This window comes from Moschus berezovskii, chromosome 7 (assembly GCF_049115385.1).
Source record: "Moschus berezovskii isolate FMDL1 chromosome 7, NW_MosBer_1.0, whole genome shotgun sequence".
Classification (NCBI taxonomy): Eukaryota; Metazoa; Chordata; class Mammalia; order Artiodactyla; family Moschidae; genus Moschus; species Moschus berezovskii.
The window spans coordinates 2703860-2774884 of record NC_142466.1 but is presented as its reverse complement, the minus strand read 5'-3'; positions in this window follow the sequence as shown (position 1 = coordinate 2774884).

Sequence of the window (71025 nt, the reverse complement as noted above, 5' to 3'; positions counted from 1 at the left end):
ATATCCCCTTTTGTGCTGGAAGGGGAACTTCCGGATTACTCTCTAGCCCTTTAATTGGAATAGGGCCTCTTTTCGTGTTGAATCCATAAAGTGTGTTCTCCTCTCCAATGGGGACAGATGTTAGGGAACTTTCTGAGTGGCATAAAGTGTATCAGGTACCCTTTTTTCTTTCAAGCGGTAATGTGGGATTTCTCTTGAGATTCTGCAGCGCAAAATTACCTCATCTCCCACTGAGGGATAATTTTGTGGAGTTTCTCGAGTTGCGGCCGGAAGCAGCAGGTACTTTTCGATTTCTGACTGGAACCTCACGAACTCGATAGCATTGCTACAGGGAAGTCAAGTCCCCTTTTGTGTTGAAATGGGAACGTCCGGGATACTCTTGAGATGTTAAATTGGAATATTGCCTCTTCTCAATTTGAGTCTATAAATTGTGTTCTCCTCTCCACTGAGGACGGATGTTAGGCAACATTCTAAGTCGCATAAAGGGAATCAAGTACGCTTTTGCCTTTGAAGCGGGAATGTGGGATTTCTCTTGATATTCTGCAGCGCAAAATTACCTCATCACGCATTGAGGGGATAATATTGTGGTCTTTCTCGAATTGTGGTGGGAAGCTAGGGGTACTTCTCGAGGTCCGACCGGGACCTCAGGAACTCACTCGAGTTACTTCAGGGAAGTCAGGTCCCCTTTTGTGCTGGAAAGGGAACGTCCGGATTACTTTTGAGACCTTTAAAGGGAATAGGGTCTCATCTCGAGTTAGTCCTTAAAGTGTGTTCTCCAGTCCCATGGGGACAGATGTTAAGGAACTTTCTTAATGGCATAAATTTTGTCAAGTACACTTTTGCCTTTCAAGCGGGAATGTGGGATTTCTCTTGAAATTCTGCAGTGCAAAATTACCTCATCTCTCAGTGAGGGGATAATTTTGAGTTACTTTGGAGTTGCGGCGGGAAACAGGGGCTACTTCTCGAAGTAAGACGGGGACCTGAGGAACTCACTCGAGTTACTTCAGGGAAGTCAGGTCCCCTTTTTTGCTGGAAGGAAACTTACGGAATACTCTCGAGCCTTTAAATGCGAATATTGCCTCTTCTCGGTTTGAGTCCATAAACTGTGTTCTCCTCTTCACTGAGGATGGATGTGAGGGAACATTCTGAGTCGCATAAAGGGAGTCAAATAGCCTTTTGCCTTTCAAGCGGGAATGTGGGATTTCTCTTTTGATTCTGCTGCGTAAAATTTCCTCATCTCACATTGAGGGGATAATTTTGTGCTATTTCTCGAATTGCGGTGGGAAGCTGGGGGTATTTCTCCAGGTGCGACGGGGACCTCCGGTACTCACTCGAGTTACTTCTGGGAAGTCATGTCCCCTTTTGTGCTGGAAGGGGAACTTCCGGATTACTCTCTAGCCCTTTAATTGGAATAGGGCCTCTTTTCCTGTTGAATCCATAAATTGTGTTCTCCTCTCTAATGGGGAGAGATGTAAGGGAACTTTCTGAGTGGCATAAAGTGTGTCAAGTACCTTTTTTTTTTCAAGTGGCAATGTGGGATTTCTCTTGAGATTCTGCAGTGAAAATTACCTCATCCACCATGGACGGGATAACTTTGTGGTGTTTCTCGAGTTGCGGCTAGAAGCAGGGGTTACTACTCGGATTGCGATGGGGACCTCAGGAACTCGCTCGGGTTGCTTCAGGGAAGTCAAATCCCTTTTCCTGTTGGAAGGGGAACTTCTGCATTAATCTCGAGCCGTTAAATGGGAACATTGCCTCTTCTCGATTTGAGTCCATAAAGTGTGTTCCCCTCTCCACTGAGGACGGATGTTAGGGAACATTCTGAGTCAAAAAAGTAAGTCAAGTACCCTTTTTCTTTTCAAGCAGGAATATGCGATTTCTCATGAGATTTTTCAGCTCAAAATTTGCTCATCTCGCATTGAGGGGAAAATTTTGTCGTGTTTCTTTAGTTACGGCTGGAAGCCGGGGGTACTTCTGGATTTTCGAATGGAACGTCAGGAACTCTCTAGGGTTGCTTCAGGGAAGTCAAGTCCCCTTTTGTGTTGGTAGGGGAAATTCCAGGTTACTCTCCAACCGTTAAATGGGAATATTGCCTCTTCTCGATTTGAGTCCATAAGGTGTGTTCTCCTCTCCACTGAGGACGGATGTTAGGGAACATTCTGAGTTGCATAAAGGGAGTCAAGTACCCCTTTGCCTTTCAAGCGGGAATGTGGGATTTCTCTTGAGATTTTGCAGCGCAAAATTTCCTCATCTCGCATTTAGGGGATAATTTTGTGCTATTTCTCGAATTGCGGCAGGAAGTTTGGGGTACCTCTCGAGGTGCAACGGGGACCTCAGGAACTCATTCGAGTTACTTCAGGGAAATCAGGTCCCCTTTTGTGCTGGAAGGGGAACTTCCGGATTACTCTCTAGCCCTTTAATTGGAATAGGGCGTCTTCATGGGTTGAATCCATAAAGTGTGTTCTCCTCTCCAAAGGGGACAGATGTTAGGGAACTTTCTGAGTGGCATAAAGTGTGTCAAGTACCCTTTTGCCTTTCATGCGGGAATGTGGGATTTCTCTTGCAATTCTGCAGCGCAAAATTTCCTCATCTCGCTTTGAAGAAATAATTTTATGGTGTTTCTCGAGTTGCGGCGAGAAGCATGGGGTACTTCTCGTGGTGCTCGAGGACCTCAGGAACTCGCTCGGGTCGCTTCAGGGAAGTCCACTCCACTTTATTGTTAGGAGGGGAACTTCCGTGTTACTCTCGAGCCGTTAAATGGGAATATTGCCTCTTCTCGATTTGAGTCCATAAAGTGTGTTCTCCACCCACTGAGGACGGATGTTAGGGAACATTCTGTGTCGCACAAAGGGGTTTAAGTACCCTTTTGCCTTTCAAGCAGGAATGTGGGATTTCTCTTGAGATTCTGCGGTGCAAAATTAACTCATCTGGCATTGAGGGGTTAGTTTTGTGGTGTTCCTCGAGTTGCGGCAGGATAAAGGGGGTAATTCTCGAGTTGAGATGGAAACCTCAGGAACTCGCTCTGGTTGTTTCAGGGAAGCCAAGTTCACTTTTGTGTTGGAAGGGGAACATCTGGATTAATATCGAGCCGTTAAATGGGAATATTGCCTCTTCTCGATTTGAGTCCATAAAGTGTGTTCCCCTCTCCACTGAGGACGGATGTTAGGGAACATTCTGAGTCGCCTCAAGGGAGTCAAGTACCCTTTTTCCTTTCAAGCGAAAATGTGGGATTTCTCTTGAGATTCTGCAGCGCAAAATTTCCTCATTTCGCATTGAGTGGATAATTTTGTGGTGTTTCTGGAATCGCTTCGGAAGCTGTGGGTACATCTCGTGTTGACAATGGGACCTCAGGAACTCACTAGAGTTTCTTCAGTGATGTCAGGTCCCCTTTTGTGTTGGAAGGGGACCTTCCGGATTACTCTTGAATAGGTAAATGGTATATTGCCTCTTCGCCATTTGAGACCATAAAGTGTGTTCTCCTCTCCACTGAGGACGGATGTTAGGGAACATTCTAATTAGGGTAAAGGACGTCAAGTACCCTTTTTCCTTTCAAGCGGGAATGTGGGATTTCTCTTGAGATTTTGCAGCACAAAATTTCCTCATCTTGCATTGAGGGGATAATTTTGTGCTATTTCTCAAATTGCGACGGGAATCTGGGGGTACTTCTCAATGTGCGACTGGGACCTCAGGAATTCACTCTAGTTACTTCAGAGAAGTCAGATCCCCTTTTGTGCTAGAAGGGCAACTTCCGGATTACTCTCGAGCCCTTAATAGGGAATATTGGCTCTTGTCGATTTGAGTCCATAAAGTGTGTTGTCCAATCCACTGAGGAGGAATGTGAGGGAACATTCTGAGTCGCATAAAGGGAGTCAAGTACCCTTTTGCCTTTAAAGCGGGAATGTGGGATTTTTCTTGAGATTCTACAACGCAAATCTTCCTCATCTCGCTTTGAGGGGATAATTTTGTGGTGTTTCTTGAATTGCAGCGGGAAACTGGGGATACATCTCGAGTTGTCAATGGGACCTCAGCAACTCACTAGAGTTACTTCAGGGATGTCAGGTCCCCTTTTGTGCTGGAAGGGGAACTTCCGGATTACTCTCGAGCCCTTCAATTGCAATAGGCCTCTTCTTGAGTTGAGTCCATAAAATGTGTTCTCGTCTTCACTGGGGACGGTTGTTAGGGAACATTCTGAGTCGCATAAAGGGAATTTAGTACCCTTTTGCCTTTTAAGCGGGAATGTGGGAATTCTCTTGAAATTCTGCAGCGCAAAATTACCTCATCTTGCATTGAGGGGATAATTTTGTGGTGTTTTTCTAGTTGCGGCGGGAAGCATGGGGTACTTCTCAATTTTCGATGGGGACCTCAGGAACTCGCTGAAGTTGCTTAAGGGAAGTCAAGTGCCCTTTTGTGTTGGAAGGGGAACTTCTGGATTACTATTGAGCCTTAAAATGGGAATATTGCCTCTTCTAGATTTGAGTCCATACAGTGTGTTCTCCTCTCAAGTGAGGAAGGATGTTAGGGACCACTCTGAATCGCCTAAACGGAGTTAAGTACCCTTTTGGCTTTCAGGCGGGAATATGGGATTTCTCTTGAGATTCTGCACTGCAAATTTCCTCATCTCGTATTGAGGGGATAATTTTGTGTTTCCGAATTGAGGCGTGAAGCTGGGCGTACTTCTCGTGTAGCGACGAGGACGTCAGGTACTCACTCGATTTACTTCTTGGAAATCAGGTCCCTTTATGTGCTGCAAGGGGAACTTCCGGGTTACTCTCGAGCCATTAAATGGGAATAGGGCCTCATCTCGAATTGGGTCTATAAAGTGTGTTCTCCTCTCCAATAGGAACAGTGGTGTGAGGGAAATTTCTGAGTGGCATAAAAGGTGTCAAATACCCTTTTGCCTTTCAAGAGGGATTGTTTTATTTATCTTGAGATTCTACAGCGCAAACTTTCCTCATCTCGCATTGAGGGGATAATTTTGTGGTGTTTCTCGAGTTGCAGTGGAAAGGTGAGGGTACTTCTCGAGTTGTGACGGGGACGTCAGGAACTTGCTCGGGTTGCTTCAGGGAAGTCAGGTCCCCTTTTTTGTTGGAAGTGGAACTTCTGGTTTACTCTCGAGGCGTTAAATGGCAATAGGGCCTCATCTCGAATTTAGTCCATAAAGTGTGTTCTCCTATCCAATTAAGATTGATGCTAGTGAAATTTCTGAGTTGCATAAAGGGTGTCAAGTACCCTTTTACCTATCAAACAGGAATGTGCGATTTCTCTTGAGAATGCAGCTAAAAATTTCCTCATCTCGCATTGAGGGGATAATTTTGTGGTGTGTCTCGAGTGGCGGCGGGAAACTGGGGGTACTTCTCGAGTTGCGAACGGGACCTCAGGAACTCACTCGGGTTGCTTCAGGGAAGTCAGGTCCCCTTTTGTGTTGGAAGGGGAACTTCTGGTTTACTCTCGAGCCATTAAATGGGAATAGGGCCTTATCTCGAATTGTGTCCATAAAGTGTGTTCTCCTCTCGAATAGAGACTGCTGTGTGAGGGAACTTTCTGAGTCGCATAAAGGGTGTCAAGTACCCTTTTGCCTTTCAAGCAGGAATGTGGGATATCTCTTGAGATTCTGCAGGGCAAAATTTCCTCATCTCGCATTGAGGAGAAAATTTTGTGGTGTTTCTCGAGTTGCGGCAGCAAGCTGGGGGTACTTCTCGAGTTGCGATGGGGACCTCAGGAACTCACTCGAGTTTCTTCAGGGAAGTCAGGTCCCCTTTTGTGCTGAAGGGGAACTTCCGGATTACTCTCGAGCCCTTTAATGGGAATAGGGACTCTTCTCAGAGTTGAGTCCATAAAGTGTGTATCCTCTCCAATGGGGACAGATGTTAGGGAACTTTCTGAGTTGCATAAAGTGTGTCAAGTACCCTTTTGCCTTTCAAGAGGGAATGTGAGATATCTCTTGAGATTCTATAGGGCAAAATTTCCTCATCTTGCATTGAGGGGATAATTTTTTTGGTGTTTCTCGAATTGCGGCGGAAAGCAATGAGTACTTCTCGAGTTGCGACGGGGACCTTAGGAACTCGCTCGGGTTGCTTCAGGGAAGTCAAGTCCCCCTTTGTGTTGGAAAGGGAACTTCCGGATTACTCCCAAGCCCTTAAATGTGAATATTGCTTCTTCGCGTTTTGAGACCATAAAGTGTGATCTCCTCTCCACTGAGGACGGATATTAGGGACCATTCTGAATCGCCTAAAGGGAGTCAAGTACCCTTTTGCCTTTCAAGTGGGAATGTGAGATTTCTCTTGAGATTCTGCAGCGCAAAATTACCTCATCTCGCATTGAGGGAATAATTTTGTGGTGTTTCTCGAATTGCGGTGGGAGGCTGGGGTTTTTTTACGAGTTCTGACGGGGACGTCAGGAACTCACTCGAGTTACTTCAGTAAAGTCAGGTCCCCTTTCTTGTTGGAAAGAAAACTTTCGGATTACTCTCCAGCCCTTTAGTAGGAATAGGGCCTCTTTTCGAGTTGAGTCCATAAAGTGTGTTCCCCTCTCAAATGGGGACGGATGTTAGGGACCTTTCTGAGTGGCATAAAGTGTGTCAAGTACCCTTTTGCCTTTCAAGAGGGAAACTGGGATTTCTCTTAAGATTCTGCAGTGCAAGATTACCTCATCTCGCATTGAGGGGATAATTTTGTGGTGTTTCTCGAGTTACCGCGGGAAGCAGGGGGAACTTCTCGAGTTGAGACGTGGACCTCAGGAACTCCCTCGAGTTTCTTCAGGAAAGTCATGTCCCCTTTCGTGCTGTAAGGAAAACTTCCGGATTAGTCTCGAGCCCTTTAATTGGAATAGGGCCTCTTTTCGAGTTGAGGCCATGAAGTGTGTTTTCCTGTCAAATGGGGACGGATGTTATTGAACTTTCTGAGTGGCATAAAGTATGTCAACTACCCTTTTGCCTTTCAAGCAGGAATGTGGGATTTCTCTTCAGACTCTGCAGCGCAAAATTTCCTCATCTCGCATTGAGGGGGTAATTTTTTGGTGTTTGTCGAAGTGCTGCGTGAAGCTTTGGGTACTTCTCGAGTTGCGATGAGGACCTCAGGAACTCACTCGAATTACCTGAGGGAAGTCAGATCCCCTTTCCTGATCGAAGGAAAACTTCCAGATTACTCTCGAGCCCTTTAATGGGATAGGGCCTCTTCTCGAGTTGAGTCCATAAAGTGTGTTTTCCTCTCCAATGGGGACGGATGTTATTGAACTTTCTGAGTGGCATAAAGTGTGTCAAGTACGCTTTTGCCTTTCAGGTGGGAATTTGGGATTTCAGTTGAGATTCTGCAGCGCAAGATTACCTCAGCTCGCATTGAAGGGATAATTTTGTGGTGTTTCTCGAGTTACCGCGGAAGGCAGGGAATACTTCTGGAGTTGCGACGGGGACCTCAGGAACTCGCTCGTGTTGCTTCAGGGAAGTCAAGTCCCCTTTTGTGTTGGAAGGGGAACTTCCGGATTACTCTGGAGCCGTTAAATGGGAATATTGCCTCTTCTCGATTTGAGTCCATACAATGTGATCTCCTCTCAAGTGAAGAAGGATGTTAGGGACCATTCTGAATCGCCTAAAGGGAGTCAAGTACCCTTTTGCCTTTCAAGCGGGAATGTGGGATTTCTCTTGAGATTCTGCAGGGCAAATTTCCTCATCTCGCATTGAGGTCATACTTTTGTGGTGTTTCTCGAGTTGCGGCAGGAAGTAGGGAGTACTTCTCTGGTTTGGACGGGGAACTCAGGAACTCACTCGGGTTGCTTCAGGTAAGTCAAGTCCCCCTTTGTGTTGGAAGGGGAACTTCCGGATTACTCTCGAGCCGTTAAATGGGATATTTCCTCTTCTTGATTTGAGTGCATAAAGTGTGTTCTCCTCTCCATGGGAACGAGCTGAGGGAACTTTCTGAGTGCCATAAAGTGTGTCAAGTACCGTTTTGCTTTTAAAGAGGAAATGTGGGTTTTCTCTTGTGATTCTGAAGCGCAAAATTTCCTCATCTCCCATGAAGGGCAAAATTACCTGGTGTTTCTCGAATTGGGCGGGAACCTGGGGATACTTCTGAGTTGCGACACGGACCTCAGGAACTCACTCGACTTATTTCAGGGAAGTCAGGTCCCATTTCATGCTGGAAGGAAAACTTTCGGAATACTCTCGAGCCCTTTAATGGGAATAGGGCCTCTTGTCGAGTTGAGTCCATAAAGTGTGTTCTCCTCTCCACTGGGGATGAATGTTAGGGAGCTTCTGAGTGTCATATAGTGTGTCAAGTACCGTTTTGCCTTTCAAGCGGGAATGTGGGATTTCTCTTGAGATTCTGCAGTGCAAGAATACCTCTTCTCGCATTGCGGGGATAATTTTGTGGTGTTTCTCGAGTTGCGGTGAGAAGCAAGGGGTACTTCTCAAGTGTCGATGGAGACCTCAGGAAGTCACTCGGGTGCTTCAGGGAAGTCAAGTCCCCTTTTGTGTAGGAAGGGGAACTTCCGGATTACTCTGGAGCCATTAAATGGGAATATTGCGTCTTCTTGATTTGAGTACATAAAGTGTGTTCTCCTCTCCACTGTGGAATGATGTTAGGGAACATTCTGAGTCGCCTAAAGTTAGTCAACTACCATTTTCCCTTTCAAGCGGTAATGTGGGATTTCTCTTGAGATTCTGGAGTGCAAGATTACCTCATCTCGCATTGAGGGGATAATTTTGTGGTCTTTCTCGAGTTGCGGTGAGAAGCAGGGGGTACTTCTCAAGTTTTGACGGAGACCTCAGGAAGTCACTCGGGTTGCTTCAGGGAAGTCAAGTCACCTTTTGTGTTAGAAGGGGAACTTCCTGATTAATCTCGAGCCGTTAAATGGGAATATTGCTTCTTCTCGAATTGTGTCCATAAACTATGTTCTACTCTCCACTGAGGACGGATGTTAGGGAACATTCTGAGTCGAACAAAGGGAGTCAAGAACCCTTTTGCCTTGCAAGCGGGAATGTGAGATTTCTCTTGAGATTTTGACGTGCAAAATTTCCTCATCTCACATTGAGGTCATACTTTTGTGGTGTTTCTCGAGTTGCGGCGGGTAGCAGTGAGTACTTCTCTGGTTGCGATGGGGAACTCTGGAACTCACTCGGGTTGCTTCAGGTAAGTCAAGTCCCCCTTTGTGTTGGAAGGGGAACTTCCGGATTACTCTGGAGCCCTTAAGTGGGATATTTCCTCTTCTCGATTTGAGTGCATAAAGTGTGTTCTCCTCTCCATGGGAACGAGGTGAGGGAACTTTCTGAGTGCCATAAAGTGTGTCAAGTACCGTTTTGGTTTTAAAGAGGGAATGTGGGTTTTCTCTTGTGACTCTGCAACGCAAAATATCCTCATTTCCCATTGAGGGCAAAATTATCTGGTGTTTCTCGAATTGGGCTGGAAGCTGGGGATCCTACTCGAGTTGCGACGCGGACCTTAGGAACTCGCTCGAGTTATTTCAGGGAAGTCAGGTCCCATTTCATGCTGGAAGGAAAAATTCCGGATTACTTTCTAGCCCTTTAATAGGAATAGGGCCTCTTTTGAGTTGAGTCCATAAAGTGTGTTCTCCTCTCCACTGAGGACGGATGTTAGGGAACATTGAGTCGCCTAAAGGGAGTCTTCTACCCTTTTGCCTCTCAAGCGGGAATGTGGGATTTCTTTTGAGATTCTGCAGCGCAAAATTACCTCATCTCGCATTGAGGGATAATTTTGTGGTGTTTCTCGAATTGCGGCGGGAACTGGGGGTTCATATCGATTTGCGAAGGGGACCTCAGGATCTCACTCCAGTTAATTCAGAGAAGTCAGGTCCCCTTTTGTGCTGGAAGGGGAACTTCTGGAATACTCTTAAGCCCTTTAATGAGAATAGGGCCTCTTGTCAAGTTGAGTCCATAAAGTGTGTTCTCCTCTCCATTGGGGACGGATGTTAGGGAGCTTTCTGAGTGGCATAAAATGTGTGAAGTATCGTTTTCCTTTTCAAGCGGGAAAGTGGGATTTCTCTTGAGATTCTGCAGCGCAAATTTTCCTCATCTCGCATTGAGGGGATAATTTTGTGGTGTTTCTCGAATTGTGGTGGGAACCTGGCGGTAGTTCTCGAGGCACGAAGGAGACCTCAGGAACTCACTCGAGTTACTTCAGGGAAGTCAGGTCCCCTTTTGGGCTGGAAAGGGAACATCCTTATTACTTTTGAGCCGTTTAAAGTGAGTAGGGCCTTTTCTCGAGTTAAGTCCATAAAGTGTGTTCTCCTCTCCAATGGGGACGGATGTTAGGGAAATTTCTGAGTCGCATAAAGGGAGTCAAGTACCCTTTTGCCTTTCCAGCGGGAATGTGGGATTTCTCTTGATATTCTACAGCGCAAAATTGCCTCATCTTGCATTGAGGGGTTAGTTTTGTGGTGTTCCTCGAGTTGCGGCGGGAAAAAGGGGGTACTTCTCGAGGTGCGATGGAAAACTCAGGAATTCGCTCGGGTTACTTCAGGGGACTCAAGTCCCCTTTTGTGTTGGAAGGGGAACTTATGGATTAATATAGAACCGTTAAATGGGAATATTGACTCTTCTCGATTTGAGTCCATAAAGTTTGTTCGCCTCTCCACTGAGGCCGGATGTTAGCTAACATTCTGACTCGCATTAAGGGAGTCAAGTACCCTTTTTCCTTTCAAGCGAAAATGTGGGATTTCTCTTGTAATTCTGCAGCGAGAAATTTCCTCATCTCGCATTGAGGGTATAATTTTGTGGTGTTTCTTGAATTGCAGCGGGAAGCTGTGGGTACATCTCGAGTTGCCAATGGGACCTCAGGAACTCACTAGAGTTACTTCAGTGATGTCAGATCCCGTTTTGTGTTGGAAGGGGAACTTCCGGATTACTCTCGAGGAGATAAATGGGTATATTGCCTCTTTGCCATTTGAGACCATAGAGTGTGTTCTCCTCTCCACTGAGGACGGATGTTAGGGAACATTCTAATTCGCATAAAGGGTGTCAAGTACCCTTTTGCCTTTCAAGCGGGAATGTGGGATTTGTCTTGAGATTTTGAAGTGCAAAATTTCCTCATCTCGCATTGAGGGGATAATTTTGTGCTATTTCTCGAATTGCGGCGGGAAGCTGGGGGTACTTCTCGAGGTACTCACTCGAGTTCTTTCGGGGAAATCAGGTCCCCTTTTGTGCTGGAAGGGGAACTTCTGGATTACTCTCTAGCCCTTTAATTGGAATAGGGCGTCTTCAGGCGTTGAATTCATAAAGTGTGTTCTCTTCTCCACAGGAGACAGATGTTAGGGAACTTAATGAGTGGCATAAAGTGTTTCGAGTACCATTTTGCCTTTCATGCGGGAATGTGGGATTTCTCTTGCGATTTTGTAGAGCAAAATTTCTTCATCTCGCTCTGAAGGAATAATTTTGTGGCTTATCTCGAGTTGCGGCGAGAAGCAGGGGGTACTTTTCGAGGTGATTGGAGTCAAGGCAATGGTTTTTCCCGTGGTCATGTATGGTTGTGAGAGTTGGACTGTGAAGAAGGCTGATCGCCGAAGAATCGATGCTTTTGAACTGTGGTGTTGGAGAAGACTCTTGAGAGTCCCTTATACTGCAAGGAGATCCAACCAGTCCATTCTAAAGGAGATCAATCCTGGATGTTCATTGGAGGGACTGATGCTAAAGCTGAATCTGCAATACTTTGGCCACCTCATGCGACGAGTTGACTCACTGGAAAAGACTCTGATGCTGGGAAAGGTTGGGGGCGGGAGGAGAAGGGGACGACGGAGAATGAGATGGCTGGATGGCATCACCGACTCTGTGGACATGAGTTTGAGTGTACTCCGGGAGTTGGTGATGGACAGGGAGGCCTGGCGTGCTGTGATTCATGGGGTCGCGGAGAGTCGGACACGACTGAGCGACTGAACTGAACTGGACCTGAGGAACTCGCTCGGGTTGCTTCAGGGAAGTCAACTCCCCTTTTGTGTTAGAAGAGGAACTTGCGGGTTACTCTCGCGCCGTTAAAAGGGAATATTGCCTCTTCTCGATTTGAGTCCATAAATTGTGTTCTCCACCCACTGAGGAAGGATGTTAGGGAACATTCTGTGTCGCACAAAGAGGGTCAAGTACCGTTTTGCCTTTCAAGACGGAATGTGGGATTTCTCTGAGATTCTGCAGCGCAAAATTTCCTCATCTCTCATTGAGGGGATAATTTTGTGGTGTTTCTCGAATTGCGGCGGAAAGCTGTGGGTACATCTCGAGTTGTCAGTGGGACCTCAGCAACTCACTAGAGTTTCTTCAGGGAATTAAGGTCCGCTTTTGTGTTGTAAGTGGAACTTTTGGCTTACTCCCGAGGCGTTAATTGGGAATAGGGCCTCATCTCAATTGAGTCCATATGGTGTGTTCTGTCAATTAAGATCGATGTTAGTGAAATTTCTGAGTCGCATAAATTGTGTCAAGTACCCTTTTACCTTTCAAACAGGAATGTGGGATTTCTCTTGAGAATGCAGCCAAAATCTCCTCATCTCGCATTGAGGGGATAATTTTGTGGTGTTTGTCGAATTGCGGCGTGAAGCTGGGGGTATTTCTCGAGTGGCAATGGGGACCTCAGGAACTCACTCGAGTTATTTCAGGGAAATCAGCTCCTCCTTTGTGATGGAAGGTGAACTTCCGGATTACTCTCTAGCCCTTTAATTGGAATAGGGCCTCTTCTCGAGTTGAGTCCTTAAAGTGTGTTCTACTCTCCAATGGGAACGAGGTTAGGGAACTTTCTGAGTGGAATAAAGTGTGTCAAGTACGTTTTGGTTTTCAAGAGGGAATTTCAAGGGATTTCCCTTGAAATTCTGCAGCGCAAAGCTACCTCATCTCGCATTGAGGGGATTATTTTGTGTTGTTTCTCGAGGTGCTGTGGGAAGCAGGGGGTACTTCTCCAGATGCGACGGGGAGCTCAGGAATTCGCTCGTGTTGCTTCAGGAAAGTCAAATCCCCTTTTGTGTTGGAAGGGGAACTTCTGGATTACTTTCGAGCCGTTAAATGGGAATATTGCTTCTTCTCGAATTGAGTCCATAAACTATGTTCTACTCTCCACTGAGGACGGAGGTTAGGGAACATTCTGAGTCGAATAAAGGGAGTCAAGAACCCTTTGCCTATCAAGCGGGAATGTGAGATTTCTCTTGAGATTTTGCTGCGCAAAATTTCCTCATCTCGCATTGAGGTCAAACTTTTGTGGTGTTTCTCGAGTTGCGGCGGGAAGCAGGGAGTACTTCTCTGTTTGCGACGGGGAACTCTGGAACTCACTCGGGTTGCTTCAGGTAAGTCAAGTCCCCCTTTGTTTTGGAAGGGGAACTTCCGGATTACTCTCGAGCCGTTTAGTGGGATATTTCCTCCTCTCAATTTGAGTGCATAATGTGTGTTCTCCTCTCCATGGGAACCAGGTGAGGGAACTTTCTGAGTGCCATAAAGTGTGTCAAGTACCGTTTTGATTTTAAAGAGGGAATGTGGATTTTCTCTTTTGATTCTGCAGCACAAAATTTCCTCATCTCCCTTTGACCGCAAAATTATCTGGTGTTTCTCGAATTGGGCGGGAAGCTGGGGATCCTACTCGAGTTGCGACGCGGACCTCAGGAACTCACTCAAGTTATTTCAGGGAAGTCAGGTCCCATTTCGTGCTGGAAGGAAAAATTCCGGATTACTTCCCAGCCCTTTAATAGTAATAGGGCCTCTTTTGAATTGAGTCCATTAAGTATGTTTTCCTCTCCACTGAGGACCGATGTTAGGGAACATTGAGTCGCCTAAAGGGGGTCTTCTAAACTTTTGTCTCTCAAGCGGGAATATGGGATTTCTCTTGAGATTCTGAAACGCAAAATTGCCTCAACTCGCATTGAAGGGATAATTTTGTGGTGTTTCTCGAATTGCGGCGGGAACTGGGGCTTTCTCAAGTTGCGAAGGGGACCTCAGGAACTCACTCCAGTTAATTCTGAGAAGTCAGGTCCCCTTTTGTGCTGGAAGGGGAACTTCTGGAATACTCATGAGCCCTTTCATGGTAATAGGGCCTCTTGTCGAGTTGAGTCCATAAAGTGTGTTCTCCTCTCCATTGGGGATGGATGTTAGGGAGCTTTCTGAGTGGCAAAACGTGTGTGAAGTATCATTTTCCTTTTCAAGCAGGAATGTGGGATTTCTCTTGAGATTCTGCAGCGCAATATTTCCTCATCTCGCATTGAGGGGATAATTTTGTGATATTTCTTATTTGTGGCGGGAAGCAGGGGTTACTTCTGCATTTGCAAAGGGAACGTTAGGAACTCTCTAGGGTTGCTTCAGGTAAGTCAAGTCCCCTTTTTTGTTGGAAAGGGAACTTCCGGGTTACTCTTGAGTCATTAAATGGGAATATTGCCTCTTCTCGATTTGAGTCCATAAGTTGTGTTCTCCTCTCCACTGAGGACAGATTTTAGGGAACATTCTGAGTCGCATAAAGGGAGTCCTTAAAGTGTGTTCAGCTCTCCATTGGGGACGGATGTTAGGGAACTTTCTTAATGGCATAAAGTTTGTCAAGTACACTTTTGCCTTTCAAGCGGGAATGTGGGATTTCTCTTGAGATTGTGCAACTCAAAATTTCCTCATCTCGCATTGAGGGGATAATTTTGAGGTGTTTCTGAAGTTGCGACGGGAAACAGGGGTTACTTCTCGAAGTACGACGGGGACCTGAGGAACTCACTCGAGTTACTTCAGGGAAGTCAGGTCCCCTTTTGTGCTGGAAGGGTACTTCCCGATTACTCTCGAGCCGTTAAATGGGAATATTGCCTCTTCTCGGTTTGAGTCCATAAATTGTGTTCTCCTCTTCACTGATGACGGATGTGAGGGAACATTCTGAGTCGCATAAAGGGAGTCAAATAACCTTTTGCCTTTCAAACGGGAATGTGGGATTTCTCTTGAGATACTGCAGGGTAAAATTTCCTCATCTCGCATTGAGGGAAAAATATTTTTTCGTTTCTCGAATTGTGGCGGGAAGCTGGTGGTACTTCTTGAGTTGCCAATGAGACCTCAGGAACTCACTAGAGTTACTTTGGGATGTCATGTCCCCTTTTGTTCTGGAAGGGGAACTTCCTGATTACTCTGGAGCCCTTTAATGGGAATAGGGACTCTTCTCGAGTTGAGTCCATATAGTGTGATCTCCTCTCCAATAGGGACCAGAGTTAGAAAACTTTGTGAGAGGCATAAAGTGTGTCAAGTACATCTTGCCTTTCAAGCTTCGATGTGGGATTTCTCTTGAGATTCTGCAGCGCAAAATTACCTCATCTCGCATTGAGGGGATAATTTTGTGTTGTTTCTTTTGTTGCGGCGGGATGCTGAGGGTACTTATGGATTTGCGAAGGGATCGTCAGGAACTCACTCGTGTTGCTTCAGGGAAGTCAGGTCCCCCTTTGTGCTGGAAGGGGAACTGCCGGATTACTCTCTAGCCCTTTAATTGGAATAGGGCCTCTACTCGTGTTGAATCCATAAAGTGTGTTCTCCTCTCCAATGGGGACATATGTTAGGGAACTTTCTGAGTGGTATAAAGTGTGTCAAGTACCCTTTTGCCTTTCAAGCAGAAATGTGGGATTTCTCTTGAGATACTGCAGCGAAAATTACCTCATCCACAATTGACGGGATAATTTTCTGGTGTTTCTCGAGGTGCGGTTGGAAGCAGGGGTTGCTTCTCGAGTTGCGATGGGGACCTCAGGAACTCTCTGGGGTTGCTTCAAGGATGTCAGGTCCCCTTTTGTGCTGGAAGGGGAACTGCCGGATTACTCTCAAGCCGTTAAATTGGAATATTGCCTCTTCTCCATTTGAGTCCATAAAGTGTGTTGCCCTCTCCACTGAGGACGGATGTTAGGGAACATTCTGAGTCGCATAAAGGAAGTCAAGTACACTTTTTCCTTTCAAGTGGGATTTCTCTTGAGATTTTGCAGCTCAAAATTTGCTCATCTCGCATTGAGGGGATCATTTTGTGTTGTTTCTTTATTTGTGGCGCGAAGCCAGGGGTACTTCTGGATTAGCGAACGGAACGTCAGAAACTCTCTAGGGTTGCTTCAGGGAAGTCAAGTCCCCTTTTGTGTTCGAATGGGAACTTCCGCAACACTCTCGAGCCTTTAAATGGGAATATTACCTCCTCTCGATTTCAGTGCATAAATTGTGTTCTCCTCTCCTTGAGGACAGATGTTAAGGAACATTCTGAGTGGCCTAAAGCGAGTGAAGTACCCTTTTACTTTTCAAGCGGAAATGTGGGATTACTCTTGAGATTCTGCAGCACAAAATTTCCTCTTCTCGCCTTGAGGGGATAATTTTGTTGTATTTCTCGAATTGCAGCGGGAAGCTGGGGGTATTTCTCGAGGTGCGACGAGGACCTTAGGAACTCACTCGAGTTACTTCAGGGAAGTCCGGTCGCCTTTTGTGCTGAAAGGGGAACTTCCGGATTACTCTCTAGCCCTTTAATTGGAATAGGGCGTCTTCACGAGTTAAATCCATAAAGTGTGTTCTCCTCTCCAATGGGGACCAATGTTAGGGAACATTCTGAGTGGCATAAATTGTGTCAAGTACACTTTTGCCTTTCAAGCGGGAATGTGGAATTTTTCTTGAGATTGTGCAGCGCAAAATTTTTTCACCTCGCATTGAGGGAAAACTTTTGTGGTGTATCTCGAGTTGTGGCAAGAAGCAGGGGGTAGTTGTGAAGTTGCGCGGGGACCTCAGGAACTCGCTCGGGTTGCTTTAGGGAAGTCATGTCCCCTTTTGTGTTGGAAAGGGAACTTCCAGGTTACTCTCGAGCCTTTAAAAGGGAATATTGCCTCTTCTCGATTTGAGTCCATAAAGTGTGTCTCCACCAAATGAGGACGGATGTTAGGGAACATTCTGAGTCGCATAAAGGGAGTCAAGTACCATTTTGCCTTTCAAGCGGGAATATGGGATGTCTCTTGAGATTCTGCAGCGCAAAATTTCCTCATCTCGCATTGAGGGGATAATATTGTGGTGTTTCTCGAATTGCGGCGGTATTCTGCGGGTACTTCTCCAGGTGCTACAGAGACCTCAGGAACTAACTAGAGTTACTTGAGGGAGGTCAGGTTCCCTTTTTTGCTGGAAGGGGAACTTCCGGATTACTCTGGAGCACTTTAAAGGGAATAGGCGTCTTCTCGATTTGAGTCCACAAAATGCGTTCTCCTCTCCAATGGGGACAGATGATAGGGAACTTTCTGAATAGGATAAAGTGTGTAAAGTATCCTTTTGCCTTTCAAGCGGGAGTGTGGGATTTCTCTTGAGATTGTTCAGCGCAAAATTACCTCATCTCGCATTGAGGGGATAATTTTGTGGTTTTTCTGGAGTTTCGGCGGTAAGCAGGGGGTACTTCTCGAGTTTCAACTGAGACCTGAGGAACTCAATCGAGTTTCTTCAGGGAAGTCAGGTCCCCTTTTGTGCTGGAAAGAATCTTCCAGATTAATCTCGAGCCGTTAAATGGGAATATTCCCTCTTATCAGTTTGAGACCATAAAGTGTGTTCTCCTCTTCACTGAGGACGGATGTGTTGGAACATTCTGAGTCGCTTAAGTGGAGTCAAATATCCTTTTGCCTTTCAAGCGGGAATGTGGGATTTCTCTTGAGATTCTGTAGCGGAAATTTTCCTCATCTCGCTTTTAGGGGATAATTTTGTGGTGTTTCTCGAATTGCGGCGGGAAGCTGGGGGTATTTTCGAGGTGCGAAGGGGACCTCAGGAACTCACTGGAGTTACTTCAGGGAAGTCAGGTCCCCTTTTGTGGCAGAAGGGAACTTCCGGATTACTCTCGAGCTGTTAAATGGGATATTGCCTCTTCTCGATTTGAGTCCATAAAGTATGTTCTCCTCTCCTATGAGGACGGATGTTAGGGAACATTCTGAGTCACGTAAAGGGAGTCAAGTACAGTTATGCCTTTCAAGTGGGAATGTTGGATTTCTCTTGAGATTCTGCAGCGCAAAATTTCCTCATCTCGCATTTTGGGATAATTTTGTGATGTTTCTTTACTTGTGGCGGGAAGCCGGGGGTATTTCTGGATTTGCGAATTGAACGTCAGGATCTCTCTGGGGTTGCTTCAGGGAAGTCAAGGCCCCTTTTTTATTGAAAGAGGAACTTCCGGGTTACTCTCGAGTCATTAAATGGGAATATTGCCTCTTCTCGATTGGAGTCCATAAAGTGTGTTCTCCTATCCACTGAGGACGGATGTTAGGGAACATTCTGAGTCGCCTAAAGGGAGTCAAGTACCCTTTTGCCTTTCAAGAGGGAATGTGGGATTTTTCTTCAAATTCTGCAGCGCAAAATTTTCTCATCACGCATTGAGGGGATAATATTTTGGTGTTTCTCAAATTGCGACGGGAAACTGGGGGTACTATTTGAGGTGCGACAGGGACCTCAGGAACTCACTCGAGTTACTTCAGGGAAGTCAGGTCCCCTTTTGTGCTGAAGGAGAAGGTCCGGATTACTTTTTAGCCCTTTAAAGGGAATAGGGCCTTTTCTCATTGAGTCCATAAAGTGTGTTCTCCTCTCCAATGGGGACGGATGTTAGGGAACTTTCTGAGTGGCATAAAGTGTGGCAAGTACCCCTTTGTCTTTCAAGCGGTAATGTGGGATTTCTCTTGAGACTCTGCAGCGCAAAATTACCTCATCTCGCATTGAGGGGATAATTTTGTGGTGTTTCTTTATTTGTGGCGGGAAGACGGGGGTACATCTGGATTAGAGAAGGGAACGTCAGGAACTCTCTAGGGTTGCTTCAGGGAAGTCAAGTCCCCTTTTTTGTTGGAAGGGAAACTTCCGGGTCACTCTCGAGTCTTAAGTGGAAATATTGCCTCTTCTCGATTTGAGTCCATAAGTTTGTTCTCCTCTCCACTGAAGACAGATGTTAGGGAACATTTTGAGTCGCCTCAAGGGAGTAAAGTAACCTTTTGCCTTTCAAGTGTGAATGTGTGATTTCTCTTGAGATTCTACAGCGCAAAGTTACCTCATCTCGCACTGAGGGGTTAGTTAAGTGGTGTTCCTCGGTTTGCGGCGGGAAAAAGGGGGTACTTCTCGAGGTGCGTTGGAAAACTCAGTACCTCGCTCGAGTTGCTTCAGGGAAGTCAAGTCCCCTTTTGTGTTGGAAGGGGAACTTCTGGATTAATATCGAACCGTTAAATGGGAATATTGCCTCTTCTCGATTTGAGTCCATAAAGTTTGTTCCCCTCTCCACTGAGGCTGGATGTTAGGGAACATTCTGAGTCGCATTAAGGGAGTCAAGTACCCTTTTTCCTTTCAAGCGAAAATGTGGGATTTCTCTTGAGATTCTGCAGTGAAAATTTCCTCATCTCTCATTGAGGGGTTAATTTTGTGGTGTTTCTTGAATTGCAGCGGGAAGCTGTGGGTACATCTCGAGTTGCCAATGGGACCTCAGGAACTCACTAGAGTTACTTCAGTGATGTCAGATCCCCTTTTGTGTTGGAAGTGAAACTTTTTGTTTACTCTCGAGTCGTTAAATGGGAATAGGGCCTCATCTCGAATTGAGTCCATAAGGTGTGTTCTCCTATCCAATTAAGATTGATGTTAGTGAAATTTCTGAGTCCCATAAAGGCTGTCAAATACCCTTTTACCTTTCAAACAGGAATGTGGGATTTCTCTTGAGAATGCAGCCAAAAATTTCCTCATCTCGCATTGAGGGGATAATTTTGTGGTGTTTCTCGAACTGGCGTGAAGCTGGTGGTATTTCTCGAGTTGCAACGGGGACCTAAAGAACTCACTCGAGTTACTTCAGGGAAATCAGCTCCTCTTTTGTGATGGAAGGTGAACTTCCGGATTACTCTCTAGCCCTTTAATGGGAATAGGGCCTCTTCTCGAGTTGAGTCCTTAAAGTGTGTTCTACTCTCTAATGGGAACGAGGTTAGGGAACTTTCTGAGTGGAATAAAGTGTGTCAAGTACGTTTTGGTTTTCAAGAGGGAATTTCAAGGGATTTCTCTTGAAATTCTGCAGCGCAAATCTACCTCATCTCGCATTGAGGGGATTATTTTGTGGTGTTTCTCAAGTTGCTGTGGGAAGCAGGGGGTACTTCCCGAGATGCGATAGGGACCCCAGGAACTCGCTCGTTTTGCTTCAGGGAGTCAAATCCCCTTTTGTGTTGGAAGGGGAACTTCCGGATTACTCTCGAGCCGTTAAATGGGAATATTGCTTCTTCTCGAATTGAGTCCATAAACTATGTTCTACTCTCCACTAAGGACTTATGTTAGGGAACATTCTGAGTCGAATAAAGGGAGTCAAGAACCCTTTTGCCTTGCAAGCAGGAATGTGAGATTTCTCTTGAGATTTTCCCGTGCAAAATTTCCTCATCTCGCATTGAGGTCATACTTTTGTGGTGTTCCTCGAGTTGCGGCGGGAAGCAGGGAGTACTTCTCTGGTTACGACGGGGAACTCTGGAACTCACTCGGGTTGCTTCAGGTAAGTCAAGTCCCGCTTTGTGTTGGAAGGGGAACTTCCGGATTACTCTCGAGCCGTTAAGTGGGATATTTCCTCTTCTCGATTTGAGTGCATAAATTGTGTTCTCCTCTCCATGGGAACGACATGAGGGAACTTTCTGAGTTCCAAAAAGTGTGTCAAGTACCGTTTTGGTTTTAAAGAGGGAATGTGAGTTTTCTCTTGTGATTCTGCAGCGGAAAATTTACTCATCTCGCATTTAGGGCAAAATTATCTGGTGTTTCTCGAATTGGGCGGGAAGCTGCGGATACTTCTCGAGTTGCGACACGGACTGCAGGAACTCACTCGAGTTATTTCAGGGAAGTCAGGTCCCATTCCGTTCTGTAAGGAAAAATTCCAGATTATTTCCCAGCCCTTTAATAGGAATAGGGCCTCTTTTCAGTTGAGTCCATAAAGTGTGTTCTCCTCTCCACTGAGGACAGATGTTAGGGAATATTGAGTCGCCTAAAGCGGGTCTTCTAACCTGTTGCCTTTCAAGCGGGAATGTGGGATTTATCTTGAGATTCTGCAATGCAAATTTACCTCATCTCGCATTGAGGGGATAATTTTGTGGTGTTATCGAATTGCGGCGGGAACTGGGGCTTCCTCTCGAGTTTCGAAGGGGACCTCAGGAACTCACTCCAGGTAATTCAGAGAAGTCAGGTCCCCTTTTGTGCTGGAAGGAGAACTTCTGGAATACTCTTGAGACCTTTAATGGGAATAGGGCCTCTTGTCGAGTTGAGTCCATAAAGTGTGTTAACCTCTCCACTGTGGACGGAAGTTAGGGAGCTTTCTGAGTGGCATAAAGTGTGTCAAGTACCGTTTTGCCTTTCAAGCGGGAATGTGGGATTTCTCTTGAAATTCTGCAGCGCAAGATTACCTCATTTCGCATTGACGGGATAATTTTGTGGTGTTTCTCGAGTTGCGGTGAGAAGCAGGAGGTACTTCTCAAGTTTCGACGGAGACCTCAGGAACTCACTCGGGTTGCTTCAGGGAAGTCAAGTCCCCTTTTGTGTTGGAAAGGGAACTTCCGGATTACTCTCGAGCCGTTAAATAGGAATATTTCTTCTTCTCGAATTGAGTCCATAAACTATGTTCTACTCTCCACTGAGGACAGATGTTAGGGAACATTCTGAGTCGAATAAAGTGAGTCAAAAACCCTTTTGTCTTTCAATCGGGAATGTGAGATTTCTCTGGAGATTTTGCCACGCAAAATTTCCTCATCTCGCATTGAGGTCATACTTTTGTGGTGTTTCTCGAGTTGCGGCGGGAAGCAGGGAGTACTTCTCTGGTTGCAACGGGGAAGTCTGGAACTCACTCGGGTTGCTTCAGGTAAGTCAAGTCCCCCTTTGTGTTGGAAGGGGAACTTCCGGATTACTCTGGAGCCCTTAAGTGGGATATTTCCTCTTCTCGATTTGAGTGCATAAGGTGTGTTCTCCTCTCCATGGGAACGAGGTGAGGGAACTTTCTGAGTGCCATAAAGTGTGTCAAGTACCGTTTTGGTTTTAAAGAGGGAATGTGGGTTTTCTCTTGTGACTCTGCAACGCAAAATATCCTCATCTCCCATTGAGGGCAAATTTATCTGGTGTTTCTCGAATTGGGCGGGAAGCTGGAGATACTTCTCGAGTTGCGACGTGGACCTCAGGAACTCACTCGAGTTATTTCAGGGAAGTCAGGTCCCATTTCGTGCTGGAAGGAAAAATTCCGGATTACTTCCCAGCCCTTTAATAGGAATAGGGCCTCTTTTGAGTTGAGTCCATAAAGTGTGTTCTCCTCTCCACTGAGGACGGATGTTAGTGACCATTGAGTCGCCTAAAGGGGGTCTTCTACCCTTTTGCCTCTCAAGCGGGAATGTGGGATTTCTCTTGAGATTCTGCAACGCAAAATTACCTCATCTCGCATTGAGGGGATAATTTTGTGGTGTTTCTCGAATTACGGCGGGAACTGGGTGTTCTTCTCCAGTTGCGAACGGGACCTCAGGAACTCGCTCAGGTTGCGTCAGTGAAGTCAAATCCCCTTTTGTGTTGGAAGGGGAACTTCCGGATTTCTCTCGATCCGTTAAGTGGAAATATTGCTTCTTCTCGAATTCAGTAAATAAACTATTTCTACTCTCCACTGAGGACGGATGTTAGGGAACATTCTGAGTCGAATAAAGGGAGTCAAGAACCCTTTTGCCTTGCAAGCGGGAATGTGAGATTTCTCTGGAGATTTTGCCACTCAAAATTTCCTCATCTCGCATTGAGGTCATACTTTTGTGGTGTTTCTCGAGTTGCGGCGGGAAGCAGGGAGTACTTCTCTGGTTGCAACGGGGAAGTCTGGAACTCACTCGGGTTGCTTCAGGTAAGTCAAGTCCCCCTTTGTGTTGGAAGGGGAACTTCCGGATTACTCTCGAGTCGTTAAGTGCGATATTTCCTCTTCTCGATTTGAGTGCATAAGGTGTGTTCTCCTCTCCATGGGAACGAGGTGAGGGAACTTTCTGAGTGCCATAAAGTGTGTCAAGTACCGTTTTGGTTTTAAAGAGGGAATGTGAGTTTTCTCTTGTGATTCTGCAGCGCAAAATGTCCTCATCTCCCATTGAGGGCAAAATTATCTGGTGTTTCTCGAATTGGGTGGGAAGCTGCGGATACTTCTCGAGTTGCGACGCGGACTGCAGGAACTCACTCGAGTTATTTCGGGGATGTCAGGTCCCATTTCGTGCTGGAAGGAAAAATTCCAGATTATTTCCCAGCCCTTTAATAGGAATAGGGCCTCTTTTGATTTGAGTCCATAAAATGTGCTCTCCTCTCCACTGAGGACGGATGTTGGGAAACATTGAGTCGCCTAAAGGTGGTCTTCTAACCTGTTTCCTTTCAAGCGGGAATGTGGGATTTCTCTTGAGATTCTGCAACGCAAATTTACCTCATCTCGCATTGAGGGGATGATTTTGTGGTGTTTCTCGAGTTGCGGCGGAAACTGGGTCTTCTCGAGTTGTGTAGTGGACCTCAGGAACTCACTCCAGTTAATTCAGAGAAGTCAGGTCCCCTTTTGTGCTGGAAGGGGAACTTCTGGAATACTCTTGAGCCCTTTAATGGGAATAGGTCCTCTTGTCGAGTTGATTCCATAAAGTGTGTTCTCCTCTCCATTGGGGACGGATGTTAGGGAGCTTTCTGAGTGGCATAAATTGTGTGAAGTATCGTTTTCCTTTTCAAGCGGGAATGTGGGATTTCTCTTGAGATTCTGCAGCGCAAAATTTCCTCATCTCGCATTCAGGGGATAATTTTGTGGTGTTTCTCGAATTGCGGCGGGAACCTGGCGGTACTTCTCGAGGTGCGAAGGAGACCTCAGGAACTCACTCGAGTTTCTTCAGGGAAGTCAGGTCCCCTTTTGGGCTGGAAAGGGAATGTCCGTATTACTTTTGAGCCGTTTAAAGTGAATAGGGCCTCTTCTCGAGTTAAGTCCATAAAGTGTGTTCTCCTCTCCAATGGGGACGGATGTTAGGGAAATTTCTGAGTCGCATAAAGGGAGTCAAGTACCCTTTTGCCTTTCCAGCGGGAATGTAGGATTTCTCTTGATATTCTACAGTGCAAAATTACCTCATCTCGCATTGAGGGGTTAGTTTTGGGGTGTTCCTCGAGTTGCAGCGGGAAAAAGGGGGTACTTCTCGAGGTGCAATGGAAAACTCAGGAACTCGCTCGGGTTCCTTCAGGGAAGTCAAGTCCCCTTTTGTGTTGGAAGGGGAACTTCTGGATTAATATCGAACCGTAAATTGGAAATATTGACTCTTCTCGATTTGAGTCCATAAATTTGTTCCCCTCTCCACTGAGGCCGGATGTTAGCTAACATTCTGTTCGCATTAAAGGAGTCAAGTACCCTTTTTCCTTTCAAATGAAAATGTGGGATTTCTCTTGTGATTCTGCAGTGAGAAATTTCCTCATCTCGCATTGAGTGTATAATTTTGTGGTGTTTCTTGAATTGTGGCGGGAAGCTGTGGGTACATCTCGAGTTGCCAATGGGACCTCAGGAACTCACTAGAGTTACTTCAGTGATGTCAGATCCCCTTTTGTGTTGGAAGGGGAACTTCCAGGTTACTCTCGAGGAGATAAATGGGTATATTGCCGCTTCGCCATTTGAGACCATAAAGTGTGTTCTCCTCTCCACTGAGGACAGATGTTAGGGAACATTCTAATTCGCATAAAGGGCGTCAAATACCTTTTGCCTTTCAAGCGGGCAAGTGGGATTTCTCTTGAGATTTTGTAGCACAAAATTTCCTCATCTCGCATTGAGGGGATAATTTTGTGCTATTTCACGAATTGCGGCGGGAAGCTGGGAGTACTCCTCGAGGTGCGACAGGACCTCAGGAACTCACTCGAGTTCCTTCGGGGAAATCAGGTCCCCTTTTGTGCTGGAAGGGGAACTTCTGGATAACTCTTTAGCCCTTAATTGGAATAGGGCGTCTTCAGGCATTGAATTCATAAAGTGTGTTCTCTTCTCCAAAGGGGACAGATGTTAGGGAACTTTCTGAGTGACATTAAGTGTGTCGAGTACCATTTTGCCTTTCACGCGGGAATGTGGGATTACTCTTGCCTTCTGCAGAGCAAAATTTCCTCATCTCGCTTTGAAGGAATAATTTTGTGGTTTATCTCGAGTTGCGGAGAGAAGCAGGGGGTAATTTTCGAGGTGCTTGGACCTCAGGAACTCGCTCGGGTTGCTTCAGGGAAGTCAACTCCCCTTTTGTGTTAGAAGGGGAACTTGCAGGTTACTCTCGCGCCGTTAAAAGGGAATATTGCCTCTTCTCGATTTGAGTCCATAAATTGTGTTCTCCACCCACTGAGGAAGGATGTTAGGGAACATTCTGTGTCGCACAAAGGGGGTCAAGTACCCTTTTGCCTTTCAAGCGGGAATGTTGGATTTCTCTTGAGATTCTGCAGCGCAAAATTTCCTCATCTCGCATTGAGGGGATAATTTTGTGGTGTTTCTCGAATTACGACGAGAAGCTGTGGGTATATCTCGAGTTGTCAATGGGACCTCAGGAACTCACTAGAGTTACTTCAAGGAAGTCAGCTCCCCTTTTGTGTTGTAAGTGGAACTTTTGGTTTACTCTCGAGGCGTTAATTAGGAATAGGCCCTCATCTCAATTGAGTCCATAAGGTGTGTTCTATCCAATTAAGATTGATGTTAGTGAAATTTCTGAGTCACATAAAGGGTGTCAGGTACCCTTTTACTTTTCAAACAGGAATGTGGCATTTCTCTTGAGAATGCAGCCAAAAATTTCCTCATCTCGCATTGAGGGGATAATTTTGTGGTGTTTCTCGAATTGAGGCGTGAAGCTGTGGGTATTTCTCGAGTGGAAACGGGGACCTAAGTAACTCACTCGAGTTATTTCAGGGAAATCAGCTCCTCTTTTGTGATGGAAGGTGAACTTCCAGATTACTCTCCAGCCCTTTAATGGGAATAGGGCCTCTTCTCGAGTTGAGTCCTTAAAGTGAGTTCTACTCTCCAATGGGAACGAGGTTAGGGAACTTTCTGAGTGGAATAAAGTGTGTCAAGTACGTTTTGGTTTTCAAGAGGGAATTTCAAGGGATTTCTCTTGAAATTCTGCAGCGCAAATCTACCTCATCTCGCATTGAGGGGATTATTTTGTGTTGTTTCACGAGGTGCTGTGGGAAGCAAGGGGTAGTTCTCAAGATGCGACGGGGACCTCAGGAACTCGCTCGGGTTGCTTCAGGGAAGTCAAATCCCCTTTTGTGTTGGAAGGGGAACTTCCGGATTACTCTCGAGCCGTTAAATGGGAATATTGCTTCTTCTCGAATTGAGTCCATAAACTATGTTCTACTCTCCACTGAGGACGTATGTTAGGGAACATTCTGAGTCGAATAACGGCAGTAAAGAACCCTTTTGCCTTTCAAGTGGGAATGTGAGATTTCTCTTGAGATTTTGCCGCGCAAAATTTCCTCATCTCGCATTGAAGTCATACTTTTGTGGTGTTTCTCGAGTTGCGGCGGGAAACAGGGAGTACTTCTCTGGTTGCGACGGGGAACTCTGGAACTCACTCGGGTTGCTTCAGGTAAGTCAAGTCCCCCTTTGTGTTGGAAGGGGAACGTCCAGATTACTCTCGAGCCGTTAAATGGGAATATTGCTTCTTCTCGAACTGAGTCCATAAACTATGTTCTACTCTCCACTGAGGACGGATGTTAGGGAACATTCTGAGTCGAATAACGGGAGTCAAGAACCCTTTTCCCTTGCAAGCGGGAATGTGAGATTTCTCTTCAGATTTTGCCGCCCAAAATTTCCCCATCTCGCATTGCGGTCATACTTTTGTGGTGATTCTCGTGTTGCGGCGGGAAACAGGGAGTATTTCTCTGGTTGCGACGTGGAACTCTGGAACTCACTCGGGTTGCTTCAGGTAAGTCAAGTCCCCCTTTGTGTTGGAAGGGTTACTTCCGGATTACTCTCGAGCCGTTAAGTGGGATATTTCCTCTTCTCTATTTGAGTGCATAATGTGTGTTCTCCTCTCCATGGGAACCAGGTGAGGGAACTTTCTGAATTCCATAAAGTGTGTCAAGTACCGTTTTGGTTTTAAATAGGAAACGTGGGTTTTCTCTTGTGATTCTGCAGCGCAAAATTTCCTCATCTCCCATTGAGGGTAAAATTATCTGGTGTTTTTCGAATTGAGCGGGAAGCTGGGGATCCTACTCGAGTTGCGACGCGGACCTCAGGAACTCACTCGAGTTTTTTCAAGGAAGTCAGGTCCCATTTCATGCTGGAAGGAAAAATTCCGGATTACTTCCCAGCCCTTTAATAGGAATAGGGCCTCTTTTGAGATGAGTCCATAAAGTGTGTTCTCCTCTGCACTGAGGACGGATGTTAGGGAATATTGAGTCGCCTAAAGGGGATCTTCTAAACTTTTGCCTCTCAAGAGGGAATTTTGGATTTCTCTTGAGATTCTGCAGCGCAAAATTACCTCATCTCGCATTGAGGGGATTATTTTGTGTTGTTTCTCGAGGTGCTGTGGGAAGCAGGGGGTAGTTCTCGAGATGCGACGGGGACCTCAGGAACTCGCTCGGGTTGCTTCAGGGAAGTCAAATCCCCTTTTGTGTTGGAAGGGGAACTTCCGGATTACTCTCCAGCCGTTAAATGGGAATGTTGCTTCTTCTCGAATTGAGTCCATAAACTATGTTCTACTCTCCACTGAGGACGTATGTTAGGGAACATTCTGAGTCGAATAACGGCAGTCAAGAACCCTTTTGCCTTTCAAGTGGGAATGTGAGATTTCTCTTGAGATTTTGCCGCGCAAAATTTCCTCATCTCGCATTGAAGTCATACTTTTGTGGTGTTTCTCGAGTTGCGGCGGGAAGCAGGGAGTACTTCTCTGGTTGCGACGGGGAACTCTGGAACTCACCCGGGTTGCTTCAGGTAAGTCAAGTCCCCCTTTGTGTTTGAAGGGGAACGTCCAGATTACTCTCGAGCCGTTAAACGGGAATATTGCGTCTTCTCGAACTGAGTCCATAAACTATGTTCTACTCTCCACTGAGGACGGATGTTAGGGAACATTCTGATTCGAATAACGGGAGTCAAGAACCCTTTTCCCTTGCAAGCGGGAATGTGAGATTTCTCTTGAGATTTTGCCGCCCAAAATTCCCTCATCTCGCAATGCGGTCATACTTTTGTGGTGTTTCTCGTGTTGCGGCGGGAAGCAGGAAGTACTTCTCTGGTTGCGACGGGGAACTCTGGAACTCACTCGGGTTGCTTCAGGTAAGTCAAGTCCCCCTTTGTGTTGGAAGGGTTACTTCCGGATTACTCTCGAACCTTTAAGTGGGATATTTCCTCTTCTCAATTTGAGTGCATAATGTGTGTTCTCCTCTCCATGGGATCCAGGTGAGGGAACTTTCTGAATTCCATAAAGTGTGTCAAGTACCGTTTTGGTTTTAAATAGGAAACGTGTGTTTTCTCTTGTGATTCTGCAGCGCAAAATTTCCTCATCTCCCATTGAGGGTAAAATTATCTGGTGTTTTTCGAATTGAGCGGGAAGCTGGGGATCCTACTCGAGTTGCGACGCGGACCTCAGGAAATCACTCGAGTTTTTTCAGTGAAGTCAGGTCCCATTTCGTGCTGGAAGGAAAAATTCCAGATTACTTCCCAGCCCTTTAATAGGAATAGGGCCTCTTTTGAGATGAGTCCATAAAGTGTGCTCTCTTTGCACTGAGGATGGATGTTAGGGAACATTGAGTCGCCTAAAGGGGATCTTCTAAACTTTTGCCTCTCAAGCGGGAATTTGGGATTTCTCTTGAGATTCTGCAACGCAAAATTGCCTCAACTCGCATTGAGGGGATAATTTTGTGGTGTTTCTCGAATTGTGGCGGGAACTGGGGCTTTCTCGAGTTGCGAAGGGGACCTCAGGAACTCACTCCAGTTAATTAAGAGAAATAAGGTCCCCTTTTGTGCTGGAAGGGGAATCTGGAATACTCTTGAGCCCTTTAATGGGAATAAGACCTCTTGTCGAGTTGAGTCCATAAAGTGTGTTCTCCTCTCCATTGGGGATGGATGTTAGGGAGCTTTCTGAGTGGCATAAAGTGTGTGAAGTATCGTTTTCCTTTTCAAGCGGGAATGTGGGATTTCTCTTGAGATTCTGCAGCGCAAAATTTCCTCATCTCGCATTGAGGGGATAATTTTGTGATATTTCTTTATTTGTGGCGGGAAGCAGGGGTTACTTCTGGATTTGCAAAGGGAACGTTAGGAACTCTCTAGGGTTGCTTCAGGTAAGTCAAGTCCCCTTTTGTGTTGGAAGGGGAACTTCCGGGTTACTCTCGAGTCATTAAATGGTAATATTGCCTCTTCTCGATTTGAGTCCATAAATTGTGTTCTCCTCTCCACTGAGGACAGATGTTAGGGAACATTCTGAGTCGCATAAAGGGAGTCCTTAAAGTGTGTTCAGCTCTCCCATGGGAACGGATGTTAGGGAACTTTCTTAATGGCATAAAATTTGTCAAGTACACTTTTGCCTTTCAAGCGGGAATTTGGGCTTTCTCTTGAGATTGTGCAACGCAGATTTCCTCTCTCGCATTGAAGGGATAATTTTGAGGTGTTTCTGAAGTTGCGACGGGAAACAGGGGTTACTTCTCGAAGTACGACGGGGACCTGAGGAACTCACTCGAGTTACTTCAGGGAAGTCAGGTCCCCTTTTGTGCTGGAAGGGTACTTCCCGATTACTCTCGAGCCGTTAAATGGGAATATTGCCTCTTCTCGGTTTGAGTCCATAAATTGCGTTCTCCTCTTCACTGATGACGGATGTGAGGGAACATTCTGAGTCGCATAAAGGGAGTCAAATACCCTTTTGCCTTTCAAACCGGAATGTGGGATTTCTCTTGAGATACTGCAGTGAAAATTTCCTCATCTCGCATTGAGGGGAAAATATTTTTGTGTTTCTCGAATTGTGGGAGGAAGCTGCTGGTACTTCTTGAGTTGCCAATGGGACCTCAGGAACTCACTAGAGTTACTTTGGGATGTCATGTCCCCTTTTGTTCTGGAAGGGGAACTTCCTGATTACTCTGGAGCCCTTTAATGGGAATAGGGACTCTTCTCGAGTTGAGTCCATATAGTGTGATCTCCTCTCCAATGGGGACCGAAGTTAGAAAACTTTGTGAGAGGCATAAAATGTGTCTAGTACACTTTTGCCTTTCAAGCTTCGATGTGGGATTTCTCTTGAAATTCTGCAGGGCAAAATTACCTCATCTCGCATTGAGGGGATAATTTTGTGGTGTTTCTTTTGTTGCGGCGGAATGCCGGGGGTACTTATGGATTTGCGAACGGATCGTCAGGAACTCACTCGTGTTGCTTCAGGGAAGTCAGGTCCCCCTTTGTGCTGGAAGGGGAACTGCCGGATTACTCTCTAGCCCTTTAATTGGAATAGGGCCTCTACTCGTGTTGAATCCATAAAGTGTGTTCTCCTCTCCAATGGAGACATATGTTAGGGAACTTTCTGAGTGGTATAAAGTGTGTCAAGTACCCTTTTGCCTTTCAAGTGGGAATGTAGGATTTCCCTGAGATTCTGCAGCGAAAATTACCTCATCCACCATTGACGGGATAATTTTCTGGTGTTTCTCGAGGTGCGGCTGGAAGCAGGGGTTACTTCTCGAGTTGCGATGGGGACCTCAGGAACTCTCTCCGGTTGCTTCAGGGATGTCAGGTCCCCTTTTGTGCTGGAAGGGGAACTGCCGGATTACTCTTAAGCCGTTAAATGGGAATATTGCCTCTTCTCCATTTGAGTCCATAAAGTGTGTTGCCTTCTCCACTGAGGACGGATGTTAGGGAACATTCTGTGTCGCATAAAGGAAGTCAAGTACACTTTTTCCTTTCAAGCGGGAATGTGGGATTTCTCTTGAGATTTTGCAGCTCAAAATTTGCTCATCTCGCATTGAGGGGATAATTTTGTGATGTTTCTTTATTTGTGGCGTGAAGCCAGGGGTACTTCTGATTAGCGAACGGAACGTCAGAAACTCTCTAGGGTTGCTTCAGGGAAGTCAAGTCCCCTTTTGTGTTCGAATGGGAACTTCCGCAACACTCTCGAGCCTTTAAATGGGAATATTACCTCCTCTCGATTTCAGTGCATAAATTGTGTTCTCCTCTCCTTGAGGACAGATGTTAAGGAACATTCTGAGTGGCCTAAAGCGAGTGAAATACCCTTTTACTTTTCAAGCGGGAATGTGGGATTACTCTTGAGATTCTGCAGCACAAAATTTCCTCTTCTCGCCTTGAGGGTATAATTTTGTTGCATTACTCGAATTGCAGCGGGAAGCTGGGGGTATTTCTCGAGGTGCGACGAGGACCCTAAGAACTCACTCGAGTTACTTCTGGGAAATCCGGTCGCCTTTTGTGCTGAAAGGGGAACTTCCGGATTACTCTCTAGCCCTTTAATTGGAATAGGGCGTCTTCACGAGTTAAATCCATAAAGTGTGTTCTCCTCTCCAATGGGGACCAATGTTAGGGAACATTCTGAGTGGCATAAATTGTGTCAAGTACCCTTTTGCCTTTCAAGCGGGAATGTGGAATTTTTCTTGAGAATATGCAGCGCAAAATTTTTTCACCGCGCATTGAGGCAATACTTTTGTGGTGTATCTCGAGTTGTGGCAAGAAGCAGGGGGTAGTTGTGAAGTTGCGCGGGCATCTCAGGAACTCGCTTGGGTTGCTTCTGGGAAGTCATGTCCCCTATTTTGTTGGAAAGGGAACTTCCGGTTACTCTCGAGCCTTTAAATGGGAATATTGCCTCTTCTCGATTTGAGTCCACAAAGTGTGTCTCCACCAAATGAGGACGGATGTTAGGGAACATTCTGAGTCGCATAAAGGGAGTCAAGTACCCTTTTGCCTTTCAAGCGGGTATATGGGATGTCTCTTGAGATTCTGCAGCGCAAAATTTCCTCATCTCGCATTGAGGGGATAATATTGTGGTGTTTCTCGAATTGCGGTGGTATGCTGCAGGTACTTCTCGAGGTGCTACAGAGACCTCAGGAACTCACTAGAGTTACTTGAGGGAGGTCAGATTCCCTTTTTTGCTGGAAGGGGAACTTCCGGATTACTCTGGAGCACTTTAAAGGGAATAGGCCTCTTCTCGATTTGAGACCACAAAATGCGTTCTCCTTTCCAATGGGGACAGATGATAGGGAAGTTTCTGAATGGCATAAAGTGTGTAAAGTACCCTTTTGTCTTTCAAGCGGGAATGTGGGATTTCTCTTGAGATTCTGCAGGGTAAAATTACCTCATCTCGCATTTAGGGCATAATTTTGTGGTGTTTCTCGAGTTGAGGAGGGAAACAGGGGGTACTTCTCGAGTTACGACAGGGACATCAGGAATTCACTCGAATTACTTCAGCGAAGTCAGATCCTCTTTTGTGCTGGAAAGGGAACGTCCGGATTACTTTTGAGCCCTTTAAAGGGAATAGGGCCTCTTCTCGAGTTGAGTCCATAAAGTGTGTTCTCCTCTGCCATGGGGACGGATGTTAGGGAACTTTCTTAATGGGATAAAGTTTGTCAAGTACACTTTTGCCTTTCAAGCGGGAATGTGGGTTTTCTCTTGAGATTGTGTAGCTCAAAATTACCTCATCTCGCATTGAGGGGATAATTTTGTGGTTTCTCTGGAGTTTCGGCGGGAAGCAGGGGGTACTTCTCGAGTTACAACGGAGACGTGAGGAACTCAATCGAGTTTCTTCAGGGAAGTCAGGTCCCCTTTTGTGCTGGAAGGAATCTTCCAGATTATTCTCGAGCCGTTAAATGGGAATATTGCCTCTTATCGGTTTGAGAACATAGAGTGTTCTCCTCTTCACTGAGGACGGATGTGAGGGAAAATTCTGAGTCGCATAAAGGGAGTCAAGTTCCCTTTTGCCTTTCAAGCGGGAATGTCGGATTTCTCTTGAGATTCTGTAGCGGAAATATTCTTCATCTCGGTTTGAGGGGATAATTTTGTGGTGTTTCTCGAATTGCGGCGGGAAGCAGGGGGTACTTCTCCAGGTGCGAAGGGGACCTCAGGAACTCAGTGGAGTTACTTCAGGGAAGTCAGGTCCCCTTTTGTGCCAGAAGGGAACTTCCGGATTACTCTCGAGCCCTTAAATGGGAATACTGCCTCTTCTAGATCTGAGTCCATAAAGTATGTTCTCCTCTCCTATGATGACGGATGTTAGGGAACATTCTGAGTCGCATAAAAGGAGTCAAGTACCCTTAAGCCTTTCAAGTGGGAATGTGGGATTTGTCTTGAGATTCTGCAACGCAAAATTTTCTCATCTCGCATTGAGAGGATAATTTTGTGATGTTTCTTTAGTTGTGGCGGGAAGCTGGGGGTACTTCTGGATTTGCAAAGGGAACTTCAGGAACTCTCTAGGGTTGCTTAAGGGAAGTCAAGTCCCCTTTTGTGTTTGAAGGGGAACTTCCGGATTACTCTCGAGCCCTTAAATGGGAATATTGTCTCTTCTCGTTTTGAGTCCATAAACTGTGTTCTCCTCTTCATTGAGGACTGATATTAGGGAACATTCTGAGTCGCAGAAAGGGAGTCAAGTACCCTTTTGCCTTTCAAGCGGGAATGTGGGATTTCTCTTGAGATTTTGCAGTGCAAAATTACCTCATGTCCCATTGAGGGGATAATATTTTGGTGTTTCTCGAATTGCGGTGGGAAACTGGGGGTACTTTTTCAGGTGCGATGGGGACCTCAGGAACTCACTCGAGTTACTTCAGGGAACTCAGGTCCACTTTTTTCCTGGAAGGGGAACTTCCTGATTACTCTCGAACCCTTTAACGTGAATAGGCCTCTTCTCGATTTGAATGCAAAAAATGTGTTCTCCTCTCCAAATTGGACAGATGATAGGGAACTTTCTGAATAGGATAAAGTGTGTAAAGTACCCTTTTGCCTTTCACGCGGGAATGTGGGATTTCTCTTGAGATTCTTCAGCGCAAATTTACCTCATCTCACATTGAGGGAAAAATTTTATGGTGTTTCTCGATTTGCGGAGGGAAGCAGCGGGTAATATTCAATTTGCGATGGGAACCTCAGGAGTTCGCTCAGGTTGCTTCAGGGAAGTCACGTTCCCTTTTGTGTTGGACGGGGAAATTCCGGGTTACTCTAGAGATGTTAAACGGGAATATTGCCTCTTCTCGATTTGAGTCCATAAACTGTGTTCTCCACTCCACTGAGGACGGATGTTAGGGAACATTCTGAGTCGCCTAAAGGAAGTCAAGTACACTTTTGCCTTTCAAGCGGGATTGTGGGATTTCTCTTGAGATTGTGCAGCGTAAAATTGCCTCATCTCACATTGAGGGGATAATTTGTGGTGTTTCTGGAGTGGCGGCTGGAAGCCGGGGGTACTTCTCCAGTTATGACGGGGACCTGAGGAACTCACTCGAGTTACTTCAGGGAAGTCAGGTCCCCTTTCGTGCTGGAAGGAAACTTCCGGATTACTCTCGAGCCGTTAAATGGGAATATTGCCTCTTCTCGGTTTGAGACCATAAAGTGTGTTCTCCTCTTCACTGAGGACGGATGTGAGGGAACATTCTGAGTCGCATAAAGGCAGTCAAGTACCCTTTTGCCTTTCAAGCGGGAATGTGGGATTTCTCTTGAGATTCTGCAGCGCAAAATTTCCTCATCTCACATTGAGGAGATCATTTTGTGGTGTTTCTCCAATTGCAGCGGGAAGCTGGGGGTACTTTTTGAAGTGCGACGGGGACCTAGGAAATCACTCGAGTTACTTCAGGGAAGTCAGGTCCCTTTTTTTACTGGAAGGGGAACTTCTGGATTACTCTCAAGCCCTTTAATTGAAATAGGGCCTCTTTCGTGTTGAATCCTAAAAGTGTGTTCTCCTCTCCAATGGGAACGGATGTTAGGGAACTTTCTGAGTGGCATAATGTGTGTCAAGCACCCCTTTGTCTTTCAAGCGGTAATGTGGGATTTCTCTTGAGACTCTGCAGTGCAAAATTACCTCATCTCGCAATGAGGGGATAATTTTGTGGTGTTTCTTTATTTGTGGCGGGAAGCCAGGGGTACATCTGGATTAGCGAAGGGAACGTCAGGAACTCTCTAGGGTTGCTTCGGGGAAGTCAAATCCCCTTTTGTGTTGGAAGGGGAACTTCCGGGTTACTCTCCAGCCACTAAATGGGAATATTGCCTCTTCTGGATTTGAGTCCATAAAGTGTGTTCTCCACCCACTGAGGACGGATGTTAGGGAACATTCTGAGTCGCATAAAGGGAGTCAAGTACCCTTTTGCCTTTCAAGCAGGAATGTGGGATTTCTCTTGAGATTCTGAAGCGCGTATTTTCCTCATCTCGCATTGAGGGGATAATTTTGTGCTGTTTCTCGAATTGCGTCGGGAAGCTGAGGTTACTTTTTGAGGTGCGACGGGGACCTCAGGAACTCACTCGAGTTACTTCAGGTAAGTCAGGTCCCCTTTTTTGCTGGAAGGGGAACTTCCGGATTACTCTCGAGCACTTTAAAGGGAATAGGCTTCTTCTGGATTTGAGTCCACAAAATGTGTTCTCCTCTCCAATGGGGACAGATGATAGAGAACTTTCTGAATGGGATAAAGTGTGTAAAGTACCCTTTTGCCTTTCAAGCGGGAATGTGGGATTTCCCTTGAGATTCTGCAGCAAAAAATTACTACATCTCGCATCCAGGGGATACTTTTGCGGTGTTTCTGGAGTTGAGGCGGGAAGCAGGGTGTACTTCTCGAGTTATGACGGGGACCTGAGACACTCACTTGAGTTACTTCAGGGAAGTCGGTTCCCCTTTTGTGCTAGAAAGAGAACGTCCGGATTACTTTTGAGCCCTTTAAAGGGAATAGGGCCTCTTCTGGAGTTGAGTCCATAAAGTGTGTTCTCCTCTCCCATGGGGACGGATGTTAGGCACTTTCTTAATGGCATAAAGTGTGTCAAGTACACTTTTGCCTTTCATGCGGGAATGTGGGATTTCTCTTGAGATTGTGCAGCAAAAAATTACCTCATCTAGCATTGAGGGGATAATTTTGTGTTGTTTCTGGAATTGCGGCGGGAAGCAGGGGGTACTTCTCGAGTTATGACTGGGATCTGAGGAACTCACTCAAGTTACTTCCGGGAAGTCAGGTCCCTTTTTGTGCTGGAAGGAAACTTCTGGATTACTCTGAGCGGTTACATGGGAATATTGAATTTTCTCGGTTTGAGACCATAAAGTGTCTTCTAATCTCCACTGAGGACGGATGTTAGGGAACATTCTGAGTCGCATAAAGGGAGTCAAGTACCAGTTTGCCTTTCAAGCGGAAATGTGGGATTTCTCTTGAGATTCTGCAGCGCAAATTTCCCTCATCTCGCATTGAGAGGATAACATAGTGTTGTTTCTGGAATTGCTGCGGGAAGCTGGGGGTACTTCTTGAGTAATGACAGGGACCTCAGGAACACACTCGAGTTACTACAGGGAAGTCGGGTCCCCTTTTGTGCTGGAAGGGAACTTCCTGATTACTGTCGAGCCCTATAATGAGAATATTGCCTCTTCTAGATTTGAGTGCATAAAATGTGATCTCCTCTCCAATGGGGACGGATGATAGGGAACTTTCTGAATGCGAAAAACTGTGTAAAGTACACTTTTACCTTTCAAGCGGGAATGTGGGATTTCTCTTGAGATTCTGCAGGGCAAAATTACCTCATCTCGCAAAGTGGGGATAATTTTGTGGTGTTTATCGTGTTGCAGCGGGAAGCAGCGGGTACTTTTCGATTTGAGACGGGAACCTCAGGAACTTGCTCGGGTTCCTTCAGGGAAGTCAAGTCCCCATTTGTGTTGGAAGGGGAACTTCCGGGTTACTCTCGATCCGTTAAATGGGAATATTGTCTATTCTCGATTGAGTCCATAAAGTGCTTTCTCCACCCACTGAGGACGGATGTTAGGGAACATTCTGAGTCCCCTCAAGGGAGTCAAGTTCCCTTTTGCCTTTCAAGAGGGAATGTGGGATTTCTCTTGAGATTCTGCAGGGAAAATTTCCTCATCTCGAACTTAGGGGATAACTTTGAGATGTTTCTCGAATTGCAGCGGGAAGCTGGGAGTAGTTCTCGAGTTGCGACTCGGACCTCAGCAACTGACTCAAGTTACTTCCTGGTATTCTGGTACCCTTTTGTGCTAGAAGGGGAACCTCCGGATTACTCTCAAGCCCTTAATAGGGAATATTGCCTCTTCTCGATTTGAGTCCATAAAGTGTGTTCTTTCTCCACTGATGACGGATGTTAGGGAACATTCTGAGTCGCTTCAAGTGAGTCAAGTACCCTTTTGCCTTTCAAGCGGGAATGTGGGATTTCTCTTGAGATTCTGCAGCACAAAATTACCTCATCTCGCATGAGGGGATAATTTTGTGGTGTTTCTCGAGTTGCGGTGGAAAGCAGGGGGTACTTCTCGAGTTATGACGGGGACCTGAGGAACTCACTCGAGTTACTTCAGGGAAGTCAGGTCCCCTTTTGAGCTGGAAGGGGAACTTCTGGATTACTCCCGAGCCCTTTAATGGCAATAGGCCTCTTCTCTAGTTGAGTCCAGAAAATGTGATCTCCTCTCCAATGGGCCAGATGTTAGGGAACATTCTGAATCACATAAAGGGAGTTTAGTACCCTTTTGCCTTTCAAGCACGAATGTGGGTTTTCTCTTGAGATTCTGCAGCACAAAATTACCTCAATATGCATAGAGGGGATAATTTTGTGATGTTTCTCGAGCTGTGGCTGGAAAAACGTGGTACTTTTCTGTTTGCGACAGGTATCTCAGGAACTCCCTTGAATTGCTTCAGGGAAGTCAAGTCCCCTTTTGTGTTGGAAGGGGAACATCCGGGTTACTCTCGAGATGTTTAATGAGAATATTGTCTTTTGTCCATTTATCCATAAAGTGTGTTCTCCACTCCACTGAGGACGGATGTTAAGGAACATTGTGAGTCGCATGAAGGGAGTCAGTACCCTTTTGCCTTTCAAGCGGGAATGTGAGATTTCCCTTGAGATTGTGCAGGGTAAAATTACCTCATCTCCATTGAGGGCATAATTTAGTGGTGTTTCTCGAGTTGAGGAGAGAAGCAGGGGGTACTTTTTGATTTACGATGGGGACCTCAGGAACTCACTCGAGCTACTTTAGGGAAGTCAGGTCCCCTTTTGTGCTGGAAAGGGAACGTCCGGATTACTTTTGAGACCTTTAAAGGGAATAGAGCGTCTTCTTGAGTTGAGTCCTTAAAGTGTGTTCTGCTCTCCCATGGGGACGGATGTTAGGGAACTTTCTTAATGGCATAAAGTATGTCAAGTACACTTTTGCCTTTCAAGCGGAATGTGGGATTTCTCCTGGGATTCTGCAGCGCAAAAATACCTCATCTCGCATTGAGGGGATAATTTTGTAGTGTTTCTGGAGTTGTGGCGGGAAGAAGGGGGTACTTCTCGAGTAATCACGGGGACCTGAGGAACTCACTCGAGTTACTTCAGGGAAGTCAGGTCCCCTTTTGTGCTGGAAGGAAACTTCCGGATTACTCTCGAGCCGTTAAATGGGAATATTGCCTCTTCTTGGTTTGAGATCATAAAGTGTGTTCTCCTCTTCACTGAGGACGGATGTGAGGGAACATTCTGAGTCGCATAAAGGCTGTCAAGTAACCTTTTGCCTTTCAAGCGGGAATGTGGGATTTCTCTTGAGATTCTGCAGCGCAAAATACCCTCATCTTGCATTGAGGAGATAATTTTGTGGTGTTTCTCCATTGCGGCGGGAAGCTTGGGGTACTTTTTGAGGTGCGACGGGGACCTCAGGAACTCACTCGAGTTACTTCAGGGAAGTCAGGTCCCGTTTTTTGTTTAAGGGAAACTTCCGGATTACTCTCTAGCACACTAAAGGGAATAGGGCTCTTCTCGATTTGAGTCCACATAATGTGTTCTCCTCTCCAATGCTGACAGATGATAGGGAACTTTCTGAATGGGATAAAGTGTCTGAAGTACCCTTTTGCCTTTCAAGTGGGAATGTGGGATTTCTCTTGAGATTCTGCAGCGCAAATTTACCTCATCTCGCCTTGAGGGGATAATTTTGTGGTGTATCTCGAGGTGGGGCGGGAAGCAGCGGGTACTTTTCGATTTGTGATGGGAACCTCAGGAGTTCGCTCAGGTTGCTTCAGGGAAGTCACGTTCCCTTTTGTGTGGGAAGGGGAAATTCTGGGTTACTCTGGAGATGTTAAATGGGAATATTGCCTCTTCTCGATTTGAGTCCATAAATTGTGTTCTCCACTCCACTGAGGACGGATGTTAGGGAACATTCTGAGTCGCCTAAAGGGAGTCAAGTACACTTTTGCCTTTCAAGCGGGATGGTGGGATTTCTCTTGAGATTCTGCAGCGCATAATTTCCTCATCTCGCATTGAGGGGAGAATTTTGAGGTGTTTCTCGAATTGCGGCGGGAAGCTGGGGGAACTTTTTGAGGTGCGACGGGGACCTCAGGAACTCACTCGAGTTACTTCAGGGAAGTCAGGTCCCCTTTTTTGCTGGAAGGGGAACTTCCGGATTACTCTCGAGCACTTTAAAAGGAATAGGCCTCTTCTCAATTTGAGTCCACAAAATGTGTTCTCCTCTCCAATGGGGACAGATGATAGGGAACTTTCTGAATGGGATAAAGTGTGTAAAGTACCCTTTTGCCTTTCAAGCGGGAATGTGGGATTTCCCTTGAGATTCTGCAGCAAAAAATTACTACATCTCGCATCTAGGGGATACTTTTGTGGTGTTTCTGGAGTTGAGGCGGGAAGAAGGGCGTACTTCTCAAGTTTCGACGGGGACCTGAGGAACTCACTCGAGTTACATCAGGGAAGTCAGGTCCCCTTTTGTGCTAGAAAGGGAACGTCCGGATTACTTTTGAGCCCTTTAAATGGAATAGGGCCTCTTCTGGAGTTGAGTCCATAAAGTGTGTTCTCCTCTCCCATGGGGACGGATGTTAGGGGACATTCTTAATGGCATAAATTGTGTCAAGTACCCTTTTGCCTTTCAAGCGGAATGTGGGACTTCTCTTGAGATTGTGCAGCGCAAAATTACCTCATCTCGCATTGAGGGGATAATTTTGTGGTGTTTCTGGAGTTTGGGCGAGAAGCAGGGGGTACTTCTCGTTTTATGACTGGGACCTGAGGAACTAACTCAAGTTACTTCCGGGAAGTCAGGTCCCTTTTTGTGCTGGAGGGAAACTTCCAGATTATTCTCGAGCGGTTACATTGGAATATTGAATCTTCTCGGTTTGAGACCATAAAATGTCTTCTAATCTCCACTGAGGAGGGATGTTAGGGAACATTCTGAGTCGCATAAAGGGAGTCAAGTACCAGTTTGCCTTTCAAGCCAGAATTTGAGATTTCTCTTGAGATTCTGAAGCGCGTATTTTCCTCATCTCGCCTTGAGAGGATAACATAGTGTTGTTTCTGGAATTTCGGCGGGAAGCTGGGGGTACTTCTCAAGTTACGCAGGGACCGAAGGAAATCACTCGAGTTAGTACAGGGAAGTCAGGTCCCCTTTTGTGCTGGAAGGGAACTTCCGGATTACTCTCGAGCCCTAAAATGAGAATATTGTCTCTTCTCTATTTGAGTGCATAAAATGTGTTCTCCTCTCCAATGGGGACAGATGATAGGGAACTATCTGAATGGGATAAAGTGTGTAAAGTACCCTTTTGCCTTTCAAGCAGGAATGTTGGATTTCTCTTGAGATTCTGCAGCGCAAAATTACCTCATCTTGCAAAGAGGGGATAATTTTGTGGCATTTATCGTTTTGCAGCGGGGAGCAGCGGGTACTTTTCGATTTCCGACGAGAACTTCAGGAACTTGCTCTGGTTGCTTCAGGGAAGTCAAGTCCCCTTTTGTGTTGGAAGGGGATCTTCCGGGTTACTCTCGAGGCATTAAATGGGAATATTGCCTCTTCTCGATTTGAGTCCATAAAGTGTTTTCTCCACCCACTGAGGACGGATGTTAGGGAACATTCTGAGTCGCCTAAAGAGAGTCAAGTACCTTTTTGCCTTTCAAGCGGGAATGTGGGATTTCTCTTGAGATTTTGCAGCGCAAAATTTCCTCATCCTGTATTGAGGGGATAATTTTGAGGTGCTTCTCGAATTGCGGCCGGAAGCTGGGGTATTTTTGAGGTGGGACGGGGACCTCAGGAACTCACTCGAGTTACTTCAGGGAAGTCAGGTCCCCTTTTTTGCTGGAAGGGGAACTTCCGGATTACTCTCGAACACTTTAAAGGGAATAGGCTTCTTCTCAATGTGAGTCCACAAAATGTGTTCCCCTCTCCAATGGGGACAGATGATAGGGAACTTTCTGAATGGGATAAAGTGTGTAAAGTACCCTTTTGCCTTTCAAGCGTGAATGTGGGATTTCCCTCGAGATTTTGCAGGGCAAATTTACCTCATCTCGCATTGAAGGGATAATTTTGTCGTGTTTTTCGATTTGCAGAAGGAAGCAGCTGGTACTTCTCGAGTTACGATGGGAGCCTCAGGAACTCACTCGAGTTACTTCAGGGAAGTCAGGTCCACTTTTGTGCTGGAAAGGGAACATCATGATTACTTTTGAGCTCCTTAAAGGGAATAGGGCCTCTTCTCAAGTTGAGTCCATAAAGTTTGTTCTCCTCTCCCATGGGGACGGATGTTAGGGTACTTTCTTAATGGCATAAAGTGTGTCAAGTACCCTTTTGCCTTTCAAGGGGGAATGTGGGATTTCTCTTGAGATTTGAAAACGCAAAATTACCTCATCTCGCATAGAGGGAATAATTTGTGGCGTTTCTCATGTTGCAGCGGGTAGCAGCTGATACTTTTCGATTTGAGCCAGGAACGTCAGGAACTCCCTCTGGTTGCTTCAGGGAAGTCAAGTCCCCTTTTGTGTTGGAAGGGGAAATTCCGGGTTACTCTTGATCTGTTAAATGGGAATATTGTCTATTTTCGATTGAGTCCATATAGTGTGTTCTCCTCTCCACTGAGGACGGAAGTTAGGGAACATTCTGAGTCGCATAAATTGAGTCAAGTACACTTTTGCCTTTCAAGCGTGAATGTGGGATTTCTCTTGAGATTCTGCAGTGCAAAATTTCCTCATCTCTCATTGAGGAGATAATTTTGTGGTGTTTCTCCAGTTGCGGCGGGCAGCTGGGGGTACTTTTTGAAGTGCGACGGGGACCTCAGGAACTCACTCGAATTACTTCAGGGAAGTCAGGTCCCCTTTTTTGCTGGAAGGGGAACTTCCGGATTACTCTTGAGCACTTTAAAGTGAATAGGCCTCTTCTTGATTTGAGTCCACAAAATGTGTTCTCCTCTCCAATGGGGACAGATGATAGGGAACTTTCTGAATGGGATAAAGTTTGTAAAGTACCATTTTGCCTTTCAAGCGGGAATGTGGGATTTCCCTTGAGATTCTGCAGCAAAAAAATTACTATATCTCGCATCTAGGGGATACTTTTGTGGTGTTTCTGGAGTTGAGGCGGGAAGCAGGGGGTACTTCTCGAGTTACGACGGGGACCTGAGGAACTCACTCGAGTTACTTCAGGAAAGTCAGGTCCCCTTTTGTGCTAGAAAGGGAACGTCTGGATTACTTTTGAGCCCTTTAAAGGGAATAGGGCCTCTTCTGGAGTTGAGTCCATAAAGTGTGTTCTCCTCTCCCATGGGGACAGATCTTAGGGGACTTTCTCAATGTCATAAAGTGTGTCAAGTACCCTTTTGCCTTTCAAGGGGAATATGGGATTTCTCTTGAGATTGTGCAGCGCAAAGTTACCTCATCTCGCATTGAGGGGATAGTTTTGTGGTGTTTCTGGTGTTGCGGCGGGAAGCAGGGGGTACTTCTCGAGTTATGACTGGGACCTGAGGAACTCACTCAAGTTACTTCAGGAAAGTCAGGTCCCTTATTGTGCTGGAAGGAAACTTCCAGATTACTCTCGAGCCTTTAAATGGGTATATTGCCTCTTCTCGGTTGGAGACCATAAAGTGTCTTCTAATCTCCACTGAGGACGGATGTTAGGGAACATTCTGAGTGGCATAAAGGATGTCAAGTACCCTTTTGCCTTTCAAGCAGGAATGTGGCATTTCTCTTGAGGTTCTGCAGCGGAAAATTTCCTCATCACGCACTGAGGGGATAATTTTATTGTGTTTCTCCAATTGCGACGGGAAGCTGGGGATACTTTTCGAGGTGCGACGGGGACCTCAGGAACTCACTCGAATTACTTCAGGGAAGTCAGGTCCCCTTTTCTGCTGGAAGGGGAACTTCCGGATTACTCTCAAGCCCTTTAAAGGGAATAGGCCTCTTCTCGATTTGAGTCCACAAAATGTTTTCCTCTCCAATGGGGACAGATAATAGGGAACTTTTTGAATGGGATAAAGTGTCTGAAGTACACTTTTAACTTTCAAGCGGGAATGTGGGATTTCTCTTGAGATTCTGCAGCGCAAATTTACCTCATCTCGCATTGAGGGGATAATTTTGTGGTGTTTCTCGAGTTGGGGCGGGAAGCAGCAGGTACTTTTCGATTTGCGATGGGAACCTCAGGAGTTCGCTTAGGTTGCTTCAGGGAAGTCACGTTCCCTTTTGTGTTGGAAGGGGAAATTCCGGGTTACTCTGGAGATGTTAAATGGGAATATTGCCTCTTCTCGATTTGAGTCCATAATGTGTGTTCTCCACTCCACTGAGGACGGATGTTAGGGAACATTCTGAGTCGCCTAAAGGGAGTCAAGTGCACTTTTGCCTTTCAAGCGGGATTGTGGGATTTCTCTTGAGATTGTGCTGCGCAAAATTACCTCATCTCGCATTGAGGGCATAATTTAGTGGTGTTTCTGGAGTTGCGGAGGGAAGCAGGGGGTATACTCTAGTTACGATGGGGACCTGAGGAACTCACTCGAGTTACTTCAGGGAAGTCAGGTCCCCTTTTGATCTGGAAAGGGAACGTCCGGATTACTTTTGAGCCCTTTAAAGGGAATAGGGCCTCTTCTCGAGTTGAGTCCATAAAGTATGTTCTTCTCTCCCATGGGAACGGATGTTAGGGAACTTTCTAAATGCATAAAGTGTGCCAAGTACACTTTTGCCTTTCAAGTGAGAATGTGGGATTTCTTTTGAGATTGTGCAGCGCATAATTACCTCATCTCGCATTGAGGGGATAATTTGTGGTGTTTCTGGAGTGGCGGCTTGAAGCAGGGTGTACTTCTTCAGTTATGACGGGGACCTGAGGAACTCACTCAAGTTACTTCAGGGAAGTCAGGTCCCCTTTTTTGTTGGAAGGAAACTTCCGGATTACTCTCCAACCGTAAAATGGGAATATTGCCTCTTTTCGGTATGAGACCATTAAGTGTGTTCTAATCTCCACTGAGGACGGATGTGAGGGAACATTCTGAGTCGCATAAAGGGAGTCAAGTACCCTTTTGCCTTTCAAGCGGGAATGTGGGATTTCTCTTGAGATTCTGCAGTGGAAAATTTCCTCATCTCGCACTGAGGGAATAATTTTATGGTGTTTCTCGAATTGCGGCGGGAAGCTGGGTGTACTTTTTGGGGTGCGACGGGGACCTCAGGAACTCACTCGAGTTACTTCAGGGAAGTCAGGTCCACTTTTTTGCTGGAAGGGGAACTTCCGAATTAATCTCAAGCGTTTTAATTGGAATAGGGCCTCTTTTCGTGTTGAATCCATAAAGTGAGTTCTCCTCTCCATTGGGGATGGATGTTAGGGAACTTTCTGAGTGGCATAAAGTGTGGAAAGTACCCCTTTGTCTTTCAAGCGGAAATGTGGGATTTCTCTTAAGACTCTGCAGCGCAAAATTACCTCATCTCACATTGAGGGGATAATTTTGTGGTGTTTCTTTATTTGTGGCGGGAAGCCGGGGGTATATCTGGATTAGCGACGAGAACGTCAGAAACTCTCTAGGGTTGCTTCAGGGAAGTCAAGTCCCCTTTTGTGTTGGAAGGGGAACTTCCGGGTTACTCTCGAGCCGTTAATTGGGAATATTGCCTATTCTCCATTTGAGTCCATAAAGTGTGTTCCCCTCTACCATGAGGAAGGATGTTAGGGAACATTCTGAATCGTAAAAAGGGATCAAGTACCCTTTTGCCTTTCAAGCGGAATGTAGGATTTCTCTTGAGATTCTGCAGCGCAAAATTTCCTCATCTGGCATTGAGGGGATATTTTCTGGTATTTCTCGAATTGCGGCGGGAAGCTGGGGGTATTTCTCAAGGTGCGACGGGGACCTCAGGAACTCACTCGAGTTACTTCAGGGAAGTCAGATCCCCTATTGTGCTGGAAGGGGAACTTCCGGATTACTCTCTAGCCCTTTAATTGGAATAGGGCGTCTTCACGTGTTAAATCCATAAAGTGTGTTATCCCCTCCAATGGGGACAGGATTTAGGGAACATTTTGAGTGGCATAAAGCGTGTCAAGTACCCTTTTGCCTATCAAGCGGGAATGTGGGATTTCTCTTGAGATTCTGCAGCGCTAAATTTCCTCATCTCGCATTGAGGGAATAATTTTGTGGTGTATCTCGAGTTGTGGTGAGAAGCTGGGAGTACTTCTTGAGTTGCGCGGGGACCTCAGGAACTCGCTCAGGTTGCTTCAGGGAAGTCAAATCCCCTTTTGTGTTGGAAGGGGAACTTCCGGGTTACTCTCCAGCCATTCAATGCGTATATTGCCTCTTCTCGATTTGAGTCCATAAAGTTTGTTCTCCACCCATTGAGGACGGAGGTTAGGGAACATTCTGAGTCGCATTAAGGGTATCAGGTACCCTTTTGACTTTCAAGCGGAAATGTGGGATTTCTCTTGATATCCTGCAGCACAAAATTTCCTCATCTCACATTGAAGGCATAATTTCGTGCTATTTCTCGAATTGTGGCGGGAAGCTGGGGGTACTACTGGAGTTGCGATGGGGACCTCAGGAACTCACTTGAGTTATTTCAGAGAAGTCAGGTCGCCTTTTGTGCTGGAAGGGGAACTTCCGGATTACTCTCTAGCCCTTTAATAGGAATAGGGACTCTTTTCCTGTTGAATCCATAAAGAGTGTTCTCCTCTCCAATGGGGACAGATGTTAGGGAACATTCGGAGTCGCCTAAAGTGAGTCAAGTACGCTTTTGCCTTTCAAGCGGCAATGTGGCATTTCTCTTGAGATTCTGCAGCGGGAAATTTCCTCATCTCGCATTGAGGGGATAATACTGTGGTTTTTCTCGAATTGCGGCGGGAAGCTGGGGGTATTTATTGAGGTGCGACGAGGACATCAGGAACTCACTCCAGTTACTTCAGGGATGTCAGCTACCCTTTTTTGCTGGAAGGGGAACTTCCAGATTACTCTCCAGCCCTTTAAAGTGAATAGACCTCTTCTCGATTTGATTCCATAAAATGTGTTCTCCTCTCCAATGGGGACAGATAATAAGGTACTTTTTGAATGGGATAAAGTGAGTAAAGTACCCTTTTGCCTTTCAAGCGGGAATGTGGGATTTCTCTTGAGATTCTGCAGCGCAAAATTACCTCATCTCGCATTGAGAGGATAATTTTTTGGTGTTTCTCGAATTTCGGCAGGAAGCTGGGGGTACTTCTCGAGGTGCGACAAGGACCTCAGGAGCTCACTGGAATTACTTCAGGGAAGTCAGGTCCCCTATTGTGCTGGAAAGGGAACGTCCGTAATACTTTTGAGCCCTTTAAAGGGAATAGGGCCTCTTCTCGAGTTGAGTCCATAGTGTGTTCTCCTCTCCAATGGGGACGGATGTTCGGGAACTTTCTGAGTGGCATAAAGTGTTTCAAGTACCCTTTTGCCTTTCAAGCGGGAATGTGGGATTTCTCTTGAGATTCTGCAGTGCAAGAATTCCTCATCTCGCATTGACGGGATAATTTTTGTGGTGATTCTCGAGTTGCAGTAGGAAGCATTGGTTACTTTCGGATTTGCGACGGGAACCTCATGGACTCGCTCCGGTTGCTTCAGAGAAGTCAAGGCCTCTTTTATGTTGGAAGGGGAACTTCCGGGTTCCTCTGGAGATGTGAAATAGGAATATTGCCTCTTCTCGATTTGAGTCCATAAAGTGTGTTCTCCACCCACTGAGGACGGATGTTAGGGAACATTCTGATTCGCATAAAGGGAGTCAAGTACCCTTTGCCTTTGAAACGGGAATGTGGGATTTCTCATGAGATTCTGCAGCGCAAAATTTCCTCATCTCGCATTGAGGGGATAATTTTGTGCCGTTTCTCGAATTGTGGCGGGAAGCTGGGGGTACTTCTGGAGTTGTGACGGGGACCTCAGGAACTCACTGGAGTTACTTCAGGGAAGTTAGTTCCCCTTTTGTGCTGGAAGGGGAACTTCCGGATTTCTCTCTAGACATTGAATGGGAATAATGCCTCTTCTCGAGTTGAGTCCAGAAAATGTGGTCTCCTCTCCAATCGTGCCGGTTTTTAGGGTACTTTCTGAGGACATAAAGTGTGTCAAGTACTTTTTTGCCTTTCAAGCATGAATGTGAGATTTCTCTTGAAATTCTGCAGCGCAAAATTACCTCATCTCGCATTGAGGGGAAATTTTTCTGATGATTCTTGAGTTTCAGCGGGAAGCACGGAGTACTTCTCGAGGTTACAACGGGGACCCCAGGAACTCACTGGAATTTCTTCAGGGAAGTCAGGTCCCCTTTTGTGCTGTAAAGTGAATGTCCGGATTACTTTCCAGCCCTTTAAAGGGAATAGGGCCTCTTCTCAAGTTGAGTCCATCAAGTGTGTTCTCCTCTCCAATGGGGACAGATGTTAGGGAACATTCTGAGTCACATAAAGGGAGTCAACTACCCTTTTGCCTTTGAAGCGGGAATGTGGGATTTCTCTGGAGATTCTACAGCGCAAAATTTCCTCATCTCGCATTGAGGTGATAATTTTGTGGTGTTTCTCGAATTGTGGCGGGAAGCTGGGGGTACTTCTCGAGTTGTGACGCGGACCTCAGCAACTCACTGGAGTTACTTCAGGGAAGTCAGGTCCCCTTTTGTGCTGGAAGGGGAACTTCTGGATTACTCTCTAGTCAGTAAATGGGGTAATTGCCACTTCTCGAGTTGAGCCCATAAAATGTTTTCTCCTGTCCAATCGTGCGGGATTTTAGGGAACTTTCTGAGTGGCATAAAGTGTGTCAAGTACCTTTCTGCCTTTGAAGCGGGAATGTGGGATTTCTCTGGAGATTCTGCAGCACAAAATTACCTCATCTCGCAATGAGGGGACAATTTTGTGATGATTCTTGAGTTTCGGCGGGAAGCAGGGGGTACTTCTCAAGTTGCGACCGGGACCTCAGGAACTCGCTCTAGTTGCTTCAGGGAAGTCAAGTCCCGTTTTGTGTTGGAAGGGGAACTTCCGGGTTACTCTCGAGCCGTTAAATGGGAATATTGCCTCTTCTCCATTTGAGTCCATAAAGTGTGTTCCCGTCTCCCATGAGGATGGATGTTAGGGAACACTTTGAATCGTATAAAGGGATCAAGTACCCTTTTGCCTTTCAAGCGGGAATGTGGGATTTCTCTTGAGATTCTGCAGTGCAAAATTTCCTCATCTGGTATTGAGAGGATATAATTGTGGTATTTCTCGAATTTCGGCGGGAAGCTGGGGGTATTTCTTGAGGTGCGATGGGGACCTCAGGAACTCACTGTGAGGGAACTTTCTGAGTCGAATAAAGGGTGTCAAGTACCGTTTTGCCTTTCAAGAGGGAATTTCTTTTGAGATTCTGCATGGCAAAATTTCCTCATCTCGCATTGAGGGGATAATTTTGGGGTGTTTCTCGAGTTGCGGGAGGAAGTTGGGTGTGCCTCTCGAATTGCGACGGGGACTTCAGAAACTCGCTGGGGTTGCTTCAGGGAAGTCAGGTCCCCTTTGGTGTTGGAAGGAGAACTTCCGGATTCTTCTCAAGCCCTTCAATGTGAACAGGGGCTCATCTCGAATTGAGTCCATAAAGTGTGTTCTCCTCTCCAAAGGGGACGGCTGTGTGAGTGAACTTTCTGAGTCGAATAAAGGGTGTCAAGTATATTTTGCCTTTCAAGAGGGAATGTGGTATTTCTCTTTAGATTCTGCATCGCAAAATTTCCTCATCTCGCATTGAGGGGATAATTTTGGGGTGTTTCTGGAGTTGCGGCGGGAAGCTGGAAGTGCTTCTCGAGTTTCGACGTGGATCTCAGGAACTCGCTGGGGTTGCTTCAGGGAAGTCAGGTCCCCTTTGGTTTTGGAAGGGGTACTTCCGGTTTCCTCTCGAGCCCTGAAAAGTGAACAGCGGCTCATCTCGAATTGAGTCCATGAAGTGTTTTCTCCTCTCCAAAGGGGACGGGTGTGTGAGGGTACTTTCTGAGTCGAATAAAGGGTGTCAAGTAACTTTTTGCCTTTCAAGAGGGAATGTGGTATTTCTCTTGAGATTCTACATCGCAAAATTTCCATTATACAGAGTTAAGTAGTCCCGAAAGAAAAACTCCAATACAGTATACTAACGCATATATAATGTATTTAGAAAGATGCAAATGATAACACTGTATATGATACAACAAAAGAGACACAGATGTATAGAATAGTCATTGGGTCTCTATGGGAGAGGGTGAGGGTGGGAGGATTTGGGAGACTGGCATTGAAACACGTATGTTGTCATATGTGAAACGAATCCCTAGTTCTCGGTCAATGAATATTATAGGATGCTCGAGGCTGGTATGCGGGGATGACCCTGAGGGTGGATAAAGGGAGGAGGGAGGTGGGAGGGGGTTTCAGGAGGGGGAGCTTATGTAAACACGGGGCGAATTCATGTCAATGTATGGCAAAACCAAACAATATAATATTGTAAAATAATTTGCTTCCTATAAAAAATAAATTAGTTACCAAAAAAAAATTTCGTCCTCTCGCATTGAGGGGATAATTTTGTGGTGTTTCTCGTGTTTCAGCGGGAAGCTGGAAGTACAACTCGAGTTGCGATGGGATCCTCAAGAACTCCCTCAGGTTGGTTCAGGGAAGTCAGGTCCCCTTTGGTGTTGGAAGGGGAACTTCCACTTTGCTTTCCAGCCCTTAATTGTGAACAGGGTCTATCTCGAATTGAGTCCATAAAGTGTGTTCTCCTCTCCAATGGGTAGGGCGGTGTGAGGGAACTTTCTGAGTCGAATAAAGGGTGTCAAGTACCTTTTTGCCTTTCAAGAGGGAATGTGGTATTTCTCTTGAGATTCTGCATCGAAAAATTTCCTCCTCTCACATTGAGGGGATAATTTTGTGGTGTTTCTCGAGTTTCGGCGTGAAGCTGAGGGTACTTCTCGAGTTGGGACGGGGACATCAGGAACTCGCTCGGGTTGCTTCAGGGAAGTCAGGGCCCCTTTGGTGTTGGAAGGGGAACTGCCGCTTTGCTCTCGAGCCCTTAAATGTGAACAGGGGCTCATCTCGAATTGAGTCCATAAAGTGTGTTCTCCTCTCCAAGTGCACGGCTGTGTGAGGGACCTTTCTGAGTCGAATAAAGTGTGTCAAGTACCTTTTTGCCTTTCATGAGGAATGTGATATTTCTCTTGAAATTCTGCATCGCAAAATTTCCTCCTCTCACATTGAGGGGATAATTTTATGGTGTTTCTCGAGTTGCGGCGGAAGCTGGGGGTACTTCTCGAGTTGCGACGGGGACATCAGGAACTCGCTCGGGTTGCTTCAGGGAAATCAGGACCCCTTTGGTGTTGGAAGGGGAACTTCCGCTTTGCTGTCGAGCCCTTAAATGTGAATGGGGCTCATCTCGAATTGAGTCCATAAAGTGTATTCTCCTCTCCAGTGGGGAGGGCTCTGTGAGGGAACTTTCTGACTCAAATAAAGGATGTCAAGTACCTTTTGACCATTCAAAAGGGAATGTGGTATTTCTCTTGAGCTTCTGCATCGAAAAATTTGCTCCTCTCGCATTGAGGGGATAATTTTGTTGTGTTTCTCGAGTTTCGGGGGGAAGCTGGTGGTATTTCTCGAGTTGCGACGGGGACCTTAGGAACTCGCTCGGGTTGCTTAAGGGAAGTCAGGTCCCCTTTGGTGTTAGAAGGGGAACTTCCGGTTTCCTCTCGAGCCCTTAAATGTGCACAGGGGCTCATCTCGAATTGAGTCCATAAAGTGTGTTCTCCACTCCAAGTGGACGGCTGTGTGAGGGAACTTTCTGAGTCGAATAAAGGGTGTCAAGTAACTTTTTGCCTTTCAAGAGGGAATGTGATATTTCTCTTGAGAATCTGCATCGCAAAATTTCCTCTTCTCACTTTAGGGGATAATTTTATGGTGTTTCTCGAGTTGCGGCGGGAAGCTGTGGGTACTTCTTGTGTTCAGACGGGGACCTCAGGAACTCGTTCGGTGGCTTCAGGTAAGTCAGGTCCCCTTCGGTGTTGGAAGGGGAACTTCCAGATTGCTCTCGAGCCCTAAAATGTGAACAGGGGCTCATCTCGAATTCAGTCCATAAATTGTGTTCTCCTCTCCAATGGATAGGGCTGTGTGAGGGAACTTTATGAGTCGAATAAAGGGTGTCAAGTACCTTTTTGCCTTTCAAGAGGAATGTGATATTTCTCTTGAAATTCTGCATCGCAAAATTTCCTCTTCTCACATTGAGGGGATAATTTTATGGTGTTTCTCGAGTTGCGGCGGAAGCTGGGGGTACTTCTCGAGTTGCGCCGGGGACCTCAGGAACTCACTCGGGGTGCTTCAGGCAAGTCAGGTCCCCTTTGGTGTTGGAAGGGGAACTTCCGCTTTGCTGTCGATCCCTTAAATGTGAACAGGGTCTCATCTCGAATTGAGTCCAGAAAGTGTGTTCTCCTCTCCAAGAGGACGGCTGTGTGAGGAAACTTTCTGAGTCGAATAAAGGGTGTCAAGTACCTCTTTGCCTTTCAAGAGGAATATGTTATTTCTCTTGATATTCTGCATCGCAAAATTTCCTCTTCTCACATTGATGGAATAATTTTATAGTGTTTCTTGAGTTGCGGCGGGAAGCTGGGGTTACTTCTCGAGTTGAGACGGGGACCTCAGGAACTCGCTCGGGTTGCCTCAGGGAAGTGAGGTCCCCTTTGGTGTTGGAAGGGGAACATCCGGTTTGCTCTCCAGCCCTTAAATGTGAACAGGGGCGCATCTCGAATTGAGTCCATAAAGTGTGTTCTCCTCTCCAACTGGACGGCTGTGTGAGGGGACTTTCTGAGTCGAATAAAGGGTGTCAAGTACCTTTTTGCCTTTCAAGAGGAATCTGATATTTCTCCTGAAATTCTGCATGGCAAAATTTCCTCTTCTCTCACTGAGGGGATAATTTTATGTTGTTTCTCGAGTTGCGGCGGTAGCTGGGGGTAATTCTCGAGTTGCGACGGGGCCTCAGGAACTCTCTCGGGTTGCTTCAGGTAAGTCAGGTCCCCTTTGGTGTTGGAAAGGGAACTTCCTGTTTGCTCTTGAGCCCCTAAATGTGAACAGGGGCTCATCTCGAATTGAGTCCATAAAGTGAGTTCTCCTCTCCAATGGGGAGGGCTCTGTGAGGGATCTTTATGACTCAAATAAAGGATGTCTAGTAACTTTTGACCATTCAAAAGGGAATGTGGTATTTCTCTTGAGCTTCTGCATGGAAAAATTTGCTCCTCTCGCATTGAGGGGATAATTTTGTTGTGTTTCTCGAATTTCGGGGGGAAGCTGGTGGTATTTCTCGAGTTGCGAGGGCGACCTCCGGAACTCGCTCGGGTTGCTTCAGGGAAGTCAGGTCCCCTTTGGTGTTGGAAGGGGAACTTCCGGTTTGCTCTCGAGCCATTAAATGTGAACAGGGGCTCATCACGAATTGAATCCATAAAGTGTGTTCTCCTCTGTAATGGGTAGGGCTGTCTGAGGAACTTTCTGGGTTGAATAAAGGGTGTCAAGTACCTTTTTGCCTTTCAAGAGGGAATGTGGTATTTCTCTTGAACTTCTGCATCGAAAAATCTCCTCCTCTCGCATTGAGTGGATCATTTTGTGGTGTTTCTCGAGTTGCGGCGGGAAGCTGGGGGTACTTCTCGCGTTGCGACTGGGGCCTCAGGAACTCAGTAGGGTTGCTTCAGGGAAGTCAGGTCCCCTTTGGTATTGGAAAGGGAACTGCCGCTTTGCTCTCGAGCCCTTAAATGTGAACAGGGGCTCATCTCGAATTGAGTCCATAAAGTGAGTTCTCCTCTCCAAGTGGACGGCTGTGTGAGGGACCTTTCTGAGTCGAATAAAGTGTGTCAAGTACCTTTTTGCCTTTCAAGAGAAATGTGATATTTCTCTTGAAATTCTGCATCGCAAAATTTCCTCCTCTCACATTGAGGTGATAATTTTATGGTGTTTCTCGAGTTGCGGCGGAAGCTGTGGGTACTTCTCGAGTTGCGACGGGGACCTCAGGAACTCACTCGGGGTGCTTCAGGCAAGTCAGGTCCCCTTTGGTGTTGGAAGGGGAACTTCCTCTTTGCTGTCGATCCCTTAAATGTGAACAGGGTCTCATCTCGAATTGAGTCCATAAAGTGTGTTCTCCTCTCCAAGAGGACGGCTGTGTAAGGGAACTTTCTGAGTCGAATAAAGGGTGTCAAGTACCTTTTTGCCTTTCAAGAGGGAATGTGGTATTTCTCTTTAGATTCTGCATCGAAAATTTCCTCCTCTCGCATTGAGGGGATAATTTTGAGGTGTTTCTCGAGTTGCGGCGGCAAGCTGGGTGTACTTCTCGAGTTGCGACGGGCACTTCAGTAACTCAGTCGGGTTGCTTTATTGTAGTCAGGTCCCCGCTGGTGTTGGAAGGGGAACTTCTGGATTGCTCTCCAACCCTTAAATGTGAAGAGGGGCTCATCTCGAATTGAGTCCCAAAAATGTGTTCTCCTCTCCAATGGATAGGGCTGTGTGAGGGAACTTTGTGTGTCGAATAAAGGGTGTCAAGTATATTTTTACCTTTTGAAAGGGAATGTGGTTATTTTCTTGAGATTCTGCATTGCAAAATATCCTCCTCTCGCATTGAGGGGATAATTTTAGGGTGTTTATCGAGTTGCGGCGGAAAGCTGTGGGTACTTCTCGAGTTGCGACGGAGACCTCAGGAAGTCACTCGGGTTGCTACAGGAACTCAGGTCACCTTTGGTGCTGGATGGAAATTTCCGGTTTTCTCTCGAGCTCTTGAATGTGAACAGGGCCTCATCTTGAACTAAGTCAATAAACAGTGTTCTCCTCGCCAATGGTTAGGGCTGTGTGAGGAAACTTTCTGAGTCGAATAAAGGGTGTCAAGTACCTTTTTGCCTTTCAACAGGGAATGTGGTATTTCTCTTGATCTTCTGCATTGAAAAATTTCTTTCTCTGGCATTGAGGGAATAATTTTGTGGTGTTTTTCGAGTTGCGGCGGGAAGCTTGGGGTACTTCTCGAATTGCGTCTGGGACCTAAGGAACTCTCTGGGGTTGCTTCAGGGAAGTCAGGTCACCTTTGGTGTTAGAAAGGTTACTTCCTTTTAAATCTCGAGCTCTTAGATGTGAACAGGGGCTCATCTGGATTTGTGTCCATAAAGTGTGTTCGCCTCTCCAAGTGGACGGCTTTGTGAGGGAACTTTCTGAGTCGAATAAAGGGTGTCAAGTACCTTTTAGCCTTTCAAGAGGGAATGTACTATATCTCTTGAGATTCTGCATCGCAAAATTTCCTCTTCTCGCATTGAGGGGATCATTTTGTGGTGTTTCTCGAGTTGCGGCGGGAAGCTGGGGGTACTTCTCGAGTTGCGACGGGGACCTCAGGAACTCGCTGGGGTTGCTTCAGGGAAGTCAGGTCCCCTTTGGTGTTGGAAGAGGAATTTTCGCTTTGCTCTCGAGCCCTTAAATGTGAACAGGGACTCATATAGAATGGAGTCCTTAAACTGTTTTCTCCTCTCCAATGGGTAGGGCTGTGTGAGGGAACTTTCTGAGTGGAATAAAGTTGTCAAGTACCTTTTTGCCTTTCAAAAGGGAATGTGGAATTATTCTTGAGCTTCTGCATCGAAAAATTTCCTCCTCTCGCATTGAGTGTATTATTTTGTGGTGTTTCTCGAGTTGCGGCGGAAAGCTGGGTGTAATTCTCGAGTTGCGACGGGGACCTCAGGAACTCGCTCAGGTTGCTTCAGGGAAGTCAGTTCTCATTTGGTGTTGTAAGGGGAACTTCTGCTTTGCTCTCGAGCCCTTAGATGTGAACAGGGTTCATCTCGAATTGAGTCCATAAAGTGTGTTCTCCTCTCCAATGGGTAGGGCTGTGTGAGGGAACTTTCTGAGTCGAATAAAGGGTGTCAAGTACCTTTTTTCCTTTCAAGAGGATATGTGGTATTTCTCTTGAACTTCTTCATTGAAAAATATAGTTCTCTCCCATTGAGGGGATAATTTTGTTGTGTTTCTCGAGTTGCGGCAGAAAGCTGGGGGTACTTCTCGAGTTGCGACGGGACCTCTGGAACTCTCTCGGGTTGCTTCAGGGAAGTAAGTTCCCCTTTGGTGTTGGAAGGGGAATTTCCGCTTTGCTCTCGAGCCCTTAAATGTGAACATGGGCTCATCTCGAATTGAGTCCATAAAGTGTGTTCTCCTCTCCAATGGGAAGGGCTTTGTGAGGGAACTTTCTGAGTCGAATAAAGGGTGTCAAGTACCTTTTTGCCTTTCAAGAGGGAATGTTATATTTCTATTGAGATTCTGCATCTCAAATTTCCTCCTCTCGAATTGAGGGGATAGTTTTGTGGTGTTTCTCGAGTTGCGGCGGGAAGCTGGGAGTACTTCTCGAGTAGGGACGGGGACCTCAGGAACTCCCTTGTGTTGCTTCAGGGAAATCAGTTCCCCTTTGGTGTTGTAAGGGGAACTTCGCCTTAGCTCTCGAGCCCTTAGATGTGAAAAGGGCTCATCTGGATTTGAGTCCATAAAGTGTGTTCTCCACTCCAAGTGGACGGCTGTGTGAGGGAACTTTCTGATTCGAATAAAGGGTGTCAAGTACCTTTTTGCCTTTCAAGAGGGAATGTTGTATTTCTCTTGAGCTTCTCCATAGAAAAATATAGTTCTCTCGCATTGAGTGGATAATTTTGGGGTGTTTCTCGGGTTGCGGCGGGAAGCTGGGGGTGCTTTACAAGTTGCGACGGGGACCTCAGGAACTCGCTGGGGTTGCTTCATGGAAATCAGGTTTCCTTTGGTGTTGGAAGGGAAACTTCCTGTTTCCTCTCGAGCCCTTAAATGTGCACAGGGGCTCATCTCGAATTGAGTCCATAAAGTGTGTTCTCCTCTCCAAAGGGGACGGCTGTGTGAGGGAACTTTCTGAATCGAATAAACGGTGTCAAGTACCTTTTTGCCTTTCAAGAGGGAATGTGGTATTTCTCTTGAGATTCTGCATCGCAAAATTTCCTCCTCTCGCATTGAGGGGATAATTTTGTGGTGTTTCTCGAGTTGCGGCGGGAAGCTGGGGGTACTTCTCGAATTGAGACGGGGACCACAGGAACTCGCTTGGGTTGCTTCAGGGAAGTCAGGTCCCCTTTGGTGTTCGAAGCGGAACTTCCGCTTTGCTCTCGAGCCCTTAAATGTGAACAGGGTCTCATCTCGAATTGAGTCCATAATGTGTGTTCTCCTCCCCATGGGTGGGGCTGTGTGAGAGATCTTTCAGAGTCGAATAAAGGGTGTCAAGTACCTTTTTGCCTTTCAAGAGGAAATGAGGTATTTCTCTTGGGCCTCTGCATCGAAAAATTTTCTCCTCTCGCATTGAGGGGATAGTTTTGTGGTGTTTCTTGAGTTGCGGCGAGAAGCTGGCGGTACTTCTCGAGTTGGGACGGGAACGTCAGGAACTCGCTTGGGTTGCTTCAGGGACATCAGTTCCCATTTGGTGTTGTAAGGGGAAATTCTGCTTTGCTCTCGAGCCCTTAGATTTGAACAGGGGCTCATCTGGATTTGAGTCCATAAAGGGTGTTCTCCACTCAAAGTGTTCGGCTGTGTCAGGGAACTTTCTGAGTCGAATAAATGGTGTCAAGTACTTTTTGCCTTTCAAGAGGGAATGTGGTATTTCTCTTGAGCTTCTCCATTGAAAAATATAGTTCTCTCGCATTGAGGGGATAATTTTGTGGTGTTTCTCGAGTTGCAGTGGGAAGCTGGGGGTACTTCTCGAGTTGCGATGGGGACCTCAGGAACTCGCTCGGGTTGCTTCAGGGAAGTCAGTTCCCCTTTGGTGTTGGAAGGGGAATTTCCGCTTTGTTCTCGAGCCCTTAAATGTGAACAAGGGCTCATCTCGAATTGAGTCCATAAACTGTGCTCTCCTCTCCAATGGGTAGGGCTTTGTGAGGGAACTTTCTGAGTAAAATAAAGGGTGTCAAGTACATTTTTGCCTTTCAAGATGGAATGTGGTATTTCTCTTGAGATTCTGCATTGCAAAATTTCCTCCTCTCGCATTGAGGGGATAATTTTGTGGTGTTTCTCGAGTTGTGGCGGGAAGCTGGAGGTACTTCTCGAGTTGGGACGGGGACCTCAGGATCTCGCTGGGGCTGCTTCAGGGAAGTCAGGTTCCCTTTCATGTTGGAAGGGGAACTTCCGCTTTGCTCTCGAGCCCTTAAATGTGAACAGCGGCTCATCTGAATTTAGTACATAAAGTGTGTTTTTCTCTCCAATGGACGGCTGTGTGAGGGAACTTTCTGAGTCGAATAAAGGGTATCAAGTATCTTTCTCCCTTTCAAGAGGTACTGTGGTATTTCTATTGAGATTCTGCATCAAAAAATTTCCTCCTCTCGCATTGAGGGAATAATTTTGTGGCGTTTCTCGAGTTGCGGCGGGAAGCTGTGGGTACTTCTCGAGTTGCGACGGGGACCTCAGGAACTCGCTCGGGTTGCTTCAGAGAAGTCAGTTCCTTTTTGGTGTTGTAAGGGGAAATTCTGCTTTGCTCTCGAGCCCTTAGATGTGAACAGGGGGTCATCAGGATTTGAGTCCATAAAGTGTGTTCTTCTCTCCAAGTGGACGGCTGTGTGAGGGAACTTTCTGAGTCGAATAAAGTGTGTCAAGTACCTTTTTGCCTTTCAAGATGGAATGTGGTATTTCTCTTGAGCTTCTGCCTCGAAAAATATAGTTCTCTCGCATTGAGGGGATAATTTTGAGGTGTTTCTCGAGTTGCGGCGGGAAGCTGGGAGTACTTATCGACTTGCGACGGGGACCTCAGGAACTCGCTCGGGTTGCTTCAGGAAGTAAGTTCCCCTTTGGTGTTGGAAGGGGAATTTCCACTTTGCTCTCGAGCCCTTATATGTGAACAGGGTCTCATGAATTGAGTCAATAAAGTGTGTTCTCTCCAATGGGTAGGGCTTTGTGAGTGTAATTTCTGAGTAGAATAAAGGGTGTCAAGTACATTTTTGCCTTTCAAGAGGGAATGTGGTATTTCTCTTGAGATTCTGCATGGCAAAATTTCCTCATCTCGCATTCAGGGCATAATTTTGTTGTGTCTCAAGTTTCGGCTTGGATCTGGGGGTACTTCTCGAGTTGCAGCGTGGACCTCAAGAACTCTTTCGCGTTGCTTCAGGGAAGTCAGGTCCCCTTTTTTTGGAAGTGGAACTTCCGGACTACTCTCAAGCCCTTAAATGGGAATAGGTCCTCTTCTAGATTTGAGTCCATAAATTGTGTTCTCCGCTCCAATAAGTTCCTGTGTTAGGAAACTCTCTGAATCGCATAAAGTGTGTCAAGTGCCCTTTTGCCTTTCTAGCGGGAATGTGGGATTTCTATTTAATTGTGCAGTGCAAAATTTCCTCATCTCACATTGAGGGATAATTTTTTGGTGTTTCCCCTTTTGAGGCGGGAAGCTGGGGGTACTTCTCGAGTTGCGACGGGGACCTCAGGAACTCGCTTGTGTTGCTTCAGGGAAGTTAGTCACCCTTTTGTACTGGAACGGGAATTTCGGGATTACTCTCGAGCTGTTAAATGGGAATAGGCCTCTTCCCAAGTTGAGTCCATAAATTGTGTTCTCCTCTCCAATGGGGATGGCTGTGTGAGGGAATTTTCTGAGTCGTATAAAGGGTGTCAAATACAGTTTTGCCTTTCCAGCGGAACATGGGATTTCTCTTGAATTGTGCAGCGGAATATTTTCCTGATCTTGCATTGAGGGGATAATTTTGTGGTGTTTCTAGAGTTGCGGCGGGAAGCTGGTTGAACTTCTCAGGTAGCGAAGAGGACCTCAGGAATTCTCTCAGGCTTCTTCAGGGAAGTCAGGAACCCTTTGGTGTTGGAAGGGGAATTTCGGGATTACTGTTGAGCCTTTAAATGGGAATAGGGCCTCTTCTCGAGTTAAGTCGATAAAGTGTGTTCTCCTCTTCAATGGGAACGACTGTTTGAGGGAATTTTTTGAGTCTCACCCGGCTGTGCAATTGGGAGAAATACCAGCCCCACCCGCGCAGACACGAGAGATGCCGGCCCAGGCGGCTGAGACGCCAGAGACATGGGCCTTGCTGGCGAAGATGCGAGAGAGCCCTTCCCCACCCGCGCAGATGGGAAAGAACCCGGCCCCGCATGAACAGACTCGAGAGACCCCGGCACCGCCCGCTCAGAGGCAGAGACCTGGGCCCTGCCCGCTCAGACGCTATTCTTGCTGGTGCCACCCGCCCAGACGCAAGAGAAGCCGGCTCCGCCTACGCAGATGCGAGAGACCCTTGCCCCGCCCGCTTAGACGCAAGAGATCCCGGCCCCGCCCACCAGAGGCGGGATACGTAGGCCCCGCCCGCGCAGACTCCAGAGAAGCCGGCCCTGGCGCAACCGACCATGTAGAGATGCTCAGCTGTGAGGAGCTACCCCATGCCTGAGGCTAGGGCAGGTGGCCGAGAGGAGGTACCCCACCTCCAATAGGCGGTGGCTGTGCGGGGGAGGGCCGAGAGGAGCTACTTACGTTCAAGGTCAGGAGAGGCGGCCTTGAGGACATACCCCTCATCCAAGGTAAGGTGCATCAGCTGTGCTTTCTTGGAGCAGCTGTGAAGAGATATCCCACACCCTAGGTAAGAGAAACTCAAATCAGATGGTAGGTATTGTGAGGGGGCTTCAGATGGCAGACACACTGAAATCATAATCACAGGAATCTACTCCATCTGATCACGTGGACCACAGCGGAATGTGGTCCACTGGAGAAGGGAATGGCAAACCACTTCAGTATATTTGCATTGAGAACCCCATGAACAGTATCAAAGGGCAAAATGACAGGATACTGAATGAGGAATTCCCCAGGCCTGTAGGTGCCCAGTATGCTACTGGAGATCAGTGGAGAAATAACTCTAGAAGGAATGAAGGGATGGAACAAAAGCAAAACCAGTACCCAGTTGTGGATGTGACCGGTGATAGAAGCAAGGTCTGGTGCTGTAAAGAGCAATATTGCATAGGAACCTGGAATGTAATTTCCAGGAATCAAGGCAAATTGGAAGTGGTGAACATAGACATTCTAGGAATCAGTGAATTAAAATGGACTGGAATGTGTGAATTTAACTCAGGTGACCATTATATATATACTACTGTGGGCAGAAATCCCTTAGAAGAAATGGAGTAGCCATCATGGTCAACAAGAGACTCCGAAATGCAGTACTTGGATGCAATCTTAAAAACGACAGAATGATTTCTGTTCGTTTCCAAGGCAAACCATTCAACATTACAGTAATCCAGGCCTATGCCCCAACCAATAACGCTGAAGAAGCCGAAGTTGAACGGTTCTATGGAGACCTACAAGACCTTTTAGAACTAACACCCAGAAAAAAGATGTCCTTTTCATTATAGGGGACTGGAATGCAAAAGTAGGAAGTTAAGAAACACCTGGAGTAACAGGCAAATTTGGCCTTGGAGCACGGAATGAAGCAGGGCCAAGTCTAATAGAGTTTTGTCAAGAGAACGCACTGGTCATAGCAAACTCCCTCTTCCAACAACGCAAGAAAAGACTCTACACGTGGACATCACCAGATGGTCAACACCAAAATTAGATTGATTATATTCTTTGCAGCCAAAGATGGAGAAGCTGTATACGGTTAGCAAAAACAAGACCAGGAGCTGACTGTGGCTCAGATCATGAAATCCTTATTGCCAAATTCAGACTTAAATTGAAGAAAGCAGGGAAAACCCCTAGACCATTCAGATATGACCTCAATCAAATCCCTTATGATTATACACTGGAAGTGAGAAATAGATTTAAGGCACTAGATCTGATATATAGAGTGCCTGATGAACTCTGGATGGAGGTTCGTGACATTGTATAGGAGACAGGGACCAAGAGCATCCCCATGGAAAAGAAATGCAAAAAAAGCAAAATGGCTGTCTGAGATGGCCTTACAAATAGATGTGAAAAGAAGAGAATCGAAAAGCAAAGGAGAAAGGGAAAGATATAAGCATTAGAATGCAGAGTACCAAAGAATAGCAAGGAGAGATATGAAAGCCTTCCTCAGTGATCAATGCAAAGAAATAGAGGAAAACAACAGAATAGGAAAAACAAGAGATCTCTTCAAGAACATGAGAGATTCCAAGGGAACATTTCATGCAAAGATGGGCTCGATAAAGGACAGAAATGGTATGGACCTAACAGAAGCAGAAGATATTAAGAAGAGGTGGCAAGAATACACAGACGAACTGCACAAAAAAGATCTTCACGACCAGGATAGTCACGAAAATGTGATCACTGGCCTAGAGCCAGACATCTTGGAATGTGAAGTCAAGTGTGCCTTAGAAAGCATACCACGAACAAAGCTAGTGGAAGTGATGGAATTCCAGTTGAGCTATTTCAAATCTTGAAAGATGATGCTGTGAAAGTGCTGCACTCAATATGCCAACAAATTTGGAAAACTCAGCAGTGGCCACAGGACTGGAAAAGGTCAGTCTTCATTCCAATCCCAAAGAAAGGCAATGCCAAAGAATGATCAAACTACCGCACAATTGCACTCATCTCACACGCTAGTACAGTCATGCTCAAAATTCTCCAAGCCAGGCTTCAGCAATATGTGATCCGTGAACTCCCAGATGTTCAAGCAGGTTTTAGAAAAGGCAGAGGCACCAGAGATCAAATTGCCAACATCCGCTGGATCATGGAGAAAGCGAGAGAGTTCCAGAAAAACATCTATTTCTGCTTCATTGACTATGCCAAAGCCTTTGACTGTGTGGATCACAATAAACTGTGGAAGATTCTGAAAGAGATGGGAATCCCAGACCACCTGACCTGCCTCTTTAGAAACCTGTATGCAGGTCAGGAAGCAGCAGTCAGAACTGTGCATGGAACAACAGACTGGTTCCAAATAGGAAAAGAAGTACGTCAAGGCTGTATATTGTAATCTTGCTTATTTAACTTATATGAAGAGTGCATCATGAGAAATGCTGGGCTGGAAGAAGAACAACTGGAATCAAGATTGCTGGGAGAAATATCAATAACCTCAGATATGCAGATGACACCACCTTTAGGGCAGAAAGTGAGGAGGAACTCAAAAGCCTCTTGATGAAAGTGAAAGAGGAGAGTGAAAAGGTTGGCTTGAAGCTCAACATTCAGAAAACAAAGGTGATGGAATCTGGTCCCAACACTTCACGAGAAATAGATGGAAAAACAGTGGAAACAGTGTCACACTTTATTTTTTTGGGCTCCAAAATCACTGCAGATGCTGATTGAAGCCATGAAATTAAAAGGCGATTACTCCTTGGAAGGAAAGTTATGATCAACCTTGATAGTATATTAAAAAGCAGAGACATCACTTTGCCAAAAAAGCTCCATCTAGTCAAAGCTATGGTTTTTCCCGTGGTCATGTATGGATGTGAGAGTTGGACTGTGAAGAAAGCTGATCGCCGAAGAACTGATGCTTTTGAACTGTGGTATTGGAGAAGACTCTTGAGAGTCCCTTGGACTGCAAGAAGATCCAACCAGTCCATTCTAAGGGAGATCAATCGTCGGTGTTCATTGGAAGGACTGATGCTAAAGCTGAAACTGCAATACTTCGGCCACCTCATGCGATGAGTTGACTCACTGGAAAAGATTCTGATGCTAAGAGAGGTTGGGGGCTGGAGGAAAAGGGGACGACAGAGAATGAGATAGCTGGATAACATCACCGACTCTGTGGCCATGAGTTTGAGTGAACTCCGGGAGTTGATGTAGTACAGGGAGGCCTAGCGTACAGTGATTCATGGGGTCTAGGAGAGTCGGACACGACTGAGCGACTGAACTGAACTGAACTGAATAAAGTGTGTCAAATACCGTTTTCCCTTTCAGGCGGGAATGTGGGATTTCTCTTGAAATTCTGCAGCGCAAAATTTCTTCATCTCGCATTGAGGGGATAATTTTGTGGTGTTTCTCGAATTGCGGCGGGAAGCTGGGGCGAATGGGACCTCAGGAACTCACTCGAGTTACTTCAGGGAAGTCAGGTCCCCGTTTGTGCTGGAAGGGGAACTTCCGGATTATTCTCGAGCCATTAAATGGGAATATTGCCTCTTCTCGATTTGAGTCCGTAAAGTGTGTTCTCCTCTCCACTGAGGACGGATGATAGGGACCATTCTGATTCGCCTAAAAGGAGTCAAGTACCCTTTTGCCTTACAAGCGTGAATGTGGGATTTCTCTTGAGATTCTGCAGTGCAAAATTTCCTCATCTCGCATGGAGGGGATAATTATGTGCTGTTACACGAATTGGGTTGGGAAGCTGGGGGTGATTCTCCAGTTGCGACGAGGACCTCTGGAACACACTCGGATTACTTCAGGGAAGTCAGGTCCCCTTTTGTGCTGGAAGCGGAACTTCCGGATTGTTCTCAAGCCCTTTAATGGGAATAGGGCCTCCTCTCGATTTGAGTCCATAAATTGTGTTCTCCTCTCCAATGGGGACGGATGTAAAGGAACTTTCTGAGTGGCACAAAGTGTGTCAAGTACCCTTTTGGCTTTCAAGCGGGAATGTGGGATTTCTCTTGAGATTCTGCAGCGCAAAATTACCTCATCTCGCATTGAGGGGATAATTTTGGGGTGTTTCTCGAATTGCAGAGGGAAGCAGGGGGTACTTCTCGAGTTGCAACGGGGACCTCAGGAACTCGCTCGGGTTGCTTCAGCGAAGTCAAGTCCCCTTTTGTGTTGGAAGGGGAACTTCCAGATTACTCTCGAGCCGTTAAATGGGAACATTGCCTCTTCTCGATTTGAGTCCGGAGAGTGTGTTCTCCTCTGCACTGAGGACTGATGTTAGGGACCATTCTGAGTCGCCTAAAGGGAGTCAAGTACACTGTTGCCTTTCAAGCAAGAATGTGGGATTTCTCTTGAGATTCTGCAGGGCAAAATTTCCTCATCTCGCATGGAGGGGATAATTTTTTGGTGTATCACGCATTGGGTTGGGAAGCTGAGGTTACTTATGCAGTTCCGACGAGTACCTCTGGAACACACTCGAGTTACTTCAGGGAAGTCTGGTCCCATTTTGTGCTGGAAGGGGAACTTCCGTATTACTCTCGAACCCTTTAATGTGAATAGGGCCTCTTCTCGAATAGAGTCCATAAAGTGTGTTCTCCTCCCAATGGGGACGGCTGTGTGAAGGAACTTTCTGAGTCGAATAAAGGGTGTCAAGTACCTTTTTTCCTTTCAAGAGGGAATGTGGTATTTCTCTTGAGATTCTGCATCACAAAATTTCCTCATCTCGCATTGAGGGGATAATTTTGTTGTTTCTCCAGTTGTGGCGGGAAACTAGGGGTGCTTCTCGAGTTACTACGGGTACCTCAGGATATCGCTCGGGTTGCTTCCCGTAATTTAGGTCCCCTTTGGTGTTTGAAGGGGCACTTTCGGTTAACTCTCGAGCCCTTAAATGTGATCAGGGGCTCATCTCAAATTGAATCCATAATGTGTGTTCTCCTTTCCAATGGGGACGGCTGTGTGAGGGAACTTTCTGAGTCGAATAAAGGGTGTCAAGTATAATTTTCTTTTCAAGAGGGAAGGTGGTATATCTCTTGAGATTCTGCATCGCAAAGTTTCCTCATCTCTCATTGAGGGGATAATTTTTGGTGTTTCTCGAGTTGCGTCGGGAAGCTTGGGGTGCTTCTCTTGTTGCGACGGGGACCTTAGGAACTCGCGGGAGTTGCTTCAGGGAAGTCAGTTCCCCTTTGTTGTTGGAAGGGGAACTACCGGTTCCCTCTCGAGCCCTTAAATGTGAACAGGGTCTCATCTCGAATTGAGTCCGTAAAGTGTGTTCTCCTCTCCAAAGGGACGGCTGTGTGAGGGAACTTTCTGAGTCGAATAAAGGGTGTCAAGTACATTTTTCCCTTTGAAGAGGGTATATGGTATTTCTCTTGAGATTCTGCATCGCAAAATTTCCTCATCTCGCATTGAGGGGATAATTTTTGGGGTGTTTCTCAAGTTGCGGCGGGAAGCTGGGGATGCTTCTCGAATTGCGACGGGGACCTCAGGAACTCACTGGGGTTGCTTCAGGGAATTCAGGTCCCCTTTGGTGTTGGAAGGGGAACTTCCGGTTTACTCTCGAGCCGTTAAATGGGAATATTAGCTCTTCTCGATTTCAGTCTATGAAGTGTGTTCCCCTCTCCACGAGGACGGATGTTAGGGACCATTCTGAGTCGCCTAAAGGGTGTCACGTACCCTTTTGCCTCAAGCGAGAATGTGGGATTTCTCTTGAGATTCTTCAGGGCAAAATTACCTCATGTCACATTGAGAGCATAATTTTGTGGAGTTTCTCGAGTTGAGGCAGGAAGCACGTTGTATGTCTCGAGTTGCGACGGGGAACTCAGGAGCTCCCTCGGGTGGCTTCAGGGAAGTCAAGTCCCCTTTTTGTTGGAAGGGGAATTTCCGGATTACTCACGAGCTGTTAAATTGGAATATTGCCTCTTCTCGATTTAAGTCCATAAATTGTGTTATCCTCTCCACTGAGGATGGATATTAGGGATCATTCTGAGTCGCCTAAAGGGAATCAAAACCCTTTTGCCTTTCAAGCGGGAATGTGGGATTTCTCTTGAGATTATGCAGCACAAAATTTCCTATTGTCTCATTGAGGGGATAATATTGTGGTGTTTCTCGTCTTGCGGAGGGAAGCTAGGGGTACTTCTCGAGTTGCGAAGGGGACCTCAGGAAATCATTCGAGTTACTGCAGGGAAGCCAGGTCCCCTTTTGTGCTGGAAGGGAAACTTCTGGATAACTCTCGAGCCCTTTAACGGGAATAGGGCCTATTCTCTATTTGAGTCCATAAGGTGTGTTCTCCTCTCCAATGGGGACAGATGTTAGGGAACTTTCTGAGTGGCATAAAGTGTGTCAAGTACACTTTTGCCTTTCAAGCGGGAACGCAGGAATTGTCCTAAGATTCTGTATCGCAAAATTACCTCATCTCACATTGAGGGGATAATTTTGTGGTGTTTCTCGAGTTTCGGCGGGAAGCAGGGTGTACTTCTCGAGTTGCGACGGGGACCTCAGAAACTCTTTCAGGATGATTCAGGGAGGGCAGGTCCCCTTTTGAGTTGGAAGGGGAACTTCCGGTTTACTCTCGAGCCGTTAATTGGGGATAGGACCTCATCTCAAATTGAGTCCATAAGGTGTGTTCTCCTCTCCAATGGGAACTGACATTAGTGAAATTTCTGAGTCACATAAAGGGAGTCAAGTACCCTTTTGCCTTTCAAGAGTGAATATGGTATTTCTCTTGCGATTCTGCAGCGTATATTTTCCTCATCTCGCATTAGGGGATAATTTTTAGTGTTTCTCAGTTGCGAAGTGAAGATGTGGGTACTTCTCAAGTTTCGACGGGGACCTCAGGAAGTCGCTTGGGTTTCATCAGGGAAGTCAGTTCCCCTTTGGTGTTGGAATGGGAATTTCCGGTTTACTCTCCAACCGTTAAATGGGAATAGGGTCTCATCTCGAACTGAGTCCAGAAAGTGTGCACTCCTCTCCAATGGGGACTGATGTTAGTGAAATTTCTGAATCGTATAAAGGGTGTCAAGTACCCTTTTGCCTTTCAAGAGGGAATGTGGTATTTCTCTTGAGATTCTGTATGGCAAAATTCCCTCATCTCGCATTGAGGGGATAATTTTGGGGTGTTTCTCGAGTTGCGGCGGGAAGCTGGGGGTACTTCTCGAGTTGCGACGGGGACCTCAGGAACTCGCTCAGGTTGCTTCAGGGAAGTCAGGTCCCCTTTGTTTTTGGAAGGGAAACTTCCGGTTTGCTCTCAGGCCCTTAAATGTGAACAGGGGCTCATGTCGAATTGAGTCCATAAAGGGTGTTCTCTTCTCCAATGGGGACGGTAGTTTGAGGGAACTTTCGATTCGAATAAAGGGTGTCAAGTAACTTTTTGCCTTTCAAGAGGGAATGTGGTATTTCTCTTGAGACTCTGCATCACAAAATTTCCTCATCTCGCATTGAGGGGACAATTTTGTGGTGTTCTCGAGTTGCGGCAGAAGCTGGGGTTACGTCTCGAGTTGCGACTTGGACCTCAGGAACTCGCTCGGTTCGCTTCAGTTAAGTCAGATCCCCTTAAGTGTTGAAAGGAGAAAATCCAGTTTGCTCTCGAGCCCTTAAATGTGAACAGGGGCTCATCTCGAATTGAGTCCATAAAGTGTGTTCTCCTCTCCAATGGGGATGGCAGTGTGAGTGATCTTTCTGAGTCGAATAAAGGGTGTCAAGGAACTTTTTGCCTTTCAGGAGGGAATGTGGTATTTCTCTTGAGATTCTGCATCGCACAATTTCCTCCTCTCGCATTGAGGGGATAATTTTGTGGTGTTTCTCGAGTTGAGGCGGGACGCTGGGAGTGCTTCTCGAGTTGCGACGCGGACCTCAGGCACTCGCTCGTGTTCCTTCAGGGATGTCAGGTCCCCTTTGTTGTTGCAAGGGAACTTCCGATTTCCTCTCGAGCCCTTAAATGTGAACAGGGGCTCATCTCGGAATCAGTCCATAAAGTGTGTTCTTTCTCCAATGGGGACGGCTGTGTGAGGGAACTTTCTGAGTTGAATAAAGGGTGTCAAGGACCTTTTTGCTTTTCAACAGGGAATGTGGTATTTCTCTTGAGATTCTGCATCGCAAAATTTCTTCCTCTTGCATTGAGGGATAATTTTTTGGTGTTTCTCGAGTTGCGGTGGGAAGATGGAGTGCTTCTCGAGTTGTGACAGGCAACTCAGGAACTCGCTCGGGTTGCTTCAGGGAAGTCAGATCCTGTTTGGTGTTTCAAGGGAACTTCCGGTTTACTTTAGAGCCCTTAAATGTGAACAGGGGATCATCCTAATTGATTACATAAAGTGTGTTCTCCTCTTCAATGGGGACGGCTGTGTGAGGGAATATTCTGAGTCGAATGAAGGGTGTCAAGTACCTTTTTGGCTTTCAAGAGCGAAGGTGGTATTTCTCTTTAGATTCTGCATCGCATAATTTCCTCCACTAGCATTGAGGTGATAATTTTGTGGTGGTTCTCGAGTTGTGACGGGAAGCTGCGGGTGCTTCTCGAGTTGCGACAGGGACCTCAGGTACTCGCTCGGGTTGCTTCAGGGAAGTCAGGTCCAGTTTGGGTTGGAAGGGGGAACTTCCGGTTTCCTCTCGAGCCCTTAAATGTGAACAGGGTCTCATCTCGAATTGAGTCCATAAAGTGTGTTCTCTCTCCAATGGGGACGGCTGTGTGAGGGAACTTTCTGAGTCGAATAAACGGTGTCACCTTTTTGCCTTTCAAAAGGGAATGTGGTATTTCTCTTGAGATTCTGCATCGCAAAATTTCCTCATCTCGCATGGAGGGGATAATTTTGTGGTGTTTCTCGAGTTGTGACGGGAAGCTGCGGGTGTTTCTCGAGTTGTGACGGGGACGTCAGAAACTCGCTCGGGTTGCTTCAGGGAACTCAAGTCCACTTTGGCTTGGAAGGGGAAACTTCCGGTTTCCTCTCGAGCCCTTAAATTTGAACAGAGGCTCATCTCGAATTGAGTCCATAAAGTGTGTTCTCCTCTCAAAAGGCGAAGGCTGTGTGAGGGAACTTTCTGAGCGAATAAAGGGTGTCAAGTTCCTTTTTGCCTTTCAAGAGGGTATGTGGTATTTCTCTTAAGCTTCTGCATCGCAAAATTTCCTCTTCTCGCATTGAGGGGTTTAATTTTGTGGTGTTTCTTGGGTTGCGGGGGGAAGATGGGGTGTTTCTCGAGTTGCAACGGGGACCTCAGGAAATCGCTCGTGTTGCTTCAGGGAAGTCAGGTCCTCTTTGGTGTAGGAAAGGGAACTTCCGGTTGACTCTCGAGCCGTTTAATGGGAATACGAACTCATCTCCAATTGAGTCCATCAAGTATGTTCTGCTCTCCAAAGGGGACTGATATGAGTGAAATTTCTTAGTCGCAAAAACGGTTTCAAGTACACTTTTTTCTTTCAAGAGTGAATGTGGTATTTCTCTTGGGATTCTGAATCACAAAATTTCCTCATCTCGCATTGAGGGGATAATTTTGTGGTGTCTCTCGAGTTGCGGCGGGAAGCTTGGTGTGCTTCTCGAGCTGCGACTGGGAACTCAGGAACTCTCTCGGGTTGTTTCAGGGAAGTCAGGTCCCCTTTGGTGATGGAAGGGCAACTTCCGGTTTACTCTCGAGCCCTTAAATATGAACAGGGGCTCGTCTCGAATTGAGTCCATAAAGTGTGTTCTCCTCTCCAAAGGGGACGGCTGTGTGAGGGAACTTTCTGAGTCGAATAAAGGGTGTCAAGTACCTTTTTGCCTTTCAAGAGGGAATGTAGTATTTCTCTTGAGAGTCTGCATTGCAAAATTTCCTCATCTCGCATTGAGGGGATAATTTGTGGTGTTTCTCGAGTTGCGGCGGGAAGATGGTGTGCTTCTCGAGTTGCGACGTGGACCTCAGGAACTCGCTCGGTTTACTTCAGGGAAGTCAGGTCCCCTTTGGTGTTGGAAAGGGAACTTCCGTTTTCCTCTCGAGCCCTTAAATGTGAACAGAGCCTCATCTCGATATATGTCCATAAAATGTGTTCTCCTCTTCAATGGGGACGGCTGTGTGAAGGAACGTTCTGAGTCGAATAAATGGTGTCAAGTAACTTTTTGCCTTGCAATAGCGAATGTGGTTTTTCTCTTGAGATTCTACATCGGAAAATTTCCTCATCTCGCATTGAGGCGATAATTTTGTGATGTTTCACGAGTTGTGACGGGAAGCTGCGGGTGCTTCTCGTGTTGTGACGGGGACCTCAGGAACACACTCGGTTTATTTCCGGAAGTCAGGTCCCCTTTGGTGTTGCAAGGGAATTTCCGGTTTACGCTCGAGCCCTTAAATATGAATGGGTCTCATCCTGAATTGAGTCCATAAAGTGTGTTCTCCTCTCCAATGGGGACGGCTGTGCGAGGGAACATTCTGAGTCGAATAAAGGGTGTCAAGTACATTTTTGCCTTTCAAGAGTGAATGTGGTATTTCTCTTGAGATTTTCCATCGCACAATTTCTTCATTTGGCATTGAAGGTATAATTGCGTTGTGTTTCTCGAGTTGCAGCGGGAATCTGGGGGTACTTCTCAAGTTGCGACCGTGTCCTCTGGAACTCGCTCGGGTTGCTTCAAAGAAGTGAGGTCTACTTTGGGTTGGAAGGGGGAACTTACGGTTTCCTCTCAAGCCCTTAAATGTGAACAGCGCTCATGTCGAATTGAGTCCATAAAGTGTGTTCTCCTCTCCAATGGGGACGGCTGTGTGAGGGTACATTCTTAGTCGAATAAAGTGTGTCAAGTAACTTTTTGCCTTGTAAGAGAAAATGTGGTATTTCTCTTGAGTTTCTGCACCGTAAAATTTCCTCCTCTCTCATTGAGGGAATAATTTTGTGGGGTTTCTGGAGTTGCGGCGGGAAGATGGGAGTACTTCTCGAGTTGCGACGGGAACCTCAGGAACTCGCTCGGGTTGCTTCAGGGAAGTCAGGTCCCCTTTGGTGTTGGAAGGGGAACTTCCGGTTTCCTCTAGAGCCGTTAAATGTGAACAGGGTCTCATCTCGAATTGAGTCCATAAAGTATGTTCTCCTCTCAAAGTGGACAGCTGTGTGAGGGAACTTTCTGAGTCGAATAAAGGGTGTCAAGGACTTTTTGTCTTTCAAAAGGGAATGTGGTATTTTTCTTGAGATTCTGCATCACAAAATTTGCTCCTCTCGCATTGAGGGGATAATTTTGGGGTGTTTATCGAGTTGCGGCGGGAAGCTGGGGGTACTTCTCGAGATGCGACGGGGACCTCACGAACTCAGTCGGGTTGCTTCAGGGAAGTCAGGTCCCCTTTGTTGTTGGAATGGGAACTTACGGTTTGCTCTCGAGCCCTTAAATGTGAACAGGGTCTCAATTCGAATTGAGTCATAAAGTGTGTTCTCCTCTCCAATGTGTAGGGCTGTGTGAGGGAAC